Source organism: Corvus hawaiiensis, unplaced genomic scaffold, assembly GCF_020740725.1.
Source record: "Corvus hawaiiensis isolate bCorHaw1 unplaced genomic scaffold, bCorHaw1.pri.cur scaffold_32_ctg1, whole genome shotgun sequence".
Classification (NCBI taxonomy): Eukaryota; Metazoa; Chordata; class Aves; order Passeriformes; family Corvidae; genus Corvus; species Corvus hawaiiensis.
In genome coordinates, this window is record NW_025963366.1 from 130638 (window position 1) to 201163 (window position 70526).

General features: G+C 54.0%; 3 long non-coding RNA genes across 3 annotated transcripts; 2 read left to right on the forward strand and 1 right to left on the reverse strand.

Moving 5' to 3' along the window:
* The first annotated feature begins 27849 nt into the window (after positions 1–27849).
* Positions 27850–42288, forward strand: LOC125321036. The gene is made up of 3 exons (XR_007201411.1): positions 27850–27860; positions 37659–37666; positions 42147–42288. It is a non-coding gene; the product is annotated as an uncharacterized LOC125321036 (long non-coding RNA).
* LOC125321035 lies at positions 33692–34283 on the reverse strand. Its single transcript, XR_007201410.1, has 2 exons — positions 34246–34283; positions 33692–33831 (listed from the first exon to the last, which is right to left on the reverse strand). It is a non-coding gene; the product is annotated as an uncharacterized LOC125321035 (long non-coding RNA).
* On the forward strand, positions 39573–40849 carry LOC125321034. The gene is made up of 4 exons (XR_007201409.1): positions 39573–39621; positions 40199–40234; positions 40360–40398; positions 40796–40849. It is a non-coding gene; the product is annotated as an uncharacterized LOC125321034 (long non-coding RNA).
* Positions 42289–70526: the final 28238 nt, after the last annotated feature.

Here is a 70526-nt window from a genome sequence, read left to right on the forward strand (position 1 = left end):
CTGTGATTCCTGTTGGATGTCCTGGCATTAGTGAAGGGTTCTGCTTCTCTCTTTCCCAGGGACACTGTGGATCCATCCGAGATGTGTTGTGGGCCAGCTGGGAAAGCATTTCAGGCACCTGCCTTGACTCTTTGCTCTGGAACTTCCCAAGGAGCCGCAGGGCCCATGGGAAACGATTTTCCTTGGGAGTGTTGCTGCTTTGTGCCCCATGGAGGAGAGAGCAGAGTGCCCCCATGGGGGATTCTTGACCTCATGGACAAGTGCTGTGACGTCATTGGTGTGCTGAAGTTGGTTTGGACAAGAATTGAGGAAGTGTCCGCAGGGTCCTAATTAGGGAACATTGGCCCAGGAGGGCTCCAGGCTGCCTTGGAGATCAGTGCCAATCAGGGGGATGGCATTGGACGGCTGCTGACCACGTGCCAACGGCCGTGGGAGAATGAGCTGGACACACACAGAGGCTCCCAGTGCCGGCAGATTGGCCCCCAGCTGCAGGGACGCCATGGGAATGTCCCTGCCTCCCTCGGGGCTGTGTCTCAGCCCTGCAGAAACTGTCCCTGCTCTTGTGCCAGCATTTCAGGAAGGATGAGTTTCCCCTCTCCTAGCGACTGCGTCTTCTGTAAAAACAATTGACAAGAGGGTCCTCAGCACAGGAAAGACTCGGAGCTCGTGGAGCACTTCCAGAGGAGGCCACCAAGATGCTCGGAGGGCTGGGGCAGCTCTGTGACAGAGACAGGCTGGGACAGTTGGACCTGTTCAGTCTGGAGCAGAAAAGGCTGTGGGGACACCCCAGTGTGACCTTTCAGACTTCAAAGCACCTCCTCGGAAACATGTGGAGAAATGTTTCCGGAGGGCCTTTGTCAGGGGGACAAGGGGAGATTGTTTTCAACTGAAAGAGAGTGGGTTCAGAGCAGAGATAAGGGAAAATTCTTGATGCTGAGAGTGGTGAAGCACTGGCACAGATTTGCCAGCGAGCTGCTGGATGCCCCGTGCCTGGAAACATTCCAGACCACATTGGACGGGGCTCTGAGCATTCTGATGGAGTGAAAGATGTCTCTGCTGCCACCCAGAAGGAGGCCCTGCCCTGTGGTGTCGGCTACCGGAGTGGTCGCTGTGTCTTGTAGGATGCAATTCCCCCAGGGAGCAGAGGGAACACACAGCACCACTGGGAGCAGGAGCATCCTGCCATGGAGACGGGAATATTCTGGATGCAGAGGCTCAGGCTGCCCTGTTTGGCTTCTGTGTAGATGGAGACAAGTGTCAGAAGAGACTGAGAACCAGGAGCCCCCACTGTGTCTCTGAGACCCCTTGATTCCCTGAGGCCCCACAGTGTCACAGGTTCTCCTTTGGGCCACGAGGTCCCCCGGTGTCACAGGATCCCTCTGGTGCCATGAGCCCTTGTGGGGTCACAATGGTCCTTGGTTCCACGAGGCCCCACATTGTTACAGAGTCCCCTTTCTGCTGCGAGGTCCCACATTGTGTCAGGGTCGCCTTGGCTCCATGAGGCCCCACATTGTCACAGGTTCCCCCCTTTCTGCCATCAGGTCTCACATTGTCCCAGGGTCTCTTTGGTTCCATGAGGCCCCACAGTGTCACAAAGGATCCCTGGGAACCACGAGGCCCTCAGGGATCACAATGGATCCTTGGTTCCATGAGGCCCCACAGTGCCCCAGGGCCTGTGGATTCCACAAGATCCTGGAGTGGCACAGGGTTCCTTTGCTTCCATGTGTCCCCGCGGTGTCACAATGTCCCCACGGTTCCAGGAGGCCCCGCAGTGTCACAGACGAGCAGCACTGGAGTGGGAGCAGCACCAGGGGAGGTTTTGCAGCTGTGCTGGAACAGCAGCAGCAGCAGCAGCCACGGAGCAGCAGTGGAACAGCGGTGGAATGCAAGTCCCGTGAGGAGCGGCTGAGGGAGCTGGGGTTGTTTATCCTGGAGAAGAGGAGGCTCAGGGGGGACCTTCTCACTCTCTACAACTCCCTGACAGGAGGGGGCAGCCAGGTGGGGCTCGGTCTCTTCTCCCAGGGACCAGAGACAGGACAAGAGGACACAGCCTTGAGCTGCAGCAGAGGAGGTTTAGGCTGGAGATTAGAAAGAGTTTCTTCACAGCAAGGGTGATTGGGCATTGGAATGGGCTGCCCAGGGAGGTGGTGGAGTCGCCGTCCCTGGAGGTATTTAAGGAAAGACTGGATGTGGCACTCGCTGCCATGGTCTGGTGACAAGGTGGTGTTGGATGATCTCACAGATCTTTTCCAAGCTGGTTAATTCTGGGATTCTGTGATTCAGTGCAGCAGCGGTGGAACCTTGGTGGAAAAAGAGTGGGAAATGGCCCCGCAGCTGTGGAGCAGCACCTGAGATGCCCAAGCTGCGGGACACAGAGCGGGTCTGAGCGCTGTGTCCTGTGGGAGCCGGCCCCACACACCAGAACCATGCCCGTCAGGCTGACCCAGAGCAGGGGGCAGCAGCAGGAATTGATGCTGGGCTGCGGAAGGCGCGGCTCCAGCGCGTTTGATGGTGACTCGGGGGTTGGATCCTGGTTGTTGGCGGCCACCTTTGGTGGTAGCGGGACACTTTCAGTTGATCTGAAGTCGTGAACTCAGGAGAAAGTCAGCACAAAAGGAATCAAGTGGCCTTTTCTGCTGCAGGGAAACGCATCTTGGTAGAGGTTTAATGATTTCTGATGTAGGAAGCAAACGGAGTCAATTTTTGGCCTGTGGTTTTGTTGTAATCCAGGGACAGTTTCCAAAATGATGCAATTTGTGGTGAAAAACCAGGAACGTGCCTCAGCATCGGGATGTTGCACACTGAGTACAGAGCTGTTTGTGGTGGTTGTGATCAAGAAAACAATTGGAATTCTTGTCCCTATTTCACTCTTTCTCCCTCTCCCTCTGGGAATGAGTCTCCAACACTCCCTGCAGCTCTGCTTTCCATGATCTGCTCCTCTGGAGTTGGGCTTGGCCAGCTGAGCAGCGGGAAGAGGGAGAATAATGGACCATTCCAACTGCAGACTTCCTTTTTGTAGCCTCTGGGTTTCCAGCATTTAGAAATGGTCATGTTTTAAACTGTCTGACCAAATCCCACAGGTCTCACTTCTGCCCTGGCAGAAAATCCTCCTGTGGCCCTGTTTGGGAACGGACCCTCGGAAACACCTCACTGCAGATGACTTTTGGTTGGTTTTGCTAAGAGATGACAAGAAGATCAGCACAAGGAGGAAGGCTGAGGGAGAGGGAAGGACCAATTCCTTCCTTTTGTCTTCCCATTGGAAAGTCTCCTGCACAGGTTGTGCTGCAGCCAGAGACTTGCCGGGCCAAGGGCTGAGGGAAACGATTCAGCTGAGGCACTTGAGGCATCTTGTCCCCAGTTTGTAGCCCTGGATCTGGGAGGGGACTCAGCTGCTCCCCTTGCACCCCACAACCCCCCTGAAATGGGGGATTCCTCCCGCCTCTGCCAGGTGCCCCTTATCCATCCCTAGCCTGGGTGCTCCTGGTCTGAGCTCCCATGGTCATTCCTGGTGGTGGGGAGCAGGAGGGAGGAGTTCAGAGCAAACCTGGGAGGTGCCAGCAAGCTCAGAGATGTGTGGAGGTGACAGTGAGACAGTGATGGGATGTGCAGATGGTTAGGGGGCCAGGACAACACCTCGGGGATCAACTTCTTGGAGATTTGGGGGAATTTCCTTCGGAAAACACACACGGACACAGACACATGGACACGGAGTGTAAATTTGCTGCAGAGGTTTATTGAGCATTTGAGGAAAAAGGCCCAGGGCTCACAGGGGATCAGGCAATTCCTCCAGGGATGATCATCATCTCCTCATGCCACTGGAGGGGGACAGGACATGGTTTTCACCACCTGGTCCAATTGCTCAGCAGAGGGTCCCCGGATGGGGTCCCCGGGCCGGCGCCCCGCCTCGGCCGGCGCCAAGCAGCCAGCTTAGAACTGGTGCGGACCAGGGGAATCCGACTGTTTAATTAAAACAAAGCATCGCGAAGGCCCGAGGCGGGTGTTGACGCCATGTGATTTCTGCCCAGTGCTCTGAATGTCAAAGTGAAGAAATTCAATGAAGCGCGAGTAAGCGGCCAGCGTAACTACCATCTTCTGAGGAGATACCTGTTACGAAGTGGGCACTGCTGCAAAGGTCGCTCCTCCTCATGGTACCACTGTATGCCCTTTGAAGTGTAACGAAGCCGACTTCTGCCCCGGCATGGTATCGTTGGAATCTCCAGTCAACAATCTCCTGCTAAACTGTTAAACAAATTTTATGTAAGGACCGTGCAGCTTTTTACCCGAATTCTGGCCCATGGATTTGTGCCTGGCAAGATTTGGTAATTTATTGAGGGGTCTACTGCCGATCTTATTCCTCCTCTCCTAAAATTTTGGACACTTTAACTATCCGGATCCCTAAAATGTGTCCATCGATACGCCTGTACCAGGCATTGACCGGCACCCAAACTTCCCATTTTGATTGGGTGGACCTGGCATCTAAAACTTTTAATCTAGATTCCTTGTGTAAAAACAAGGCCTACCTGTGCTCTCTAAATTTACCATCTGGCCTCCCTAACTTGGCAGAAAATGCATTTGAACTGCTGACACTGGAGTTTTACACATTGGGTGTGTTTGACACTAAGGGGTGTGTTCGTTTTCCTACGGTTTGGGAGGGTTTTCCCAGGCTATGGGAGGTGTAAGAACATCTTAAACCTCAACCAAGTGTGGAAGAAGACAGCTGTCTCCCGAGACTTTTTGTACTAAACAACGGGGGAAAAAGCAGCAAGGAGAGGGAAGGAACATTGGAAACATTGCCTCCTGAGCTGGAGAACAACCTGCCAGCAACATCCCCACCCACATCTCTAAGTTTCCTCTTGCGTGACTTTTGAATAGGTTCCCACAGAGGGAGGAAACTGGTAATTGCCCTTGTTCCCCAGACCAACTTATCAATGTTTCTGTTCCTCATTCTAAGCACAGCTAAGCAAACATACAAATGACAGATCAGCAATTATTCCATAAGCAATTCCTAACATCTTGAAAACTGTTTCAGGTCCAGCTCTCTTAACCATTTTAATTAACTCTAGCTGGGCCCAAATTCCTTCCTCTTCTAACTAATTGCAACACAGCTAGCCTATAACTAAACTCTTTATGTTTCTTTTAAATCCATGTTTCGCCCACAAAAGGTGTTGGTCTAAGGAGGAAGAGCATCTGCTGATAAGGTTGAAGGCTCAGTTTTGGGGAAACAAAACCATCAGTAAACTCATTGCCAAACACATTCTGTCCAAGACAGGGAAGCAGATGAGTGATAAGAGGAGATTGCTGCCCAGGGAACCAGCTGTGGGCATGGGAACAGCAGCTGGGATGAGTCATTGGCCAGATAATGAGGAGGAACAGCTGGGAACATCAACCAGCAGAGGGAAGGGCAGCTGCGGGCCCATTATCAGAGAACTTTCAGTCAAAGTCCTTCAGCTGGGAAACTCAACTCCTTCCCATGGGCATTCAAGCAGGTACTTAATGGCCAGCAGATGACATCACTGGTCAATGAGTCAGCCCAGGGCTGCTTCAGATGCATCAATATGATAAGCCAGATAAGAACATCAGCCCGAGATAAGAACAGCAGCCCGAGATAAGAACAAAGCAGGGACCCAGGAAGAAAACTCCTGAAGACCTTGCCAGAAGTGGCTGACTAAGAGAGCAATCAGGAGAGGTGCACTTCCAGCACCTATTCCATCTAGATTGGGGGAAATCAGCCAAGATTACTCTGCATGACATTGAATGCCTGTCCTGCAAAATTCTACCCAGTGAAATTTGTGTGGCATTTAAAGACAGATGGGAAACACCTGGAAAGTTTAAGAGCCTTGGGAACTTGCAAATTCAATGGGAAAGCTGACAATAGCGCTTCCAGGGACTTAATTACAGCCAAAGAAAATGAGAAGAACGTGCAGGAGATGAGCAAAAGCTGAGCTCCTGGTCCAGACGGGATTACCCTAAAGGACCTCAAGAAGACAGACCCTGAGTTTTCCCAGACCATGGAGATATTCAACCTTTGGTTAACATCAGGTAAAATCTCGGACATGGTGAGGGGATGCAGGACTGTATTAACACCAAAGTCAACCAAACCAGAACATTTCCAAGACATTAATAACTGGAGACCCATCATGATTGGCTCCATCCTGTTAAGACTGTTCTCCAGAATATTAACAGCAAGGTCGACTAAAGCATGCTCCCTCAACCCAAGGCAAAGAGGCTTTATAAGAATGGCAGGATGCTCTGAAAATGTGAAACTCCTGCAAACAGTAATTCGGTCTGCCAAAAAATATCACAAACCGCTGGGGGTTGTATTTGTGGACATCACTAAGGCTTTTGACACCATCAGCCACCAGCACATCCTACATGGTCTGCAGCAAAGGGAAGTGGAGCCTCATGTCATCAGCTTGGTGAGCAATATGTATGAGAACATCCGTACATATATCACCACAAAGAAAACACAGAGAGACCACATCCAGATCCAGGTGTGAGTCAAACAGGGCAACCCAATGTTGCCTTTTGCAAGCTGGAAGAGAGTGGCAGAGGGTACCACTGGGGAATGAACAGCGTCACAGCGATGGCATTTGCAGACGATCTGGTCTTATTGAGCGATTCCTGGGAAAACATGAAGCAGAACATCAAGATATTAGAGACCTTCTGCAATCTCCCCGGTCTCAAAACACAAGGGGAAGAGTGCCACGGCTTTTCCATCAAGCAAACAAAGGACTCTTCTAGCATCAACAACTGCACTGCTTGGACCATCACCGGCACAGTCCTGAACATGACTGGCCCCGGTGACTCTGAAAAAGATCTGGGCCTGCAGATTGACCCTTGGATTGGTGTAGCAAAATGCATCCTATCTACAAAACTCACATTCTGGTTACAGTGAATTGGTAAAGTCCCTCTTCAAACTCTAGGAATCAAAAAATGGATAGCCCAAAAACATATACCATCCCTCAAGTGACCTACCTGGCTGACCATTCAGAACTGAAAGCAGGGTTCCTCGAGGCCCTTGACCTAAAAGTTTGATCAACCCTCAAGGAATGGCTGCACTTACCTGCAGGTACCTGTGATGCCATCTTGTACTTGAGCATGAAGGATGACGGGTTGGGTATTGTGATGTATGGATGCAAGAGACACAAGGTAGGTGTAAGTGAATCGGGTTTATTGTAAAGTTAGAGAGCGTTCATACTTTTGAGTGTGAGAAACTGTTTTAGCTGCTCGCTCAAAAACCAGTTACAGTCCCCTAATAAATCTGTTGTCTTGACAGTTTGTCATTCTTTTCTGAAGGCTTGCAGCCTGACAAACAGGACGCCTTTCCTGTTTTCAGATCCTGTGTAATCAGCTTTCTTCCACGCTTCTCAGCATTCTTGCTCACGCGATGCAGCAGCGGCAGCTTCCTCGGTAACTCCATGCAGCAGCCTCTCCAGCTGGCAGTGGCAGCTGGGGCAAGAGGGCACAGGGGACAGCTCTCCTTTTGCAGCCTCACGGGACAGCAATGTGTCTCAGCACCAACCCCGGCAGCGGGCAGCAAACAGCAAAGGCAGGCAGGTCCGATCAGGCAGCACTGGACCTCAGCGTCACTCACCGGCAGCTGGCAGAAGTGGTGAAGGCAGCAGATCTGATTGAGCAGCAGTTGGTGTCGGCAGCCAGGAGAAGCAGTAAAACAAGGGGGCAGACGCCAAGAGCAAGGCACAGTGCAGCCCCATCTTGGTAAGGACAGGCACCCACTGCGAGCACCACAGGTGACCGCTGTGCCTCCGATTGCCGAGCAAAGGGGGCAGAGCCCAGACCCCACACATCAGCAAAGTCTCGGTTTGCCCCCAACCTCTCATGGGATCTCTGCCATTGCTGAGAACCAACCCCCCAGCCAGAGAGCTCACTCCCCAGCCACCACTTCCAAACTCTGGTTTCTCTGGCTGAGCCATCACCATGGTATGTGAGGAGGCGTGGCCATTTCTTTTGTTTCCTAATTGCCCCTAATTGTCTCCTGGGCAACCCCCTGCCTTCACTGCCTCTTCCTTTCAGATGGGACAAAATTCCTGAAAAGAAAAACAAACCCACAACAACCAGCAGTCACATCCAGCCTGAGGGGACTTCTCTGCTAATTGGTCATTATCCACCAGCAGAATGGGCAGCTGCAAGGACTTAGACAATCAAGGACTCCCAAAATATCCTGTGACTCAGAGAGTGACATCATTCCATTGTGAACCTCCCTGACCTGGGGGAGGTACTGAGCATTTCCACCTGAACCTGAGCATATAAAACCTGGCTTGGGGGAACTAGGAAACCACTGCTGCTCAAGGGATCCAGAGGAGGAGCAGAACTTCCACAGGACCAGCACTTTTGACAAGACTGTGACCACCACGTGGTAGGATCTCCACCATCACTCTGACCAGCACGGTGCCAGGTTGTACTCAGTCTTTGTGGCTTAAAACCCGTTTTCTCTTGATTGCTGTGTTTATTGTAATCTCTTTAATGAATTGTGAGCCCGACCGGAAATCTCTCTTGAGGTGGTTGAGGCGGGTTCATTTCTCCTGCCAGTTTCCCTTAAAAGCAGCACAGTGTTTTTTGGGAGGGGCTGTTTGGAGCTTGCAGGACTCCAAAGCTGAGGCAAAAAGATCCTCTGGGGGATGCTGGGGTGTCCCCAGGAAGGGTTTTTCTGGCAGTCCTGGTAGCTGCTGCCAGCAGAGCCCCCAAGGTGAGCGGGGGGATGCCAGGTCCCGACCCCACAGTGAGAGTTGGCCTTCCTGGGTCAGGCACTGCTGCTTTCAGCCCAGAGCCAGGGGGTTGTGGGACCCCCCAGAAGAGCCAGAGCAGGGGCACCTTGGGACCTGCAGAGGGAGGAGAGCAGAGAGGAACAATATCGGGACTGGGGGAACGCCGGCAATCTGGAGGAGAGGGAATGTGGAGAGGGTGAACCCTGTGATTGCCTGCACCCTGAAGCGGGGACCTCAGAGAGGGGGGACCTCAAGGATTGCCAGGACCCTCAAGTGGGAAAGGGGGGATGCCTTGAAGCCCTGGCACCCTGAAGCCGAGAATAAGGGGAGAAGGGACCCCAGGACTCCCAAAGCCCCCCAGCATTCCTAAGTGAGGGGATGCCAGAGAAGAGGGACACAAAGGATCTCCAAGTTTGGAGACCAAAGTGGGGGGAGCCTTGGAATTCCAGGGACGCCAGGCAGCCTGGGGTGGGTGGGGACCAAGCAGATGGGGGAAACCCAATACATTCAGGACCCCCAGCAGCTGGGACACGAGGGAGCCCCCAGAAGCTCAAAGTAGAGGGACCAGAGAGGGGGAACTCGCAGGAGGCTTCTTTTGAACTGAATCTTGGTGTTTTGGAGGTTTTTATGGACACCAGAGGCCCGGTGACTTCTAGAGATGGACTTGGGCAGGAGGAACGCCCAACCCAATGCGCTCACACCTTGTTTTTCCCCATTGCAGGAGTTCCCATTCCCAAACCTTGGCCGGATGGAGGAGAAAGCTGTGAGGAAGAGGAAGATGCCCCAGGACAGCCAGACAGGTGAGGCAGAAGTCACTGCCCCTTTCCCCCTCTCTTCTGCTCCATCTCTCAGCCCAGCATCACCCCTGGCTGCAGGACAACCCTGCTGCCGACGCCATCCTGCCAAGGATGAACTAGGGGATCTCCTTCCCCTTCCCTCTGACATGGAAGCAAATCCCATCCTCTCTTTGTTCTTCCTCCCCCAGACAATGAGCTGAGGATGGAGACCAGGAAGGGCAAATTCCCCCGACAGAGTCTTGTGGAAGAGGTCGTTTTGAGTGGCTCCACGTCACAAGAATGCAACGGGAAGGAAAAGCCCCAAAGATGCCATACAAAGAGGGGCTCCAAACCCAGGCCAGGGTGCTCCAAGGAGGAAAGACCCACCCTGTGCCGGGATGGCAGCTGCAGCTCCAGCCAGAGCTCGGACCTAGTGGTCCATGAGCAGCTTCATGATACGGAGAAGCCCTATGAGTGTGGTGAATGTGGGAAGAGCTTCCGCTGGAGGTCCCACCTGATCCGCCACGAGAGGATCCATACCGGGGAACGGCCCTACAAGTGCTTGGAATGTGGGAAGGACTTCAATGTCAGCTCCAGCCTGATCCGCCACCAGATGACCCACACAGGGGAACGGCCCTACAAGTGTGGGGAATGTGGGAAGAGGTTCAGCAGGAGCTTGGCCCTGATTCACCACCAGAGGATCCACACCGGGGAGAAGCCCTACGAGTGTCCCGAGTGTGGCAAGAGGTGTCGGGACAGCTCCAAACTCCTCCTGCATCAGCGGATTCACACAGACGAGAGGCCCTTCCGCTGCCCCGACTGTGGGAAGGGCTTCTGCCGCAACTCTAGCCTCGTCCCCCATCAGCGCATCCACACTGGGGAGAGGCCCTACAAGTGTCCTGAGTGTGGGAAGAGCTTCACTCGGAGTTCTTACTTGACTAATCACCGGCAGAGCCACCGGTAAGGGAAGCCCTGGGACCGCCCCAACTGCAGGAAAAGCTTTGTCTGCTGCCCCATCATCATCCTCCATCAGAGGACCCACTTTGCAAAGAGAGCTGGTGACCCACATTCCTGGTGATCCACGTTGGGAAGACACCTGGATGGTGATCTCCTTATTCTGGTTTTCCACAGGCACCTGGGTGAACACAGCGGCAGGGTTGGTGGTGTTGCAGTTTTCCCTGTAAGTAACTTCTTTATCTTATCCCTTCTGTTATCAATATTGTTGCCCTTCCTGTTTGTTCCTTATCTCATTGCTGTTCCCAGTAAATTGTTCTTATCCCAGCCCAGGATCTTTGTCTTTTGTGCTTTCCATGGGAGGCATTAGGGGAGTGAGAGGCGCCACGGTTTTAGTAGGAGCATGAAATGGGGGAATATCATTCCTAAACCACGGCACAAGCAGTCAAAGGGGTTCCGTGGTGACATCCCAGGCTTTTCCTGGGATGATAAAAAGCCGTGGGCTCAGAGGCAGTCAAAGCCATTGCATGGTGACATCCCAGGGGACTTCATGTTGCTGGGGCATTGATCTGTCACAGGTACTCACAAGGGCTCCACGGTGACATTCCAAGTGTCTCCAGGCTGCTAAAGAGCCACGAGGTCACTGGCAGTGACAGAGGCTCCACGGTGATATCCCAGGGGTCTCTAGGCTCCTAAAGATGCATTAGTCGCACACAGCCACGGGGACTCCACGGTGACATCACAGTTGTCTTCAGCCTGCTCAGAAGCTGAGAGCTCACAGACAAGCGCAGGGGCTCCACAGTAACATCTCAGGGGTCTCTGGGCTGCTAAAGACCCGGTCACAGGGGCTTCATGTGAAATGCAAAGGGTGTCTTCTTCCAAAGGGCCATGAGCTCACACATACTCACAGGGGCTCCATGGTGACAACAGACGTGTCTGTATGCTGACAAGGAGCCGGGATGTCGCAGTCAGTGGCAGGAGTCCAGTGGTGAAATCCCCATGCTCCTAAAGAACCGTGAGGTGACGGACACTCACAGGGGTTCCATGGTGACATCCAGGAGTCCCCAGGCTGCCCTAGAGCCGGGATGTCACAGACACTCACAGCGTGCCTGTCATGGGCAGAGTGGGAGTTTCAGGCAAAGTTTATTAGAGAAGCTGCCATTGGGTTATGAGGTGCAGAAGGGACCCCCAAACACTCCCCATAGATCCCCAAATCCCTCCAGGACCCCCAGGCTTTCTAAACTCCTTCAGTGAGGGGAGCCTGGGAACGGCCGGATCCAATCCCAGCCCCAGATTTTGGCAAGGGTTTATGGTTTTTTTGGCAAGGATTAGACAGGTGGAATTGAAGCTTTATGTAAATTGTCCCACGGGATGAGTAATAGCAAATCAGATCTATTTATATAAATACAGATCTAATTGATTACCCTCATGATTAGAGAAAAAGATCTTAATCAGAATTATTTACTGCACAGTATAGGAGCTGTAACAACTATTACAATCTAGTGCTCTAGGACGCAATTTTGAAGCACTTGTATTAAAGCAAAACCAGTCCTTAAGCAGAGATTGATGTCACTCACCCAGATCAATGACCGTAGGCAAATGTCTGTGACTCGGCCTTGAGCAGTGACCTTGAGGAGTGTCCCCACTCCAGGGAGGGATCTCCACCACCCCCAAGAAGGGAAATGTCAGAAGACATTGCCATTAAAATTTGGGACGGGGCTTTTCTAGTCTGACGTGCTGCCCTGTCAGTCAGATGTGCCCAGGCTGTGCCAACTCCACAGCTCTGGAGAAGCTCTCAGTGGCGTCACTTGGTTGGTTGTTCCTTTCTCCAGGGATTTTACCAGCTCTGCCACAGCTGCAGCTCCCTCTGAGGATGTTGAACTTTGAAATGGAGGAGTCAGGCTGGGTTCTGCATTCTTCACCCCAAAAGCAGCGGGACCTCCCTTCTGCATTCCCCACTGGGGGCTCTGCAAACAGGGCCTTGTTGGAGCTGTTTGAGCCCATTCCAGGCAGAGCCTCCTGCTCCAGCAGGAACTGCCTTTCCTGTGCCATGACCAGGGCAGACCCTGCTGCAGGAGAAGCCCCAGGCCAGCCCAAGACATTGAAGGCCTCAGTGCAGAGTGCCGGAGTGGGAGCTGTGCCAGGGAGAGCCTGAGACACCAAAGGCACCTTGGCAGCAGCAGCTCCTTGCAGGGCATGGCCAGAAGCCTCCCTGGCCAAGCCGGCCCAGTGGCCAGCACGGCAGAGCTGCTGCTTCAGGGGGTGACTTCTGGCTGGGCTCTGCTCCACCCCACAGAGTGTGAGCTCAGCACTGAGTCTGGCACAGCCCCTGTGCCTGAGCCCTGCACAACCTCAAGGTCACCTGCGGCCGCCTGGCTCTGTCAGGCCCTGGGGCAGGGCAGAGGGAAAGGCCAGAGCAGGGGCTGGCTTTGGCTGCTCAATGTGGGCTCCAGCAGAGATGAGGAGTTGAGCGAGTTGAAAATGAGGTCACTGCTGTGACATGGGCCTGACTGACAAATGATTGGTCTCAGGAATATCTTGGGGACAAGGTGTTCATCACAAAACCACTCATCCCTGCAGAGACAAGACCAGGAGAGAGGAAAGGGGAGAGCCAGGCCCAGGGGACAGGGCTGGAATGGTGATGGCTGTGAGGTCACTGCCATTGCAGCAGCCTGGCTGGCCCCCAGCAGACATTCTGGCCAGAAGCTTTGTGAGGTCACGCAGCACATCAGAGAACCCCCACAACAGGAATTCCATCCTTGGGGAGTGGAGGGGTTGGCACAAACCTCCTGACCTTGAAGAATTTTGGGATGGAGCATCGTTCTCTGCCTTGCACAGCTGCAGTTCTGTGCCACTCTCACTGTCAAATATTCCCTCCTTAGATCAAATCTAAATTCCCCCTCATTCAGTTTAAAGCTATTGCCCCTTGTTCTGTCACTGCAAGGTTTGGGAAAAAATAACACTCCATTTATCTTGGACCTCGATCACTATGTTTCCATTTTCAAAGACCTTAGAGAGAACCCAAAAATCTCCCAAGACGGGCTTCGGAGGCCTCATCACAAAACCAGCAGGTGGAAGCTGAGGGCCCTGGGCTCAGTTCTGTGGAGACTGAGGACAGAAGAGAAGTAGCCTGGGAGGGCTTGAAGGGAGGTTTCAAAGATGGAGGAGCTTTTCTTCGTTGTATAAAACAGCCTGACAAAGAAATAATGGCACCAAGGGCAGCTGGGCAGCTCCAGACTGGACACCAGGAGAAAGGTCTTTCCCTCCCAGGGAAGTGCTGTGCTGCAACACGTCCCCCAGAAGGAGTCTGGAGCAGCCCAAGGCTTTGTGTGCCCAGGCAGAGGCAGGCAGGACGCAGAGCTGCCAGCAAAGGAAGGGGCCGGCAAGGTGGGGCAGCCGGCGGGAAGAGGACAGCCTGCAGGGACAGAGGCGCAGGGCAGGGACAGCGTGGGACAGCCTGGGCTGCAGAGGGCAGAGGGATGGGCAGCAGCTGCAGGGCCCTGACAGAGCCAACTTGTGCAGCACTTTGGCCACGGCTGCTGTCCCTGGCCCTGAGGCCAGCAGGAGACAAGTGACCCTTGCAGCCCTGGGGCCTCAGGGCCTCCTTGTCCCTGCTCAGCGGCCTGGCAGGGGCCACCCCATGGTGCTGCCCTTGGCACTGCACATCCCCACATCCCAGTGCCCCGGCAAGAGCCCTGCGCACTGAGGGAGGGACAGGATCTGCCTTGCCAGGGGCTGGGGCTCAGGCCATGGCCCTTTGGAGTCATGGAACACATCCAGGTTTCCTCAGCCGCACAGACACCTTTCCTTGCTTGTCCTCACCTGCCACCACTGCCTCCAGTGTTCTGCTCTAACTGGAACCTGGGGACACTTTCTCATCCTCAGTGTTCCTCAGTGGGACCCATTAAAACTTCAGGAAACTCTGGAGATTGATATTGACTTTGAATTCTTGAGAGATTGCTTCAGCTCCCTCTCAGGGACTGATGTTCAGGGCCTCAGCACCAAGCCCCAAGAGGGTCATCAGAGTCCTTGTGCTGTGGCTGTGCTGCTGAGCTGGGCCGGGCTCCTGGCACAGAGGCGGCTCCTGGCAAGCGGCAGCGCTGCAGAGAGACAGCTGTGGCCAGGAGCAGCTCCTGGGCCTGCAGCCAGCCCGGGCACAGCACAGAGGCACACAGGGCTTAAACTCAGCCAAGGCTGCAAAGGTGCTGAGAAGTTGCTGGAGCAGAATCATTGCCAGCTCTTGACTCAGGAAGCCTCTGGCTGCAGGACAAGGCAGCTGCAGCTCCTGGAGGGATCTCCTGAAGCTGGAACATCCCAATGCCTACAGATTCTGTGAGTACAGCTCAGAACATCTCGAGTGCAGGGGAGGTCAGACATGAAGCTCTGACAATGCTGAGGGTTTGTGATCTGTCCCAGAGTATTTCCAAGCCAAGGATTTTGATAAAAATGAGGACATTTCCTGAGACTTTGTTTTCAGTTTCGTTCTACTGGGGAATGGCAGGGAGGGGATATATATATAAATGGTATTATGAATTTTGACAAGTCCCTGAGACATCTGAAGTCTTACTTTTAGTGATCAGTCTTAGTTTGGCCTGTTGTTTTTCCAACCCACAAACAGAAACTGCCCCCAGCCAGTGCCCTGCAATGAGGCAGGTTCCTGCAGGGTCAAGGAGAGTGCACAGAGATTTGGGGTCTGTGAGTGGTGGCAGGGACAGATCAGGCCCAGGCAAACAAGTCCAGGAGGAAAATCTCCAGGAAGCAGAGATAAGATCAGGGAATGACAGAAAATGAAACCCAGAAATGTTGTGTCAGGAGAGTTGAGAGGTCTCCTGTCTTGGGGTGACATCCATAGGATCCCCTCCAATGCAGCCCTCTCCCTGTGAAAAGCCCAAATGCCTCCTCTCCCAGGGATGGCTGCAGGGTGTGAAGGTGGAGGTGCAGCCAGGGGTGCCCAGCGCTGTCCTGCAGAGCCATCCTGCATCCCTGTCTTTGCCAGGACAGGGGATCTGCCAGCTGCCAGGGGCAACTCTCAGCCTGCAGGGCAGGGAGCCAAAGGCAGCTGGATCCCAATGTGAGAACAGCGCCCACTCCACCACAATCCATCCTCCTGCAGCCCCCACAGCCAGATCCCCCATCTCCTGCTGCCCCTTCCCTCCCAGAGCTTTCCCTGTGGGACAGCCCAGAGCTGAGCCCATCCCAAACTCTCTTGGGTCCCAGCACAGTTGCCCCTATTCCCACTCAGGCACTTTGAGAAAATAGGGCTGGGCACTGACCCCTCTTCCAGGACCCTGGAATCAGGGAAAACAGGAATGTGGGAGGACTTTGAGTCAAGGGTAGGCAGCTGATTGGGATCTGCAGTCACTGGAGACACTGGGGAGCACTGGGCAATGTTGATCACCCCAAGACAAGGCTGAGGCTTGGGAAATGGCTCAGGTGTGCTTCTTCCCACAGCTGGACCACTCCATTCCCTTTCCTCACAGGCCCCAAAACAGTTCCACCTCCAGCCCCAGAGCAGAGTTCAGAGGGGAAAATGTCCTGCCCTGACCCTCCCCCTGTCCCACCCACAGCCACCGTGCCCACACAGAGCACCTGGCTCCAGCTCTGCACAGCTGCTCCACATGCAGGGTGCCAGGGACCCCATCCCCAGTAAGGCTCAAACTCCAGCACTGTGCCTGGATGCAATTTGCTGCAGGTCCCCAAAGGCCCTTGTCCACACAGAGGGTCTCTGCAGTTCCCTGGCCCTGGGCCCAGGCCAGCGCTGGACCTGAGTCGGATGTGCCCATCCAAGGGGAAGTGGAAAAAGAGGGGCTTGTCCCCAGGCAGCCACTCGGAGCTAATTGGGCAAAGAGAGGTGTCCTGTGAGGAGGAGGGATGATGGTCCCCTGCCAGCATCTCTGATAAGCCCTGTTTGCCCAGGGCCCAAGGCACCAGGAAGACATTCAGACTCCTTGGGCTTCCAAGCTGTTAAAGTCCACTGAGAAGTGGTTTCTGAGAGCTGTTCATGGCTGTGATTCCTGTTGGATGTCCTGGCATTAGTGAAGGGTTCTGCTTCTCTCTTTCCCAGGGACACTGTGGATCCGTTTGAGATGTGTTGTGGGCATGCTGGGAAAGCATTTCAGGCACCTGCCTTGACTCTTTGCTCTGGAACTTCCCAAGGAGCCGCAGGGCCCATGGGAGAAGATTTTCCTTGGGAGTGTTGCTGCTTTGTGCCCCATGGAGGAGAGAGCAGAGTGCCCCCATGGGGGATTCTTGACCTCATGGACAAGTGCTGTGACGTCATTGGTGTGCTGAAGTTGGTTTGGACAAGAATTGAGGAAGTGTCCACAGGGTCCTAATTAGGGAACATTGGCCCAGGAGGGCTCCAGGCTGCCTTGGAGATCAGTGCCAATCAAGGGGATGGCATTGGACGGCTGCTGACCACGTGCCAACGGCCGTGGGAGAATGAGCTGGACACACACAGAGGCTCCCAGTGCCGGCAGATTGGCCCCCAGCTGCAGGGACGCCATGGGAATGTCCCTGCCTCCCTCGGGGCTGTGTCTCAGCCCTGCAGAAACTGTCCCTGCTCTTGTGCCAGCATTTCAGGAAGGATGAGTTTCCCCTCTCCTAGCGACTGCGTCTTCTGTAAAAACAATTGACAAGAGGGTCCTCAGCACAGGAAAGACTCGGAGCTCGTGGAGCACTTCCAGAGGAGGCCACCAAGATGCTCGGAGGGCTGGGGCAGCTCTGTGACAGAGACAGGCTGGGACAGTTGGACCTGTTCAGCCTGGAGCAGAAAAGGCTGTGGGGACACCCCAGTGTGACCTTTCAGACTTCAAAGCACCTCCTCGGAAACATGTGGAGAAATGTTTCCGGAGGGCCTTTGTCAGGGGGACAAGGGGAGATTGTTTTCAACTGAAAGAGAGTGGGTTCAGAGCAGAGATAAGGGAAAATTCTTGATGCTGAGAGTGGTGAAGCACTGGCACAGATTTGCCAGCGAGCTGGTGGATGCCCCGTGCCTGGAAACATTCCAGACCACATTGGACGGGGCTCTGAGCATTCTGATGGAGTGAAAGATGTCTCTGCTGCCACCCAGAAGGAGGCCCTGCCCTGTGGTGTCGGCTACCGGAGTGGTCGCTGTGTCTCTTGTAGGATGCAATTCCCCCAGGGAGCAGAGGGAACACACAGCACCACTGGGAGCAGGAGCATCCTGCCATGGAGACGGGAATATTCTGGATGCAGAGGCTCAGGCTGCCCTGTTTGGCTTCTGTGTAGATGGAGACAAGTGTCAGAAGAGACTGAGAACCAGGAGCCCCCACTGTGTCTCTGAGACCCCTTGATTCCCTGAGGCCCCACAGTGTCACAGGTTCTCCTTTGGGCCACGAGGTCCCCCGGTGTCACAGGATCCCTCTGGTGCCATGAGCCCTTGTGGTGTCACAATGGTCCTTGGTTCCACGAGGCCCCACATTGTTACAGAGTCCCCTTTCTGCTGCGAGGTCCCACATTGTGTCAGGGTCGCCTTGGCTCCATGAGGCCCCACATTGTCACAGGTTCCCCCCTTTCTGCCATCAGGTCTCACATTGTCCCAGGGTCTCTTTGGTTCCATGAGGCCCCACAGTGTCACAAAGGATCCCTGGGAACCACGAGGCCCTCAGGGATCACAATGGATCCTTGGTTCCATGAGGCCCCACAGTGCCCCAGGGCCTGTGGATTCCACAAGATCCTGGAGTGGCACAGGGTTCCTTTGCTTCCATGTGTCCCCGCGGTGTCACAATGTCCCCACGGTTCCAGGAGGCCCTGCAGTGTCACAGACGAGCAGCACTGGAGTGGGAGCAGCACCAGGGGAGGTTTTGCAGCTGCGCTGGAACAGCAGCAGCAGCAGCAGCAGCCACGGAGCAACAGTGGAACACTGGTGGAATGCAAGTCCCGTGAGCAGCAGCTGAGGGAGCTGGGGTTGTTTATCCTGGAGAAGAGGAGGCTCAGGGGGGACCTTCTCACTCTCTACAACTCCCTGACAGGAGGGGGCAGCCAGGTGGGGCTCGGTCTCTTCTCCCAGGGACCAGAGACAGGACAAGAGGACACAGCCTTGAGCTGCAGCAGAGGAGGTTTAGGCTGGAGATTAGAAAGAGTTTCTTCACAGCAAGGGTGATTGGGCATTGGAATGGGCTGCCCAGGGAGGTGGTGGAGTCGCCGTCCCTGGAGGTATTTAAGGAAAGACTGGATGTGGCACTCGCTGCCATGGTCTGGTGACAAGGTGGTGTTGGATGATCTCACAGATCTTTTCCAAGCTGGTTAATTCTGGGATTCTGTGATTCAGTGCAGCAGCGGTGGAACCTTGGTGGAAAAAGAGTGGGAAATGGCCCCGCAGCTGTGGAGCAGCACCTGAGATGCCCAAGCTGCGGGACACAGAGCGGGTCTGAGCGCTGTGTCCTGTGGGAGCCGGCCCCACACACCAGAACCATGCCCGTCGGGCTGACCCAGAGCAGGGGGCAGCAGCAGGAATTGATGCTGGGCTGCGGAAGGCGCGGCTCCAGCGCGTTTGATGGTGACTCGGGGGTTGGATCCTGGTTGTTGGCGGCCACCTTTGGTGGTAGCGGGACACTTTCAGTTGATCTGAAGTCGTGAACTCAGGAGAAAGTCAGCACAAAAGGAATCAAGTGGCCTTTTCTGCTGCAGGGAAACGCATCTTGGTAGAGGTTTAATGATTTCTGATGTAGGAAGCAAACGGAGTCAATTTTTGGCCTGTGGTTTTGTTCTAATCCAGGGACAGTTTCCAAAATGATGCAATTTGTGGTGAAAAACCAGGAGTGTGCCTCAGCATCGGGATGTTGCACACTGAGTACAGAGCTGTTTGTGGTGGTTGTGATCAAGAAAACAATTGGAATTCTTGTCCCTATTTCACTCTTTCTCCCTCTCTCTCTGGGAATGAGTCTCCAACACTCCCTGCAGCTCTGCTTTCCATGATCTGCTCCTCTGGAGTTGGGCTTGGCCAGCTGAGCAGCGGGAAGAGGGAGAATAATGGCCCATTCCAACTGCAGACTTCCTTTTTGTAGCCTCTGGATTTCCAGCATTTAGAAATGGTCATGTTTTAAACTGTCTGACCAAATCCCACAGGTCTGACTTCTGCCCTGGCAGAAAATCCTCCTGTGGCCCTGTTTGGGAACGGACCCTCGGAAACACCTCACTGCAGATGACTTTTGGTTGGTTTTGCTAAGAGATGACAAGAAGATCAGCACAAGGAGGAAGGCTGAGGGAGAGGGAAGGACCAATTCCTTCCTTTTGTCTTCCCATTGGAAAGTCTCCTGCACAGGTTGTGCTGCAGCCAGAGACTTGCCGGGCCAAGTGCTGAGGGAAACGATTCAGCTGAGGCACTTGAGGCATCTTGTCCCCAGTTTGTAGCCCTGGATCTGGGAGGGGACTCAGCTGCTCCCCTTGCACCCCACAACCTCCCTGAAATGGGGGATTCCTCCCGCCTCTGCCAGGTGCCCCTTATCCATCCCTAGCCTGGGTGCTCCTGGTCTGAGCTCCCATGGTCATTCCTGGTGGTGGGGAGCAGGAGGGAGGAGTTCAGAGCAAACCTGGGAGGTGCCAGCAAGCTCAGAGATGTGTGGAGGTGACAGTGAGACAGTGATGGGATGTGCAGATGGTTAGGGGGCCAGGACAACACCTCGGGGATCAACTTCTTGGAGATTTGGGGGAATTTCCTTCGGAAAACACACACGGACACAGAGACCTGGACACGGAGTGTAAATTTGCTGAAGAGGTTTATTGGCCATTTGAGGAAAAAGGCCCAGGGCTCACAGGGGATCAGGTGATTCCTCCAGGGATGATCATCATCTCCTCATGCCACTGGAGGGGGACAGGACATGGTTTTCACCACCTGGTCCAATTGCTCAGCAGAGGGTCCCCGGATGGGGTCTCCAGGCCGGCGCCCCGCCTCGGCCGGCGCCAAGCAGCCAGCTTAGAACTGGTGCGGACCAGGGGAATCCGACTGTTTAATTAAAACAAAGCATCGCGAAGGCCCGAGGCGGGTGTTGACGCCATGTGATTTCTGCCCAGTGCTCTGAATGTCAAAGTGAAGAAATTCAATGAAGCGCGAGTAAGCGGCCAGCGTAACTACCATCTTCTGAGGAGATACCTGTTACGAAGTGGGCACTGCTGCAAAGGTCGCTCCTCCTCATGGTACCACTGTATGCCCTTTGAAGTGTAATGAAGCCGACTTCTGCCCCGGCATGGTATCATTGGAATCTCCAGTCAACAATCTCCTGCTAAACTGTTAAACAAATTTTATGTAAGGACCGTGCAGCTTTTTACCCGAATTCTGGCCCATGGATTTGTGCCTGGCAAGATTTGGTAATTTATTGAGGGGTCTACTGCCGATCTTATTCCTCCTCTCCTAAAATTTTGGACACTTTAACTATCCGGATCCCTAAAATGTGTCCATCGATACGCCTGTACCAGGCATTGACCGGCACCCAAACTTCCCATTTTGATTGGGTGGACCTGGCATCTAAAACTTTTAATCTAGATTCCTTGTGTAAAAACAAGGCCTACCTGTGCTCTCTAAATTTACCATCTGGCCTCCCTAACTTGGCAGAAAATGCATTTGAACTGCTGACACTGGAGTTTTACACATCGGGTGTGTTTGACACTAAGGAGTGTGTTCGTTTTCCTACGGTTTGGGAGGGTTTTCCCAGGCTATGGGAGGTGTAAGAACATCTTAAACCTCAACCAAGTGTGGAAGAAGACAGCTGTCTCCCGAGACTTTTTGTACTAAACAACGGGGGAAAAAGCAGCAAGGAGAGGGAAGGAACATTGGAAACATTGCCTCCTGAGCTGGAGAACAACCTGCCAGCAACATCCCCACCCACATCTCTAAGTTTCCTCTTGCGTGACTTTTGAATAGGTTCCCACAGAGGGAGGAAATTGGTAATTGTTCCTGTTGCCCAGACCAACTTATCAATGTTTCTGTTCCTCATTCTAAGCACAGCTAAGCAAACATACAAATGACAGATCAGCAATTATTCCATAAGCAATTCCTAACATCTTGAAAACTGTTTCAGGCCCAGCTCTCTTAACCATTTTAATTAACTCTAGCTGGGCCCAAATTCCTTCCTCTTCTAACTAATTGCAACACAGCTAGCCTATAACTAAACTCTTTATGTTTCTTTTAAATCCATGTTTCGCCCACAAAAGGTGTTGGTCTAAGGAGGAAGAGCATCTGCTGATAAGGTTGAAGGCTCAGTTTTGGGGGAACAAAACCATCAGTAAACTCATTGCCAAACACATTCTGTCCAAGACAGGGAAGCAGAGGAGTGATAAGAGGAGATTGCTGCCCAGGGAACCAGCTGTGGGCATGGGAACAGCAGCTGGGATGAGTCATTGGCCAGATAATAAGGAGGAACAGCTGGGAACATCAACCAGCAGAGGGAGGGGCAGCTGCGGGCCCATTATCAGAGAACTTTCAGTCAAAGTCTTTCAGCTGGGAAACTCAACTCCTTCCCATGGGCATTCAAGCAGGTACTTAATGGCCAGCAGATGACATCACTGGTCAATGAGTCAGCCCAGGGCTGCTTCAGATGCATCAATATGATAAGCCAGATAAGAACATCAGCCCGAGATAAGAACAGCAGCCCGAGATAAGAACAAAGCAGGGACCCAGGAAGAAAACTCCTGAAGACCTTGCCAGAAGTGGCTGACTAAGAGAGCAATCAGGAGAGGTGCACTTCCAGCACCTATTCCATCTAGATTGGGGGAAATCAGCCAAGATTACTCTGCATGACATTGAATGCCTGTCCTGCAAAATTCTACCCAGTGAAATTTGTGTGGCATTTAAAGACAGATGGGAAACACCTGGAAAGTTTAAGAGCCTTGGGAACTTGCAAATTCAATGGGAAAGCTGACAATAGCGCTTCCAGGGACTTAATTACAGCCAAAGAAACTGAGAAGACTGTGCAGGAGATGAGCAAAAGCTGAGCTCCTGGTCCAGACGGGATTACCCTAAAGGACCTCAAGAAGACAGACCCTGAGTTTTCCCAGACCATGGAGATATTCAACCTTTGGTTAACATCAGGTAAAATCTCGGACATGGTGAGGGGATGCAGGACTGTATTAACACCAAAGTCAACCAAACCAGAACATTTCCAAGACATTAATAACTGGAGACCCATCATGATTGGCTCCATCCTGTTAAGACTGTTCTCCAGAATATTAACAGCAAGGTCGACTAAAGCATGCTCCCTCAACCCAAGGCAAAGAGGCTTTATAAGAATGGCAGGATGCTCTGAAAATGTGAAACTCCTGCAAACAGTAATTCGGTCTGCCAAAAAATATCACAAACCGCTGGGGGTTGTATTTGTGGACATCACTAAGGCTTTTGACACCATCAGCCACCAGCACATCCTACATGGTCTGCAGCAAAGGGAAGTGGAGCCTCATGTCATCAGCTTGGTGAGCAATATGTATGAGAACATCCGTACATATATCACCACAAAGAAAACACAGAGAGACCACATCCAGATCCAGGTGTGAGTCAAACAGGGCAACCCAATGTTGCCTTTTGCAAGCTGGAAGAGAGGGGCAGAGGGTACCACTGGGGAATGAACAGCGTCACAGCGATGGCATTTGCAGACGATCTGGTCTTATTGAGCGATTCCTGGGAAAACATGAAGCAGAACATCAAGATATTAGAGACCTTCTGCAATCTCCCCGGTCTCAAAACACAAGGGGAAGAGTGCCACGGCTTTTCCATCAAGCAAACAAAGGACTCTTCTAGCATCAACAACTGCACTGCTTGGACCATCACCGGCACAGTCCTGAACACGACCGGCCCCGGTGACTCTGAAAAAGATCTGGGCCTGCAGATTGACCCTTGGATTGGTGTAGCAAAATGCATCCTATCTACAAAACTCACATTCTGGTTACAGTGAATTGGTAAAGTCCCTCTTCAAACTCTAGGAATCAAAAAATGGATAGCCCAAAAACATATACCATCCCTCAAGTGACCTACCTGGCTGACCATTCAGAACTGAAAGCAGGGTTCCTCAAGGCCCTTGACCTAAAAGTTTGATCAACCCTCAAGGAATGGCTGCACTTACCTGCAGGTACCTGTGATGCCATCTTGTACTTGAGCATGAAGGATGACGGGTTGGGTATTGTGATGTATGGATGCGAGAGACACAAGGTAGGTGTAAGTGAATCGGGTTTATTGTAAAGTTAGAGAGCGTTCATACTTTTGAGTGTGAGAAACTGTTTTAGCTGCTCGCTCAAAAACCAGTTACAGTCCCCTAATAAATCTGTTGTCTTGACAGTTTGTCATTCTTTTCTGAAGGCTTGCAGCCTGACAAACAGGACGCCTTTCCTGTTTTCAGATCCTGTGTAATCAGCTTTCTTCCACGCTTCTCAGCATTCTTGCTCACGCGATGCAGCAGCGGCAGCTTCCTCGGTAAATCCATGCAGCAGCCTCTCCAGCTGGCAGTGGCAGCTGGGGCAAGAGGGCACAGGGGACAGCTCTCCTTTTGCAGCCTCACGGGACAGCAATGTGTCTCAGCACCAACCCCGGCAGCGGGCAGCAAACAGCAAAGGCAGGCAGGTCCGATCAGGCAGCACTGGACCTCAGCGTCACTCACCGGCAGCTGGCAGAAGTGGTGAAGGCAGCAGATCTGATTGAGCAGCAGTTGGTGTTGGCAGCCAGGAGAAGCAGTAAAACAAGGGGGCAGACGCCAAGAGCAAGGCACAGTGCAGCCCCATCTTGGTAAGGACAGGCACCCACTGCGAGCACCACAGGTGACCGCTGTGCCTCCGATTGCCGAGCAAAGGGGGCAGAGCCCAGACCCCACACATCAGCAAAGTCTCGATTTGCCCCCAACCTCTCATGGGATCTCTGCCATTGCTGAGAACCAACCCCCCAGCCAGAGAGCTCACTCCCCAGCCACCACTTCCAAACTCTGGTTTCTCTGGCTGAGCCATCACCATGGTATGTGAGGAGGCGTGGCCATTTCTTTTGCTTCCTAATTGCCCCTAATTGTCTCCTGGGCAACCCCCTGCCCTCACTGCCTCTTCCTTTCAGATGGGACAAAATTCCTGAAAAGAAAAACAAACCCACAACAACCAGCAGTCACACCCAGCCTGAGGGGACTTCTCTGCTAATTGGTCATTATCCACCAGCAGAATGGGCAGCTGCAAGGACTTAGACAATCAAGGACTCCCAAAATATCCTGTGACTCAGAGAGTGACATCATTCCATTGTGAACCTCCCTGACCTGGGGGAGGTACTGAGCATTTCCACCTGAACCTGAGCATATAAAACCTGGCTTGGGGGAACTAGGAAACCACTGCTGCTCAAGGGATCCAGAGGAGGAGCAGAACTTCCACAGGACCAGCACTTTTGACAAGACTGTGACCACCACGTGGTAGGATCTCCAGCATCACTCTGACCAGCACGGTGCCAGGTTGTACTCAGTCTTTGTGGCTTAAAACCCGTTTTCTCTTGATTGCTGTGTTTATTGTAATCTCTTTAATGAATTGTGAGCCTGACCGGAACTCTCTCTTGAGGTGGTTGAGGCGGGTTCATTTCTCCTGCCAGTTTCCCTTAAAAGCAGCACAGTGTTTTTTGGGAGGGGCTGTTTGGAGCTTGCAGGACTCCAAAGCTGAGGCAAAAAGATCCTCTGGGGGATGCTGGGGTGTCCCCAGGAAGGGTTTTTCTGGCAGTCCTGGTAGCTGCTGCCAGCAGAGCCCCCAAGGTGAGCGGGGGGATGCCAGGTCCCGACCCCACAGTGAGAGTTGGCCTTCCTGGGTCAGGCACTGCTGCTTTCAGCCCAGAGCCAGGGGGTTGTGGGACCCCCCAGAAGAGCCAGAGCAGGGGCACCTTGGGACCCGCAGAGGGAGGAGAGCAGAGAGGAACAATATCGGGACTGGGGGAACGCCGGCAATCTGGAGGAGAGGGAATGTGGAGAGGGTGAACCCTGTGATTGCCTGCACCCTGAAGTGGGGACCTCAGAGAGGGGGGACCTCAAGGATTGCCAGGACCCTCAAGTGGGAAAGGGGGGATGCCTTGAAGCCCTGGCACCCTGAAGCCGAGAATAAGGGGAGAAGGGACCCCAGGACTCCCAAAGCCCCCCAGCATTCCTAAGTGAGGGGATGCCAGAGAAGAGGGACACAAAGGATCTCCAAGTTTGGAGACCAAAGTGGGGGGAGCCTTGGAATTCCAGGGACGCCAGGCAGCCTGGGGTGGGTGGGGACCAAGCAGATGGGGGAAACCCAATACATTCAGGACCCCCAGCAGCAGGGACACGAGGGAGCCCCCAGAAGCTCAAAGTAGAGGGACCAGAGAGGGGGAACTCGCAGGAGGCTTCTTTTGAACTGAATCTTGGTGTTTTGGAGGTTTTTATGGACACCAGAGGCCCGGTGACTTCTAGAGATGGACTTGGGCAGGAGGAACGCCCAACCCAATGCACTCACACCTTGTTTTTCCCCATTGCAGGAGTTCCCATTCCCAAACCTTGGCCGGATGGAGGAGAAAGCTGTGAGGAAGAGGAAGATGCCCCAGGACAGCCAGACAGGTGAGGCAGAAGTCACTGCCCCTTTCCCCCTCTCTTCTGCTCCATCTCTCAGCCCAGCATCACCCCTGGCTGCAGGACAACCCTGCTGCCGACGCTATCCTGCCAAGGATGAACTGGGGGATCTCCTTCCCCTTCCCTCTGACATGGAAGCAAATCCCATCCTCTCTTTGTTCTTCCTCCCCCAGACAATGAGCTGAGGATGGAGACCAGGAAGGGCAAATTCCCCCGACAGAGTCTTGTGGAAGAGGTCGTTTTGAGTGGCTCCATGTCACAAGAATGCAACGGGAAGGAAAAGCCCCAAAGATGCCATACAAAGAGGGGCTCCAAACCCAGGCCAGGGTGCTCCAAGGAGGAAAGACCCACCCTGTGCCGGGATGGCAGCTGCAGCTCCAGCCAGAGCTCAGACCTAGTGGTCCATGAGCAGCTTCACGACAGGGAGAAGCCCTATGAGTGTGGTGAATGTGGGAAGAGCTTCCGCTGGAGGTCCCACCTGATCCGCCACGAGAGGATCCATACCGGGGAACGGCCCTACAAGTGCTTGGAATGTGGGAAGGACTTCAATGTCAGCTCCAGCCTGATCCGCCACCAGATGACCCACACAGGGGAACGGCCCTACAAGTGTGGGGAATGTGGGAAGAGGTTCAGCAGGAGCTTGGCCCTGATTCACCACCAGAGGATCCACACCGGGGAGAAGCCCTACGAGTGTCCCGAGTGTGGCAAGAGGTGTCGGGACAGCTCCAAACTCCTCCTGCATCAGCGGATTCACACAGACGAGAGGCCCTTCCGCTGCCCCGACTGTGGGAAGGGCTTCTGCCGCAACTCTAGCCTCGTCCCCCATCAGCGCATCCACACTGGGGAGAGGCCCTACAAGTGTCCTGAGTGTGGGAAGAGCTTCACTCGGAGTTCTTACTTGACTAATCACCGGCAGAGCCACCGGTAAGGGAAGCCCTGGGACCGCCCCAACCACAGGAAAAGCTTTGTCTGCTGCCCCATCATCATCCTCCATCAGAGGACCCACTTTGCAAAGAGAGCTGGTGACCCACATTCCTGGTGATCCACGTTGGGAAGACACCTGGATGGTGATCTCCTTTTTCTGGTTTTCCACAGGCACCTGGGTGAACACAGGGGCAGGGTTGGTGGTGTTGCAGTTTTCCCTGTAAGTAACTTCTTTGTCTTATCCCTTCTGTTATCAATATTGTTGCCCTTCCTGTTTGTTCCTTATCTCATTGCTGTTCCCAGTAAATTGTTCTTATCCCAGCCCAGGATCTTTGTCTTTTGTGCTTTCCATGGGAGGCATTAGGGGAGTGAGAGGCGCCACGGTTTTAGTAGGAGCATGAAATGGGGGAATATCATTCCTAAACCACGGCACAAGCAGTCAAAGGGGTTCCGTGGTGACATCCCAGGCTTTTCCTGGGATGATAAAAAGCCGTGGGCTCAGAGGCAGTCAAAGCCATTGCATGGTGACATCCCAGGGGACTTCATGTTGCTGGGGCATTGATCTGTCACAGGTACTCACAAGGGCTCCACGGTGACATTCCAAGTGTCTCCAGGCTGCTAAAGAGCCACGAGGTCACTGGCAGTGACAGAGGCTCCACGGTGATATCCCAGGGGTCTCTAGGCTCCTAAAGATGCATTAGTCGCACACAGCCACAGGGACTCCAGGGTGACATCACAGTTGTCTTCAGCCTGCTCAGAAGCTGAGAGCTCACAGACAAGCGCAGGGGCTCCACAGTGACATCTCAGGGGTCTCTGGGCTGCTAAAGACCCGGTCACAGGGGCTTCATGTGAAATGCAAAGGGTGTCTTCTTCCAAAGGGCCATGAGCTCACACATACTCACAGGGGCTCCATGGTGACAACAGACGTGTCTGTATGCTGACAAGGAGCCGGGATGTCGCAGTCAGTGACAGGAGTCCAGTGGTGAAATCCCCGTGCTCCTAAAGAACCGTGAGGTGACGGACACTCACAGGGGTTCCATGGTGACATCCAGGAGTCCCCAGGCTGCCCTAGAGCCGGGATGTCACAGACACTCACAGCGTGCCTGTCATGGGCAGAGTGGGAGTTTCAGGCAAAGTTTATTAGAGAAGCTGCCACTGGGTTATGAGGTGCAGCAGGGCCCCCCAAACACTCCCCATAGATCCCCAAATCCCTCCAGGACCCCCAGGCTTTCTAAACTCCTTCAGTGAGGGGAGCCTGGGAACGGCCGGATCCAATCCCAGCCCCAGATTTTGGCAAGGGTTTATGGTTTTTTTGGCAAGGATTAGACAGGTGGAATTGAAGCTTTATGTAAATTGTCCCACGGGATGAGTAATAGCAAACCAGATCTATTTATATAAATACAGATCTAATTGATTACCCTCATGATTAGAGAAAAAGATCTTAATCAGAATTATTTACTGCACAGTATAGGAGCTGTAACAACTATTACAATCTAGTGCTCTAGGACGCAATTTTGAAGCACTTGTATTAAAGCAAAACCAGTCCTTAAGCAGAGATTGATGTCACTCACCCAGATCAATGACCGTAGGCAAATGTCTGTGACTCGGCCTTGAGCAGTGACCTTGAGGAGTGTCCCCACTCCAGGGAGGGATCTCCACCACCCCCAAGAAGGGAAATGTCAGAAGACGTTGCCATTAAAATTTGGGACGGGGCTTTTCTAGTCTGACGTGCTGCCCTGTCAGTCAGATGTGCCCAGGCTGTGCCAACTCCACAGCTCTGGAGAAGCTCTCAGTGGCGTCACTTGGTTGGTTGTTCCTTTCTCCAGGGATTTTACCAGCTCTGCCACAGCTGCAGCTCCCTCTGAGGATGTTGAACTTTGAAATGGAGGAGTCAGGCTGGGTTCTGCATTCTTCACCCCAAAAGCAGCGGGACCTCCCTTCTGCATTCCCCACTGGGGGCTCTGCAAACAGGGCCTTGTTGGAGCTGTTTGAGCCCATTCCAGGCAGAGCCTCCTGCTCCAGCAGGAACTGCCTTTCCTGTGCCATGACCAGGGCAGACCCTGCTGCAGGAGAAGCCCCAGGCCAGCCCAACACATTGAAGGCCTCAGTGCAGAGTGCCGGAGTGGGAGCTGTGCCAGGGAGAGCCTGAGACACCAAAGGCACCTTGGCAGCAGCAGCTCCTTGCAGGGCATGGCCAGAAGCCTCCCTGGCCAAGCCGGCCCAGTGGCCACCACTGCAGAGCTGCTGCTTCAGGGGGTGACTTCTGGCTGGGCTCTGCTCCACCCCACAGAGTGTGAGCTCAGCACTGAGTCTGGCACAGCCCCTGTGCCTGAGCCCTGCACAACCTCAAGGTCACCTGCGGCCGCCTGGCTCTGTCAGGCCCTGGGGCAGGGCAGAGGGAAAGGCCAGAGCAGGGGCTGGCTTTGGCTGCTCAATGTGGGCTCCAGCAGAGATGAGGAGTTGAGCGAGTTGAAAATGAGGTCACTGCTGTGACATGGGCCTGACTGACAAATGATTGGTCTCAGGAATATCTTGGGGACAAGGTGTTCATCACAAAACCACTCATCCCTGCAGAGACAAGACCAGGAGAGAGGAAAGGAGAGAGCCAGGCCCAGGGGACAGGGCTGGAATGGTGATGGCTGTGAGGTCACTGCCATTGCAGCAGCCTGGCTGGCCCCCAGCAGACATTCTGGCCAGAAGCTTTGTGAGGTCACGCAGCACATCAGAGAACCCCCACAACAGGAATTCCATCCTTGGGGAGTGGAGGGGTTGGCACAAACCTCCTGACCTTGAAGAATTTTGGGATGGAGCATCGCTCTCTGGCTTGCATGGTTGCAGTTCTGTGCCACTCTCACTGTCAAATATTTCCTCCTTAGATCAAATCTAAATTCCCCCTCATTCAGTTTAAAGCTATTGCCCCTTGTTCTGTCACTGCAAGGTTTGGGAAAAAATAACACTCCATTTATCTTGGACCTCGATCACTATGTTTCCATTTTCAAAGACCTTAGAGAGAACCCAAAAATCTCCCAAGATGGGCTTTGGAGGCCTCATCACAAAACCAGCAGGTGGAAGCTGAGGGCCCTGGGCTCAGTTCTGTGGAGACTGAGGACAGAAGAGAAGTAGCCTGGGAGGGCTTGGAGGGAGGTTTCAAAGATGGAGGAGCTTTTCTTCATTGTATAAAACAGCCTGACAAAGAAATAATGGCACCAAGGGCAGCTGGGCAGCTCCAGACTGGACACCAGGAGAAAGGTCTTTCCCTCCCAGGGAAGTGCTGTGCTGCAACACGTCCCCCAGAAGGAGTCTGGAGCAGCCCAAGGCTTTGTGTGCCCAGGCAGAGGCAGGCAGGACGCAGAGCTGCCAGCAAAGGAAGGGGCCGGCAAGGTGAGGCAGCCGGGGGGAAGAGGACAGCCTGCAGGGACAGAGGCGCAGGGCAGGGACAGCGTGGGACAGCCTGGGCTGCAGAGGGCAGAGGGATGGGCAGCAGCTGCAAGGCCCTGACAGAGCCAACTTGTGCAGCACTTTGGCCACGGCTGCTGGCCCTGGCCCTGAGGCCAGCAGGAGACAAGTGACCCTTGCAGCCCTGGGGCCTCAGTGCCTCCTTGTCCCTGCTCAGCGGCCTGGCAGGGGCCACCCCATGCTGCGTCTTCTGCAAAAACAATTGACAAGAGGGTCCTCAGCACAGGAAAGACTCGGAGGTCGTGGAACACTTCCAGAGGAGGCCACCAAGATGCTCGGGGGACTGGAGCAGCTCTGTGACAGAGACAGGCTGGGACAGTTGGACCTGTTCAGCCTGGAGCAGAAAAGGCCGTGGGGACACCCCAGTGTGACCTTTCAGACTTCAAAGCACCTCCTCGGAAACATGTGGAGAAATGTTTCCGTAGGGCCTGTGCCAAGGGGACAAGGGGAGATTGTTTTCAACTGAAAGAGAGTGGGTTCAGAGCAGAGAAAAGGGAAAATTCTAATGCTGAGAGTGGTGAAACACTGGCACAGATTTGCCAGCGAGCTGGTGGATGCCCCGTGCCTGGAAACATTCCAGACCTCATTGGACGGGGCTCTGAGCATTCTGATGGAGTGAAAGATGTCTCTGCTGCCACCCAGAAGGAGGCCCTGCCCTGTGGTGTCGGCTACCGGAGTGGTCGCTGTGTCTTGTAGGATGCAATTCCCCCAGGGAGCAGAGGGAACACACAGCACCACTGTGAGCAGGAGCATCCTGCCATGGAGACGGGAATATTCTGGATGCAGAGGCTCAGGCTGCTCTGTTTGGCTTCTGTGTAGATGGAGACAAGTGTCAGAAGAGACTGAGAACCAGGAGCCCCCACTGTGTCTCAGAGACCCCTTGATTCCCTGAGGCCCCACAGTGTCACAGGTTTCTCCTTTGGGCCACGAGGTCGCACGGTGTCACAGGATCCCTCTGGTGCCATGAGCCCTTGTGGTGTCACAATGGTCCTTGGTTCCACGAGGCCCCACATTGTTACAGAGTCCCCTTTCTGCTGCGAGGTCCCACATTATGTCAGGGTCGCCTTGGCTCCATGAGGCCCCACATTGTCACAGGTTCCCCCCTTTCTGCCATCAGGTCTCACATTGTCCCAGGGTCTCTTTGGTTCCATGAGGCCCCACAGTGTCACAAGGATCCCTGGGAACCACGAGGCCCTCAGGGATCACAATGGATCCTTGGTTCCATGAGGCCCCACAGTGCCCCAGGGCCTGTGGATTCCACAAGATCCTGGAGTGGCACAGGGTTCCTTTGCTTCCACGTGTCCCCGCGGTGTCACAATGTCCCCACGGTTCCAGGAGGCCCCGCAGTGTCACAGACGAGCAGCACTGGAGTGGGAGCAGCACCAGGGGAGGTTTTGCAGCTGTGCCGGAACAGCAGCAGCAGCAGCAGCCACGGAGCAACAGTGGAACAGCGGTGGAATGCAAGTCCCGTGAGCAGCAGCTGAGGGAGCTGGGGTTGTTTATCCTGGAGAAGAGGAGGCTCAGGGGGGACCTTCTCACTCTCTACAACTCCCTGACAGGAGGGGGCAGCCAGGTGGGGCTCGGTCTCTTCTCCCAGGGACCAGAGACAGGACAAGAGGACACAGCCTTGAGCTGCAGCAGAGGAGGTTTAGGCTGGAGATTAGAAAGAGTTTCTTCACAGCAAGGGTGATTGGGCATTGGAATGGGCTTCCCAGGGAGGTGGTGGAGTCGCCGTCCCTGGAGGTATTTAAGGAAAGACTGGATGTGGCACTTGCTGCCATGGTCTGGTGACAAGGTGGTGTTGGGTCATAGGTTGGACTGGATGATATCACAGGTCTTTTCCAAGCTGGTTAATTCTGGGATTCTGTGATTCAGTGCAGCAGCGGTGGAACCTTGGTGGAAAAAGAGTGGGAAAGGCCCCGCAGCTGTGGAGCAGCACCTGAGATGCCCAAGCTGCGGGACACAGAGCGGGTCTGAGCGCTATGTCCTGTGGGAGCTGGCCCCACACACCAGAACCATGCCCGTTGGTCTGACCCAGAGCAGGGGGCAGCGGCAGGAATTGCTGCTGGGCTGCGGAAGGCGCAGATCCAGCGCGTTTGATGGTGACTCGGGGGTTGGATCCTGGCTGTTGGCGGCCACCTTTGGTGGTAGCGGGACACTTTCAGTTGATCTGAAGTCGTGAACTCAGGAGAAAGTCAGCACAAAAGGAATCAAGTGGCCTTTTCTGCTGCAGGGAAACACATCTTGGTAGAGGTTTAATGATTTCTGATGTAGGAAGCAAACGGAGTCAATTTTTGGCCTGTGGTTTTGTTGTAATCCAGAAACAGTTTCCAAAATGATGCAATTTGTGGTGAAAAACCAGGAACGTGCCTCAGCACTGGCACGTTGCACACTGAGTACAGAGCTGTTTGTGGTGGTTGTGATCAAGAAAACAACTGGAATTCTTGTCCCTATTTCACTCTTTCTCCCTCTCTCTCTGGGAATGAGTCTCCAACACTCCCTGCAGCTCTGCTTTCCATGATCTGCTCCTCTGGAGTTGGGCTTGGCCAGCTGAGCAGCGGGAAGAGGGTGGATAATGGACCATTCCAACTGCAGACTTTCTTTTTGTAGCCTCTGGATTTCCAGCGTTTAGAAATGGTCATGTTTTAAACATTCTGACCAAATCCCACAGGTCTGACTTCTGCCCTGGCAGAAAACCCTCCTGTGGCCCTGTTTGGGAACGGACCCTCGGAAACACCTCACTGCAGATGACTTTTGGTTGGTTTTGCTAAGGGATGACAAGAAGATCAGCACAAGGAGGAAGGCTGAGGGAGAGGGAAGGACCAATTCCTTCCTTTTGTCTTCCCATTGGAAAGTCTCCTGCACAGGTTGTGCTGCAGCCAGAGACTTGCCAGGCCAAGGGCTGAGGGAAACGATTCAGCTGAGGCACTTGAGGCATCTTGTCCCTGGTTTGTAGCCCTGGATCTGGGAGGGGACTCAGCTGCCCCCCTTGCACCCCACAACCCCCCTGAAATGGGGGATTCCTCCCGCCTCTGCCAGGTGCTCCTTATCCATCCCTAGCCTGGGTGCTCCTGGTCTGAGCTCCCATGGTCATTCCTGGTGGTGGGGAGCAGGAGGGAGGAGTTCAGAGCAAACCTGGGAGGTGCCAGCAGGCTCAGAGATGTGTGGAGGTGACAGTGAGACAGTGATGGGATGTGCAGATGGTCAGGGGGACAGGACAACACCTCGGGGATCAACTTCTTGGAGATTTGGGGGAATTTCCTTTGGAAAACACGCCCGGACACAGACACATGGACACGGAGTGTAAATTTGCTGAAGGGGTTTATTGGCCATTTGAGGAAAAAGGCCCAGGGCTCACAGGGGATCAGGCGATTCCTCCAGGGATGATCATCATCTCCTCATTCCACGGGAGGGGGACAGGACATGGTTTTCCCCACCTGGTTCAATCTAAAAACACAGACATCAAAATGTGATCCCCCTGTGTCCAATGGGATGGGAGAGGGTCCTCGTCCCCATGCCTGTCATGAAGGAGAAGGGAATTGGAGCCCTGGATAGACCCAGGACAGGATTTTGCTCCTCAGATCCACAGAACCCCAAGACCCCCCCAAGCCCCAGGATGCCCCAAAATCTCCAGGTAATCCTGCTGCCCACGTGGGGACTGTCGGGTTCCCAACAGCTCCCCAGTGACAAGGAAAGACTTAGGGGCCGCTCTGTCCAGCACACTTGGGACACGGATCTGGGACAACCCCCCACCATGTCCCTTTGCCGTCCCCAAGTTCTGGCAACACCCAGCAGGTTCTGAGATCCCTCCAGAAACCCCCAGGACCCTCTGGGGCCACGAGACCCCCGAGTGTTGCTCACCTATCCATGTAGAGCAGCAGCCAGGCGCTTCTGCTGCAGAAGAGCCTCCAGCTTTTCATCCAGAGCAGGCTGGGGACAAAGGCAGCGTTAGAGACACACTGGGGGCATTGGGCTGCACTGGGAGGAAAAGGGAAAGCAAAGGGGTCCTTGGGGAAGGGGCCTGCGGGCAGCAATGGGGTGCAGGAGCTGCTGTGCTCCTGCCCAGAGGCAGTGGGGTCCTGGCCAAGAGGCACAGCTGGGGCAGGGGCTGTGCCCTGGGCCTTGCAGAGGGTGCTGGGGGGCCTGGGATGGGAATGCAACAGGGGCCCTGGGCAAGGGGTTCCCTGGGAAGGATCCGTGGGGCAGGGGAGGTGTCTGGGGTGTCAGCAGGGCTGCACTGGGCTGTGCTGGGGCAGCATGGGATGGCCTGGGGTGTGGTGGGCGTGCGAGGGGAGGGTCTGACACCGGCAGAACTCCTGGTACCCACTTAAGGTGTCTTCAGGATGTCGACATTGTCTACATCCACCTGCAGAGAGACCAGGAGATCTCGCTGGTCACTGGGATGTCCCTGGTGCCAGCAAGGGATGGGAGGAACCAAAGTGCCCCCCAATTACCAGAGGGGATGCCCTCCAGTCCCAGCCCCCCACTCACCTCCTGGAGATCATCTTGGGTTCCTTCCAGGAGTGCCTGGGAAAGGACAACAAAGGCTTGGTCTGGATTGGACCTTGTGGGGCTGAGGGGGGAACACGGGTGCAGGGAGCAGGGCGGAGGCAAAGGGATGGGAATTCAGGGCCTCCAAGGAGATCTGTTTGGAGCTGGGGGAGACCCAAAGACACTGACCTGGGGTAAATTGAGGAGCCAAGGGACGTGGCTGGGGCCGTGGAAGGGGCACGGTGTAAGGTACAGGGCAGGAGAAAGGAATTATGGTGTAGGGACATGGGAGTGCAAGGGAGGGGCTTGGTGGGGAAAGAAGAACAGGGATGGGCAAGGACAAAAGCGACAGGACTGAGAGAGGGTTTGGGAGCTGGGGGTGAGTCCAGGAATGGTATCAGGAGACAGCGCTGCAGTGGCCAGGAAGAAAGGCAAAGGACTGGGGGGGGCATGGAAGGAAAGGGCTTGGGAATGGTCAGTGGGAGGGCATTTGGGGAGGCTGGCTAGGACATAGAGGAGAGAGCCGGGAGGAAATTCCTGAAGGGACACCAAAAGGGTGGGATGAGAGGCCAGAAAGGGCAGGGTGTGGGGACCTGTTTGGCTGGTGCCTCACCTTGGCCTGTGCCGGGAGGCACAGCAGGATGGAGAAGAGCAGGGTCACGCTGAGCACAGCCACCTTCATCTTCCTCTCGCACTGGGCAGCGCTGGCTGAGGCTGCACCGGGCCAGGAGCACCTTTATCCCTGCCGGGACTCCTCGCTGCACCCTCCCCGACAGCCCCCAGGCCAAAGCCCGGCTTGGCACAGCCCCCAGCCCTGGCCACAAGCCCGGCCCTGGCACAGAGTCCATCCCACCTGCGGCACGCATCCAGCCCCCTTGCCTGGCATCCCTCCAGCTTCCTGCACGGGGCAGCTGCCCCTGGAATGGCCCAGGCACCTGCGGGGGCCAAGGCCCTGGGGGGGGTAGGGAGCCAAAGGCAGCTGGGGACCCTGTGGGGACAACCCCCACTCCACCACAATCCATCCTCCTGCAGCCCCCACAGCCAGATCCCCCATCTCCCGCTGCCCCTTCCCTCCCAGAGCTTTCCCTGTGGGACAGCCCAGAGCTGAGCCCAGTCCCAGACCCAATATGTGGGAGAAGAACAGTGTCATGGGCAATGTGATCAACCCCATAACTGGGATCTCCAGTCACTGGAGACACTGGGGAGCACTGGGGAGCACTAGGGAGCACTGGGGGTGGTGATCAGCTGCATACAATGCTGAGGCTTGGGGAATTACTCAGGTGTGGCACTTCCTAAATTCACACCACCTCGTTTTCTTGCATTGCAGGCCTCAAACCAGTCCCATCTCCAGCCCCAGAGCAGAGTCCAGAGGGGAAGATGCCCTACCCAGACCCTCACACTGTCACACCTGGGCACACCAGAGCACCTGGGGCCCGCTCTGCACAGCTGCCCCACACATGTGTGCTTCCAGGACCCCATCTGTGGGATATGCCCACCTGTAATACCCATCCCCAACAAGGCTCAGACGCCAGCACTGTCCCTGCCTGGGACATGCCCACAGCTCCCCAAGTCCCTTGTCCCCACAGAGGGTCTCTGCAGTTCCCTGGCCCTGGGCCCAGGCCAGCGCTGGACCTGAGCAGGAAGTGCCCATCCAAAGGGAAGTGGAGAAAGAGGAGCTTGTCCCCAGGCAGCCACTTGGAGCTAATTGGGCAAAGAGAGGTGTCCTGGGAGGAGGAGGGATGATGGTCCCCTGCCAGCATCTCTGATAAGCCCTGTTTGCCCAGGGCCCGAGGCACCAGGAAGACATTCAGACATTTTGGGTTGAGGGGAAGTCTGTGCATAGAGGAGCTGAAGGCAGCCTGGAAGCCTGGGCTCCCTGCAGGCCTGGCAGCAGGGAGAGCCTGTAGAGGGGGGCAGAGCTGGGGACACAGGAAGGCAGAGCCATGGGAATGTCTTTGTTTCACCATTCCTTCTCCCTGCTCTCCTGGGTCAGAGATTCCTGAGGGCTGAACTTACCCTTCAAAAATGGCAACTCCACCACTCCCCTTCCTGTCCTGCTTTTCTGAAACCCCTGGAGCCATTCCCAAGAGCACTGCAACCATGGAGCCATCCCTCCATCTCTTGGAGACATCCAAGTCTCACAACCGCACATCTCTCAGTCTCTGGGTTTTCTTCCCATCCCTCATGATTTGGGATCCAGGCCCTTCAGCGAGGCATTGGAGAGTGTCTGTATCCCAGGAGGGATGCAAGAGGACACCCCCTTGACCTGTCTTGTGGCCATTTCCTGGGCTGCCTTCCTTTCCTGAATTATCCCCATGGGATCCTTGTCTTGCTGTCTGGGTGCTCTCTGGAACTCTGCCCTTCCCCTGTCGTTGCCAGTTTCAAGTCCTCCTTCCCAGGCTGGCCGGAACACGGGTGTCCCGTTTCTTGAGAGGGATCTGGTCTCTCCCAATGAGCCCCCGAGCTTCCAACAGGCTCCCACGGTTCCTCTGCAAACTCCTCCTCTGTCTGAGATGTGCCACATTCCTTCCAGCTGTGCTTCCCAGACCCATCCACTTCCAAAACCATCGAGCAGCCCCTGGGACAGGAAAATCCTGCTCTGGTTTAGTGATCTGCCTAGAAAGGTGTGAGGAGAAATCTTTTGAGGACACCCAAGCTGCAAATCAAAGGCTGTGGGTAAAAATCTGCTTTGGGTTCTGAAGCCCATGGGAGCCTTGCCTGAGGCTCAAAGATTCCCAGTGTCTCTTGCTTTGTTCTCAGGTGGATCCAGATGCCTGTCCCAGCTTCCAATGTTGCCTTTCCCTGGTCTTAAAATTAAGAACCAAACACGGTTTAAGGGAAAAAGGCTTTTTACCTTGGTATTTATTTAAGGATCTTAAGGTGCATGACTTCGTCCAGGTGGAATGCACCAAAATGCACATGGAAATGCACCCAAAATGCCCACACACGATGGATCGTGTGTACAATTTATAGACCTTGCAAATTAGCATATCTATCAAAGATTCCCCAATGAGAAGCTTAAATTAATAGTGTGATATCCCCCCATCCCGAGGAATTCCGCCCTGGATGGCCCTATCTTAGTTTGCAGAATATGTTCTAGGGAGGACCTTGGTTTCTCAGGATAGCATAGGACTTTCTGGCCCTAAGTGTGAGGCTTCCAAGATGTTTGTTCTCCTGGCTTAACGGAATATTAGGACTATGCTAAATTATCAGGCTTAAGGAACTACAAGTATGCATGCTAAAAGCACTGAGGACACATAAAAGCTATATAAAAGGGTATGTAAAAGGTATAGATAAAAAAGGCAAAAAATCATCATGGCATCACCAAGAAGGAAAAACCCACAGGGAAGTGATTCCCAAGAGCTGTCCCTGGCTGTGATTCCTGTTTGACATTCCAGGGCATTAGTGAAGGGTTCTGCTTCTCTCTTTCCCAGGGACACTGTGGGTCCATCTGAGATGTGTTGTGGGCCAGCTGGGAAAGCATTTCAGGCGCCTGCCTTGACTCTTTGCTCTGGAACTTGCCCAAGGAGCTGCACATCCCTAGGAAGGCCAAGATGTCTGAATGTCTTCATGGTGCCTTGGGCCCTGGGCAAACAGGGCTTATCAGAGATGCTGGCAGGGGACCACCATCCCTCCTCCTCCCAGGACACCTCTCTTTGCCCAATTAGCTCCAAGTGGCTGCCTGGGGACAAGCTCCTCTTTCTCCACTTCCCCTTGGATGGGCACTTCCTGCTCAGGTCCAGCGCTGGCCTGGGCCCAGGGCCAGGACATTGCAGAGACCCTCTGTGGGGACAAGGGACTTGGGGAGCTGTGGGCATGTCCCAGGCAGGGACAGTGCTGGCGTCTGAGCCTTGTTGGGGATGGGTAGTACAGCTGGGCATATCCCACAGATGGGGTCCTGGAAGCACACATGTGTGGGGCAGCTGTGCAGAGCGGGCCCCAGGTGCTCTGGTGTGCCCAGGTGTGACAGTGTGAGGGTCTGGGTAGGGCATCTTCCCCTCTGGACTCTGCTCTGGGGCTGGAGATGGGACTGGTTTGAGGCCTGCAATGCAAGAAAACGAGGTGGTGTGAATTTAGGAAGTGCCACACCTGAGTAATTCCCCAAGCCTCAGCATTGTATGCAGCTGATCACCACCCCCAGTGCTCCCCAGTGCTCCCCAGTGTCTCCAGTGACTGGAGATCCCAGTTATGGGGTTGATCACATTGCCCATGACACTGTTCTTCTCCCACATATTGGGTCTGGGACTGGGCTCAGCTCTGGGGTGTCCCACAGGGAAAGCTCTGGGAGGGAAGGGGCAGCGGGAGATGGGGGATCTGGCTGTGGGGGCTGCAGGAGGATGGATTGTGGTGGAGTGGGGGTTGTCCCCACAGGGTCCCCAGCTGCCTTTGGCTCCCTACCCCCCCCAGGGCCTTGGCCCCCGCAGGTGCCTGGGCCATTCCAGGGGCAGCTGCCCCGTGCAGGAAGCTGGAGGGATGCCAGGCAAGAGGGCTGGATGCGTGCCGCAGGTGGGATGGACTCTGTGCCAGGGCCGGGCTTGTGGCCAGGGCTGGGGGCTGTGCCAAGCCGGGCTTTGGCCTGGGGGCTGTCGGGGAGGGTGCAGCGAGGAGTCCCGGCAGGGATAAAGGTGCTCCTGGCCCGGCGCAGCCTCAGCCAGCGCTGCCCAGTGCGAGAGGAAGATGAAGGTGGCTGTGCTCAGCGTGACCCTGCTCTTCTCCATCCTGCTGTGCCTCCCGGCACAGGCCAAGGTGAGGCACCAGCCAAACAGGTCCCCACACCCTGCCCTTTCTGGCCTCTCATCCCACCCTTTTGGTGTCCCTTCAGGAATTTCCTCCCGGCTCTCTCCTCTATGTCCTAGCCAGCCTCCCCAAATGCCCTCCCACTGACCATTCCCAAGCCCTTTCCTTCCATGCCCCCCCCAGTCCTTTGCCTTTCTTCCTGGCCACTGCAGCGCTGTCTCCTGATACCATTCCTGGACTCACCCCCAGCTCCCAAACCCTCTCTCAGTCCTGTCGCTTTTGTCCTTGCCCATCCCTGTTCTTCTTTCCCCACCAAGCCCCTCCCTTGCACTCCCATGTCCCTACACCATAATTCCTTTCTCCTGCCCTGTACCTTACACCGTGCCCCTTCCACGGCCCCAGCCACGTCCCTTGGCTCCTCAATTTACCCCAGGTCAGTGTCTTTGGGTCTCCCCCAGCTCCAAACAGATCTCCTTGGAGGCCCTGAATTCCCATCCCTTTGCCTCCGCCCTGCTCCCTGCACCCGTGTTCCCCCCTCAGCCCCACAAGGTCCAATCCAGACCAAGCCTTTGTTGTCCTTTCCCAGGCACTCCTGGAAGGAACCCAAGATGATCTCCAGGAGGTGAGTGGGGGGCTGGGACTGGAGGGCATCCCCTCTGGTAATTGGGGGGCACTTTGGTTCCTCCCATCCCTTGCTGGCACCGGGGACATCCCAGTGACCAGCGAGATCTCCTGGTCTCTCTGCAGGTGGATGTAGTCAATGTCGACATCCTGAAGACACCTCAGGTGGGTACCAGGAGTTCTGCCGGTGTCAGACCCTCCCCTCGCACGGCCACCACACCCCAAGCCATCCCATGCTGCCCCAGCACAGCCCAGTGCAGCCCTGCTGACACCCCAGACACCTCCCCTGCCCCACGGATCCTTCCCAGGGAACCCCTTGCCCAGGGCCCCTGTTGCATTCCCATCCCAGGCCCCCCAGCACCCTCTGCAAGGCCCAGGCCGCAGCCCCTGCCCCAGCTGTGCCTCTTGGCCAGGACCCCACTGCCTCTGGGCAGGAGCACAGCAGCTCCTGCACCCCATTGCTGCCCGCAGGCCCCTTCCCCAAGGACCCCTTTGCTTTCCCTTTTCCTCCCAGTGCAGCCCAGTGCCCCCAGTGTGTCTCTAACGCTGCCTTTGTCCCCAGCCTGCTCTGCGTAAAAAGCTGGAGGCTCTTCTGCGGGTGAAGCGCCTGGCTGCCTCTCTGGATGCCTAGGTGAGCAGTGCCTGCAGGGAGAGGGCTGGGGCCAAGGCCCCTCTCATGTCCCAGTGGGCACCAGAGGTCACCTTCTGCGAATGTCTTTCAGGATTGCAAGTTGTGGGGACTATGGTGTCCTTTTCCCTACTAGTGGAATGAGGAGATGATCATCCCTGGAGGAATCCCCTGAACCCTTTGAGCCCAGGGCCATTTGCCCCTGACTAATCAATACACCCTTTTGGCAAAGCTACGCTCTGTGTCCGTGTGTCTGTGTCCGGGCGTGTTTTCCAAAGGAAATTCCCCCAAATCTCCAAGAAGTTGATCCCCGAGGTGTTGTCCTGTCCCCGTGACCATCTGCACATCCCGTCACTGTCTCACTGTCACCTCCACACATCTCTGAGCCTGCTGGCACCTCCCAGGTTTGCTCTGAACTCCTCCCTCCTGCTCCCCACCACCAGGAATGACCATGGGAGCTCAGACCAGGAGCACCCAGGCTAGGGATGGATAAGGGGCACCTGGCAGAGGCGGGAGGAATCCCCCATTTCAGGGGGGTTGTGGGGTGCAGGGGGGGCAGCTGAGTCCCCTCCCAGATCCAGGGCTACAAACTGGGGACAAGATGCCTCAAATGCCTCAGCTGAATCGTTTCCCTCAGCCCTTGGCCCGGCAAGTCTCTGGCTGCAGCACAACCTCTGTAGGAGACTTTCCAATGGGAAGACAAAAGGAAGGAATTGGTCCTTCCCTCTCCCTCAGCCTTCCTCCTTGTGCTGATCTTCTTGTCATCTCTTAGCAAAACCAACCAAAAGTCATCTGCAGTGAGGTGTTTCCGAGGGTCCGTTCCCAAACAGGGCCACAGGAGGATTTTCTGCCAGGGCAGAAGTGAGACCTGTGGGATTTGGTCAGAATGTTTAAAACATGACCATTTCTAAATGCTGGAAATCCAGAGGCTACAAAAAGGAAGTCTGCAGTTGGAATGGTCCATTATCCTCCTGCTTCCCGCTGCTCAGCTGGCCAAGCCCAACTCCAGAGGAGCAGATCATGGAAAGCAGAGCTGCAGGGAGTGTTGGAGACTCATTCCCAGAGAGAGAGGGAGAAAGAGTGAAGTAGGGACAAGAATTCCAATTGTTTTCTTGATCACAACCACCACAAACAGCTCTGTACTCAGTGTGTAACATCCCGATGCTGAGGCACGTTCCTGGTTTTTCACCACAAATTGCATCATTTTGGAAACTGTCCCTGGATTACAACAAAACCACAGGCCAAAAATTGACTCTATTTGCTTCCTACATCAGAAAGCAGCCAGCTTAGAACTGGTGTGGACCAGGGGAATCCGACTGTTTAATTAAAACAAAGCATCGCGAAGGCCCGAGGCGGGTGTTGACACCATGTGATTTCTGCCCAGTGCTCTGAATGTCAAAGTGAAGAAATTCAATGAAGCGCGAGTAAGCGGCCAGCGTAACTACCATCTTCTGAGGAGATACCTGTTACGAAGTGGGCACTGCTGCAAAGGTCTCTCCTCCTCATGGTACCACTGTATGCCCTTTGAAGTGTAATGAAGCCGACTTCTGCCCCGGCATGGTATCATTGGAATCTCCAGTCAACAATCTCCTGCTAAACAGTTGAACAAATTTTATGTAAGGACCGTGCAGCTTTTTACCCGAATTCCGGCCCAGGGATTGGTGCCTGGCAAGATCCGGTAATTTATTGAGAGGTCTACTGCCGATCTTATTCCTCCTCTCCTAAAATTTTGGACACTTTAACTATCCGGATCTCTAAAATGTGTCCATCGATACGCCTGTACCAGGCATTGACCGGCACCCAAACTTCCCATTTTGATTGGGTGGACCTGGCATCTAAAACTTTTAATCTAGATTCCTTGTGTAAAAACAGGGCCTACCTGTGCTCTCTAAATTTACCATCTGGCCTCCCTAACTTAGCAGAAAATGCATTTGAACTGCTGACACTGGAGTTTTACACATCGGGTGTGTTTGACACTAAGGAGTGTGTTTGTTTTTCCACGGTTTGGGAGGGTTTTCCCAGGCTATGGGAGGTGTAAGAACATCTTAAAACTCAACCAAGTGTGGGAGAAGACAGCTGTCTCCCGAGACTTTTTGTACTAAACAACGGGGGAAAAAGCAGCAAGGAGAGGGAAGGAACATTGGAAACATTGCCTCCTGAGCTGGAGCACAACCTGCCAGCAACATCCCCACCCACATCTCTAAGTTTCCTCTTGCGTGACTTTTGAATAGGTTCCCACAGAGGGAGGAAACTGGTAATTGCCCTTGTTCCCCAGACCAACTTATCAATGTTTCTGTTCCTCATTCTAAGCACAGCTAAGCAAACATACAAATGACAGATCAGCAATTATTCCATAAGCAATTCCTAACATCTTGAAAACTGTTTCAGGTCCAGCTCTCTTAACCATTTTAATTAACTCTAGCTGGGCCCAAATTCCTTCCTCTTCTAACTAATTGCAACACAGCTAGCCTATAACTAAACTCTTTATGTTTCTTTTAAATCCATGTTTCGCCCACAAAAGGTGTTGGTCTAAGGAGGAAGAGCATCTGCTGATAAGGTTGAAGGCTCAGTTTTGGGGAAACAAAACCATCAGTAAACTCATTGCCAAACACATTCTGTCCAAGACAGGGAAGCAGATGAGTGATAAGAGGAGATTGCTGCCCAGGGAACCAGCTGTGGGCATGGGAACAGCAGCTGGGATGAGTCATTGGCCAGATAATGAGGAGGAACAGCTGGGAACATCAACCAGCAGAGGGAAGGGCAGCTGCGGGCCCATTATCAGAGAACTTTCAGTCAAAGTCCTTCAGCTGGGAAACTCAACTCCTTCCCATGGGCATTCAAGCAGGTACTTAATGGCCAGCAGATGACATCACTGGTCAATGAGTCAGCCCAGGGCTGCTTCAGATGCATCAATATGATAAGCCAGATAAGAACATCAGCCCGAGATAAGAACAGCAGCCCGAGATAAGAACAAAGCAGGGACCCAGGAAGAAAACTCCTGAAGACCTTGCCAGAAGTGGCTGACTAAGAGAGCAATCAGGAGAGGTGCACTTCCAGCACCTATTCCATCTAGATTGGGGGAAATCAGCCAAGATTACTCTGCATGACATTGAATGCCTGTCCTGCAAAATTCTACCCAGTGAAATTTGTGTGGCATTTAAAGACAGATGGGAAACACCTGGAAAGTTTAAGAGCCTTGGGAACTTGCAAATTCAATGGGAAAGCTGACAATAGCGCTTCCAGGGACTTAATTACAGCCAAAGAAAATGAGAAGAACGTGCAGGAGATGAGCAAAAGCTGAGCTCCTGGTCCAGACGGGATTACCCTAAAGGACCTCAAGAAGACAGACCCTGAGTTTTCCCAGACCATGGAGATATTCAACCTTTGGTTAACATCAGGTAAAATCTCGGACATGGTGAGGGGATGCAGGACTGTATTAACACCAAAGTCAACCAAACCAGAACATTTCCAAGACATTAATAACTGGAGACCCATCATGATTGGCTCCATCCTGTTAAGACTGTTCTCCAGAATATTAACAGCAAGGTCGACTAAAGCATGCTCCCTCAACCCAAGGCAAAGAGGCTTTATAAGAATGGCAGGATGCTCTGAAAATGTGAAACTCCTGCAAACAGTAATTCGGTCTGCCAAAAAATATCACAAACCGCTGGGGGTTGTATTTGTGGACATCACTAAGGCTTTTGACACCATCAGCCACCAGCACATCCTACATGGTCTGCAGCAAAGGGAAGTGGAGCCTCATGTCATCAGCTTGGTGAGCAATATGTATGAGAACATCCGTACATATATCACCACAAAGAAAACACAGAGAGACCACATCCAGATCCAGGTGTGAGTCAAACAGGGCAACCCAATGTTGCCTTTTGCAAGCTGGAAGAGAGTGGCAGAGGGTACCACTGGGGAATGAACAGCGTCACAGCGATGGCATTTGCAGACGATCTGGTCTTATTGAGCGATTCCTGGGAAAACATGAAGCAGAACATCAAGATATTAGAGACCTTCTGCAATCTCCCCGGTCTCAAAACACAAGGGGAAGAGTGCCACGGCTTTTCCATCAAGCAAACAAAGGACTCTTCTAGCATCAACAACTGCACTGCTTGGACCATCACCGGCACAGTCCTGAACATGACTGGCCCCGGTGACTCTGAAAAAGATCTGGGCCTGCAGATTGACCCTTGGATTGGTGTAGCAAAATGCATCCTATCTACAAAACTCACATTCTGGTTACAGTGAATTGGTAAAGTCCCTCTTCAAACTCTAGGAATCAAAAAATGGATAGCCCAAAAACATATACCATCCCTCAAGTGACCTACCTGGCTGACCATTCAGAACTGAAAGCAGGGTTCCTCGAGGCCCTTGACCTAAAAGTTTGATCAACCCTCAAGGAATGGCTGCACTTACCTGCAGGTACCTGTGATGCCATCTTGTACTTGAGCATGAAGGATGACGGGTTGGGTATTGTGATGTATGGATGCAAGAGACACAAGGTAGGTGTAAGTGAATTGTTGCAGTGGGGATACTGCAACACGCATATATCAAACCAGGAGTCCCGTGGAAAGGAAATATATATAATGGACAGACAGATTCTTGATAGCTGTTTCAGAGATGTTTATTTCTCCAGCCGCATGGCCAGAGCTCTGCCCAGGAACTGTTCCAGTCACGGGACCAAGGGTCCTTCTGCCCGCGCAGGGGACACAAACCAACCAATGGGAACGAGGCTGAGCAGGGGCAGCGAAACCCCGTGTCTGTGCCCTCAGGGCCCCTCTCCCAGGGCTACACGGCAGGGGAGGGACCCCAACACCTCACCCGTTTTATTTTAATAAAAGGAGAATGAAAACAACTGGATAAACATAACAAGAACAGTTTCAAAACAAAACAAGCCACCCTCCTGAGTCTTTAAATGTCCAAACAGATTCTCTGGAACATCTTAGGGCTGACAGAAGGGAGACAGAATTCTCTGAGCATGCTTTGTGGGGAAACTGAGGCAGGAGAGGGTTTAACTTCTTCCCTCCCCCTTTTCATCCCCCACTCGGCATTGGAAAGGGATTTTTGGGGACACAATTGGCAAAAGCATGGTTTTGTGAGGGAAACCATGGATGAAAAAGCGGATTGGGAATACACTGGGGGTAATAGGACATAGGGTAAAAGGGAAAGGTGGGATTAGGAAAGGGAAACTGTAGGGGGGACTTACAATGGAGATACTGTCTAACATGACTACGATTTTTTGCATATATACTGCCTTTTACAGGAACACCATCAGGCCCAGTGACCTGCGATGCTTGTAACCCTTTTCTCCCTAGTACAATATTAAATTCCACCACCTCTCCATCTCCCAAGCTTGGGATGCATTTTTCAGGGTTATTCTTTTTAATAGCAGTTCTATGCACGAATATGTCTTGCTGGTTGTCACACCTTGTTATAAAACCATAATTTTGCTTAACATTATACCATTTTACTATCCCTAAGGTCTTAGTTGCTATGATCTTTTCCTTTTTCCGAGTGGCTGCTGTTTTCTGTCTCGCTGCGTCTTTGCTGTCTCTTTCGGTCGCTCCCGCGTTGGAATTGTCGGGGCTGCTGGTGCCTGCGCGCTCTTCCCGGGGTCGCGTTCGGGGCTGTGCGGGCCGGGCCGGGCCCCGCCGCTCAGTTCTCCGTGCGTCGCCTCCTCTGGTCGCAGCTTCGCTGCCGCTGCCGGGCGCTGCACCCACGTCTCGGCCGGGCCCCCGAGCGATGACTCCCCCGCGCCCTGCTCCAGCGGGCGTCTCGGCTGGGCACGGCTCCGTTCCATCGCCACCGCCGCCAGCCGCCGCCCGCGCGCCGCCCCTCTCGGTCGGGCGTTCCCGGGGCTCGCGCCACCACGCGCTGCACAGGACCGGGCAGGCACCGCCGGGTCCCGCTGCTCCCGCCGCGACTCGCTCCGCCACCGACACTGCGGCTCGCGTGGCTCCGCCCGCGCGCGGGAACTGCCTCGCGGCTGCTCGCAGAGTACTCGGTGCACGTGGCCTGGGCCGCACGGTCCCTGCGCCACGCTTCCCTTCGCCAGGACACAGCTGACATTGCTCAACAGTCTCGGTAACTAAATAATATTCACGAAAATATTCTTCCATCGGCATATATTTTGACTCCAGTATTAACTGTGTCCAAACGGTTTTCCAAAAGCCCTTGGTAAGAATTAAATCCCAAGAAACATAGAAAAAGTTCTTAAACAACCATGCCAGGAAGTGTTTCAGTTCTTTTTGAGCTTGAATCAAGCTAAAATTTACAAATCGTTGTTCAAGAATCATTTTAAGTTTAAGATAAATGTCCATATGCGGCTCTGAGAGCCAAGAGTCTTCCCACGGTTCCTCCATAGTTTAGATACGGAATAGCAAAGCAAAACCAAGAAGAGGAATCCAAAGTTTCCAGGGTTTACTCACACAAATCAGTCGCTTAGGGATCGGGGATCGTTCTGCTCACAAATCTCCACCATTTGTTGCAGTGGGGATACTGCAACACGCATATATCAAACCAGGAGTCCCGTGGAAAGGAAATATATATAATGGACAGACAGATTCTTGATAGCTGTTTCAGAGATGTTTATTTCTCCAGCCGCATGGCCAGAGCTCTGCCCAGGAACTGTTCCAGTCACGGGACCAAGGGTCCTTCTGCCCGCGCAGGGAGCACAAACCAACCAATGGGAACGAGGCTGAGCAGGGGCAGGGGAACCCCGTGTCTGTGCCCTCAGGGCCCCTCTCCCAGGGCTACACGGCAGGGGAGGGACCCCAACAGTGAATCGGGTTTATTGTAAAGTTAGAGAGCGTTCATACTTTTGAGTGTGAGAAACTGTTTTAGCTGCTCGCTCAAAAACCGGTTACAGTCCCCTAATAAATCTGTTGTCTTGACAGTTTGTCATTCTTTTCTGAAGGCTTGCAGCCTGACAAACAGGACGCCTTTCCTGTTTTCAGATCCTGTGTAATCAGCTTTCTTCCACGCTTCTCAGCATTCTTGCTCACGCGATGCAGCAGCGGCAGCTTCCTCGGTAACTCCATGCAGCAGCCTCTCCAGCTGGCAGTGGCAGCTGGGGCAAGAGGGCACAGGGGACAGCTCTCCTTTTGCAGCCTCACGGGACAGCAATGTGTCTCAGCACCAACCCCGGCAGCGGGCAGCAAACAGCAAAGGCAGGCAGGTCCGATCAGGCAGCACTGGACCTCAGCGTCACTCACCGGCAGCTGGCAGAAGTGGTGAAGGCAGCAGATCTGATTGAGCAGCAGTTGGTGTTGGCAGCCAGGAGAAGCAGTAAAACAAGGGGGCAGAGCCCAAGAGCAAGGCACAGTGCAGCCCCATCTTGGTAAGGACAGGCACCCACTGCGAGCACCACAGGTGACCGCTGTGCCTCCGATTGCCGAGCAAAGGGGGCAGAGCCCAGACCCCACACATCAGCAAAGTCTCGGTTTGCCCCCAACCTCTCATGGGATCTCTGCCATTGCTGAGAACCAACCCCCCAGCCAGAGAGCTCACTCCCCAGCCACCACTTCCAAACTCTGGTTTCTCTGGCTGAGCCATCACCATGGTATGTGAGGAGGCGTGGCCATTTCTTTTGTTTCCTAATTGCCCCTAATTGTCTCCTGGGCAACCCCCTGCCCTCACTGCCTCTTCCTTTCAGATGGGACAAAATTCCTGAAAAGAAAAACAAACCCACAACAACCAGCAGTCACACCCAGCCTGAGGGGACTTCTCTGCTAATTGGTCATTATCCACCAGCAGAATGGGCAGCTGCAAGGACTTAGACAATCAAGGACTCCCAAAATATCCTGTGACTCAGAGAGTGACATCATTCCATTGTGAACCTCCCTGACCTGGGGGAGGTACTGAGCATTTCCACCTGAACCTGAGCGTATAAAACCTGGCTTGGGGGAACTAGGAAACCACTGCTGCTCAAGGGATCCAGAGGAGGAGCAGAACTTCCACAGGACCAGCACTTTTGACAAGACTGTGACCACCACGTGGTAGGATCTCCACCATCACTCTGACCAGCACGGTGCCAGGTTGTACTCAGTCTTTGTGGCTTAAAACCCGTTTTCTCTTGATTGCTGTGTTTATTGTAATCTCTTTAATGAATTGTGAGCCTGACCGGAACTCTCTCTTGAGGTGGTTGAGGCGGGTTCATTTCTCCTGCCAGTTTCCCTTAAAAGCAGCACAGTGTTTTTTGGGAGGGGCTGTTTGGAGCTTGCAGGACTCCAAAGCTGAGGCAAAAAGATCCTCTGGGGGATGCTGGGGTGTCCCCAGGAAGGGTTTTTCTGGCAGTCCTGGTAGCTGCTGCCAGCAGAGCCCCCAAGGTGAGCGGGGGGATGCCAGGTCCCGACCCCACAGTGAGAGTTGGCCTTCCTGGGTCAGGCACTGCTGCTTTCAGCCCAGAGCCAGGGGGTTGTGGGACCCCCCAGAAGAGCCAGAGCAGGGGCACCTTGGGACCCGCAGAGGGAGGAGAGCAGAGAGGAACAATATCGGGACTGGGGGAACGCCGGCAATCTGGAGGAGAGGGAATGTGGAGAGGGTGAACCCTGTGATTGCCTGCACCCTGAAGTGGGGACCTCAGAGAGGGGGGACCTCAAGGATTGCCAGGACCCTCAAGTGGGAAAGGGGGGATGCCTTGAAGCCCTGGCACCCTGAAGCAGAGAATAAGGGGAGAAGGGACCCCAGGACTCCCAAAGCCCCCCAGCATTCCTAAGTGAGGGGATGCCAGAGAAGAGGGACACAAAGGATCTCCAAGTTTGGAGACCAAAGTGGGGGGAGCCTTGGAATTCCAGGGACGCCAGGCAGCCTGGGGTGGGTGGGGACCAAGCAGATGGGGGAAACCCAATACATTCAGGACCCCCAGCAGCAGGGACACGAGGGAGCCCCCAGAAGCTCAAAGTAGAGAGACCAGAGAGGGGGAACTCGCAGGAGGCTTCTTTTGAACTGAATCTTGGTGTTTTGGAGGTTTTTATGGACACCAGAGGCCCGGTGACTTCTAGAGATGGACTTGGGCAGGAGGAACGCCCAACCCAATGCGCTCACACCTTGTTTTTCCCCATTGCAGGAGTTCCCATTCCCAAACCTTGGCCGGATGGAGGAGAAAGCTGTGAGGAAGAGGAAGATGCCCCAGGACAGCCAGACAGGTGAGGCAGAAGTCACTGCCCCTTTCCCCCTCTCTTCTGCTCCATCTCTCAGCCCAGCATCACCCCTGGCTGCAGGACAACCCTGCTGCCGACGCTATCCTGCCAAGGATGAACTGGGGGATCTCCTTCCCCTTCCCTCTGACATGGAAGCAAATCCCATCCTCTCTTTGTTCTTCCTCCCCCAGACAATGAGCTGAGGATGGAGACCAGGAAGGGCAAATTCCCCCGACAGAGTCTTGTGGAAGAGGTCGTTTTGAGTGGCTCCACGTCACAAGAACGCAACGGGAAGGAAAAGCCCCAAAGATGCCATACAAAGAGGGGCTCCAAACCCAGGCCAGGGTGCTCCAAGGAGGAAAGACCCACCCTGTGCCGGGATGGCAGCTGCAGCTCCAGCCAGAGCTCAGACCTAGTGGTCCATGAGCAGCTTCACGACAGGGAGAAGCCCTATGAGTGTGGTGAATGTGGGAAGAGCTTCCGCTGGAGGTCCCACCTGATCCGCCACGAGAGGATCCATACCGGGGAACGGCCCTACAAGTGCTTGGAATGTGGGAAGGACTTCAATGTCAGCTCCAGCCTGATCCGCCACCAGATGACCCACACAGGGGAACGGCCCTACAAGTGTGGGGAATGTGGGAAGAGGTTCAGCAGGAGCTTGGCCCTGATTCACCACCAGAGGATCCACACCGGGGAGAAGCCCTACGAGTGTCCCGAGTGTGGCAAGAGGTGTCGGGACAGCTCCAAACTCCTCCTGCATCAGCGGATTCACACAGACGAGAGGCCCTTCCGCTGCCCCGACTGTGGGAAGGGCTTCTGCCGCAACTCTAGCCTCGTCCCCCATCAGCGCATCCACACTGGGGAGAGGCCCTACAAGTGTCCTGAGTGTGGGAAGAGCTTCACTCGGAGTTCTTACTTGACTAATCACCGGCAGAGCCACCGGTAAGGGAAGCCCTGGGACCGCCCCAACTGCAGGAAAAGCTTTGTCTGCTGCCCCATCATCATCCTCCATCAGAGGACCCACTTTGCAAAGAGACCTGGTGACCCACATTCCTGGTGATCCACGTTGGGAAGACACCTGGATGGTGATCTCCTTATTCTGGTTTTCCACAGGCACCTGGGTGAACACAGCGGCAGGGTTGGTGGTGTTGCAGTTTTCCCTGTAAGTAACTTCTTTATCTTATCCCTTCTGTTATCAATATTGTTGCCCTTCCTGTTTGTTCCTTATCTCATTGCTGTTCCCAGTAAATTGTTCTTATCCCAGCCCAGGATCTTTGTCTTTTGTGCTTTCCATGGGAGGCATTAGGGGAGTGAGAGGCGCCACGGTTTTAGTAGGAGCATGAAATGGGGGAATATCATTCCTAAACCACGGCACAAGCAGTCAAAGGGGTTCCGTGGTGACATCCCAGGCTTTTCCTGGGATGATAAAAAGCCGTGGGCTCAGAGGCAGTCAAAGCCATTGCATGGTGACATCCCAGGGGACTTCATGTTGCTGGGGCATTGATCTGTCACAGGTACTCACAAGGGCTCCATGGTGACATTCCAAGTGTCTCCAGGCTGCTAAAGAGCCACGAGGTCACTGGCAGTGACAGAGGCTCCACGGTGATATCCCAGGGGTCTCTAGGCTCCTAAAGATGCATTAGTCGCACACAGCCACGGGGACTCCACGGTGACATCACAGTTGTCTTCAGCCTGCTCAGAAGCTGAGAGCTCACAGACAAGCACAGGGGCTCCACAGTGACATCTCAGGGGTCTCTGGGCTGCTAAAGACCCGGTCACAGGGGTTTCATGTGAAATGCAAAGGGTGTCTTCTTCCAAAGGGCCATGAGCTCACACATGCTCACAGGGGCTCCATGGTGACAACAGACGTGTCTGTATGCTGACAAGGAGCCGGGATGTCACAGTCAGTGACAGGAGTCCAGTGGTGAAATCCCCGTGCTCCTAAAGAACCGTGAGGTGACGGACACTCACAGGGGTTCCATGGTGACATCCAGGAGTCCCCAGGCTGCCCTAGAGCCGGGATGTCACAGACACTCACAGCGTGCCTGTCATGGGCAGAGTGGGAGCTTCAGGCGATGTTTATTAGAGAAGCTGCCACTGGGTCATGAGGTGCAGAAGGGACCCCCAAACACTCCCCATAGATCCCCAAATCCCTCCAGGACCCCCAGGCTTTCTAAACTCCTTCAGTGAGGGGAGCCTGGGAACGGCCGGATCCAATCCCAGCCCCAGATTTTGGCAAGGGTTTATGGTTTTTTTGGCAAGGATTAGACAGGTGGAATTGAAGCTTTATGTAAATTGTCCCACGGGATGAGTAATAGCAAATCAGATCTATTTATATAAATACAGATCTAATTGATTACCCTCATGATTAGAGAAAAAGATCTTAATCAGAATTATTTACTGCACAGTATAGGAGCTGTAACAACTATTACAATCTAGTGCTCTAGGACGCAATTTTGAAGCACTTGTATTAAAGCAAAACCAGTCCTTAAGCAGAGATTGATGTCACTCACCCAGATCAATGACCGTAGGCAAATGTCTGTGACTCGGCCTTGAGCAGTGACCTTGAGGAGTGTCCCCACTCCAGGGAGGGATCTCCACCACCCCCAAGAAGGGAAATGTCAGAAGACGTTACCATTAAAATTTGGGACGGGGCTTTTCTAGTCTGACGTGCTGCCCTGTCAGTCAGATGTGCCCAGGCTGTGCCAACTCCACAGCTCTGGAGAAGCTCTCAGTGGCGTCACTTGGTTGGTTGTTCCTTTCTCCAGGGATTTTACCAGCTCTGCCACAGCTGCAGCTCCCTCTGAGGATGTTGAACTTTGAAATGGAGGAGTCAGGCTGGGTTCTGCATTCTTCACCCCAAAAGCAGCGGGACCTCCCTTCTGCATTCCCCACTGGGGGCTCTGCAAACAGGGCCTTGTTGGAGCTGTTTGAGCCCATTCCAGGCAGAGCCTCCTGCTCCAGCAGGAACTGCCTTTCCTGTGCCATGACCAGGGCAGACCCTGCTGCAGGAGAAGCCCCAGGCCAGCCCAAGACATTGAAGGCCTCAGTGCAGAGTGCCGGAGTGGGAGCTGTGCCAGGGAGAGCCTGAGACACCAAAGGCACCTTGGCAGCAGCAGCTCCTTGCAGGGCATGGCCAGAAGCCTCCCTGGCCAAGCCGGCCCAGTGGCCACCATGGCAGAGCTGCTGCTTCAGGGGGTGATTCTGGCTGGGCTCTGCTCCACCCCACAGAGTGTGAGCTCAGCACTGAGTCTGGCACAGCCCCTGTGCCTGAGCCCTGCACAACCTCAAGGTCACCTGCGGCCGCCTGGCTCTGTCAGGCCCTGGGGCAGGGCAGAGGGAAAGGCCAGAGCAGGGGCTGGCTTTGGCTGCTCAATGTGGGCTCCAGCAGAGATGAGGAGTTGAGCGAGTTGAAAATGAGGTCACTGCTGTGACATGGGCCTGACTGACAAATGATTGGTCTCAGGAATATCTTGGGGACAAGGTGTTCATCACAAAACCACTCATCCCTGCAGAGACAAGACCAGGAGAGAGGAAAGGGGAGAGCCAGGCCCAGGGGACAGGGCTGGAATGGTGATGGCTGTGAGGTCACTGCCACTGCAGCAGCCTGGCTGGCCCCCAGCAGACATTCTGGCCAGAAGCTTTGTGAGGTCACGCAGCACATCAGAGAACCCCCACAACAGGAATTCCATCCTTGGGGAGTGGAGGGGTTGGCACAAACCTCCTGACCTTGAAGAATTTTGGGATGGAGCATCATTCTCTGCCTTGCACAGCTGCAGTTCTGTGCCACTCTCACTGTCAAATATTCCCTCCTTAGATCAAATCTAAATTCCCCCTCATTCAGTTTAAAGCTATTGCCCCTTGTTCTGTCACTGCAAGGTTTGGGAAAAAATAACACTCCATTTATCTTGGACCTCGATCACTATGTTTCCATTTTCAAAGACCTTAGAGAGAACCCAAAAATCTCCCAAGATGGGCTTTGGAGGCCTCAACACAAAACCAGCAGGTGGAGGCTGAGGGCCCTGGGCTCAGTTCTGTGGAGACTGAGGACAGAAGAGAAGTAGCCTGGGAGGGCTTGGAGGGAGGTTTCAAAGATGGAGGAGCTTTTCTTCATTGTATAAAACAGCCTGACAAAGAAATAATGGCACCAAGGGCAGCTGGGCAGCTCCAGACTGGACACCAGGAGAAAGGTCTTTCCCTCCCAGGGAAGTGCTGTGCTGCAACACGTCCCCCAGAAGGAGTCTGGAGCAGCCCAAGGCTTTGTGTGCCCAGGCAGAGGCAGGCAGGACGCAGAGCTGCCAGCAAAGGAAGGGGCCGGCAAGGTGGGGCAGCCGGGGGGAAGAGGACAGCCTGCAGGGACAGAGGCGCAGGGCAGGGACAGCGTGGGACAGCCTGGGCTGCAGAGGGCAGAGGGATGGGCAGCAGCTGCAAGGCCCTGACAGAGCCAACTTGTGCAGCACTTTGGCCACGGCTGCTGGCCCTGGCCCTGAGGCCAGCAGGAGACAAGTGACCCTTGCAGCCCTGGGGCCTCAGGGCCTCCTTGTCCCTGCTCAGCGGCCTGGCAGGGGCCGCCCCATGGTGCTGCCCTTGGCACTGCACATCCCCACATCCCAGTGCCCCGGCAAGAGCCCTGCGCACTGAGGGAGGGACAGGATCTGCCTTGCCAGGGGCTGGGGCTCAGGCCATGGCCCTTTGGAGTCATGGAACACATCCAGGTTTCCTCAGCCTCACAGACACCTTTCCTTTGCTTGTCCCCACCTGCCATCACTGCCTCCAGTGTTCTGCTCTAACTGGAACCTGGGGACACTTTCTCATCCTCAGTGTTCCTCAGTGGGACCCATTAAAACTTCAGGAAACTCTGGAGATTGATATTGACTTTGAATTCTTGAGAGATTGCTTCAGCTCCCTCTCAGGGACTGATGTTCAGGGCCTCAGCACCAAGCCCCAAGAGGGTCATCAGAGTCCTTGTGCTGTGGCTGTGCTGCTGAGCTGGGCCGGGCTCCTGGCACAGAGGCGGCTCCTGGCAAGCGGCAGCGCTGCAGAGAGACAGCTGTGGCCAGGAGCAGCTCCTGGGCCCAGCCCAGCAGGGCTGGGCCACTGCCTGCAGCCAGCCCGGGCACAGCACAGAGGCACACAGGGCTTAAACTCAGCCAAGGCTGCAAAGGTGCTGAGAAGTTGCTGGAGAAGAATCATTGCCAGCTCTTGACTCAGGAAGCCTCTGGCTGCAGGACAAGGCAGCTGCAGCTCCTGGAGGGATCTCCTGAAGCTGGAACATCCCAATGCCTACAGATTCTGTGAGTACAGCTCAGAACATCTCGAGTGCAGGGGAGGTCAGACATGAAGCTCTGACAATGCTGAGGGTTTGTGATCTGTCCCAGAGTATTTCCAAGCCAAGGATTTTGATAAAAATGAGGACATTTCCTGAGACTTTGTTTTCAGTTTCGTTCTACTGGGGAATGGCAGGGAGGGGATATATATATAAATGGTATTATGAATTTTGACAAGTCCCTGAGACATCTGAAGTCTTACTTTTAGTGATCAGTCTTAGTTTGGCCTGTTGTTTTTCCAACCCACAAACAGAAACTGCCCCCAGCCAGTGCCCTGCAATGAGGCAGGTTCCTGCAGGGTCAAGGAGAGTGCACAGAGATTTGGGGTCTGTGAGTGGTGGCAGGGACAGATCAGGCCCAGGCAAACAAGTCCAGGAGGAAAATCTCCAGGAAGCAGAGATAAGATCAGGGGATGACAGAAAATGAAACCCAGAAATGTTGTGTCAGGAGAGTTGAGAGGTCTCCTGTCTTGGGGTGACATCCATAGGATCCCCTCCAATGCAGCCCTCTCCCTGTGAAAAGCCCAAATGCCTCCTCTCCCAGGGATGGCTGCAGGGTGTGAAGGTGGAGGTGCAGCCAGGGGTGCCCAGCGCTGTCCTGCAGAGCCGTCCTGCATCCCTGTCTTTGCCAGGACAGGGGGTCTGCCAGCTGCCAGGGGCAACTCTCAGCCTGCAGGGCAGGGAGCCAAAGGCAGCGGGATCCCAATGTGAGAACAGTGCCCACTCCACCACAATCCATCCTCCTGCAGCCCCCACAGCCAGATCCCCCATCTCCTGCTGCCCCTTCCCTCCCAGAGCTTTCCCTGTGGGACAGCCCAGAGCTGAGCCCATCCCAAACTCTCTTGGGTCCCAGCACAGTTGCCCCTATTCCCACTCAGGCACTTTGAGAAAATAGGGCTGGGCACTGACCCCTCTTCCAGGACCCTGGAATCAGGGAAAACAGGAATGTGGGAGGACTTTGAGTCAAGGGTAGGCAGCTGATTGGGATCTGCAGTCACTGGAGACACTGGGGAGCACTGGGCAATGTTGATCACCCCAAGACAAGGCTGAGGCTTGGGAAATGGCTCAGGTGTGCTTCTTCCCACAGCTGGACCACTCCATTCCCTTTCCTCACAGGCCCCAAAACAGTTCCACCTCCAGCCCCAGAGCAGAGTTCAGAGGGGAAAATGTCCTGCCCTGACCCTCCCCCTGTCCCACCCACAGCCACCGTGCCCACACAGAGCACCTGGCTCCAGCTCTGCACAGCTGCTCCACATGCAGGGTGCCAGGGACCCCATCCCCAGTAAGGCTCAAACTCCAGCACTGTGCCTGGATGCAATTTGCTGCAGGTCCCCAAAGGCCCTTGTCCACACAGAGGGTCTCTGCAGTTCCCTGGCCCTGGGCCCAGGCCAGCGCTGGACCTGAGTCGGATGTGCCCATCCAAGGGGAAGTGGAAAAAGAGGGGCTTGTCCCCAGGCAGCCACTCGGAGCTAATTGGGCAAAGAGAGGTGTCCTGGGAGGAGGAGGGATGATGGTCCCCTGCCAGCATCTCTGATAAGCCCTGTTTGCCCATGGCCCGAGGCACCAGGAAGACATTCAGACTCCTTGGGCTTCCAAGCTGTTAAAATCCACTGAGAAGTGGTTCCTGAGAGCTGTTCAGGGCTGTGATTCCTGTTGGACGTTCCAGGGCATTAGTGAAGGGTTCTGCTTCTGTCTTTCCCAGGGACACTGTGGATCTGTTTGAGATGTGTTGTGGGCCAGCTGGGAAAGCATTTCAGGCGCCTGCCTTGACTCTTTGCTCTGGAACTTCCCAAGGAGCCACAGGGCCCACGGGGGAAGATTTTCCTTGGGAGTGTTGCTGCTTTGTGCCCCATGGAGGAGAGAGCAGAGTGTCCCCATGGGGGATTCTTGACCTCATGGACAAGTGCTGTGACGTCATTGGTGTGCTGACATTGGTTTGGACAAGAATTGAGGAAGTGTCCGCAGGGTCCTAATTAGGGAACATTGGCCCAGGAGAGCTCCAGGCTGCCTTGGAGATCAGTGCCAATCAGGGGGATGGCATTGGACGGCCGCTGACCACGTGCCAATGGCCGTGGGAGAATGAGCTGGACACACACAGAGGCTCCCAGTGCCGGCAGATTGGCCCCCAGCTGCAGGGACGCCATGGGAATGTCCCTGCCTCCCTCGGGGCTGTGTCTCAGCCCTGCAGAAACTGTCCCTGCTCTTGTGCCAGCATTTCAGGAAGGATGAGTTTCCCCTCTCCTAGCGACTGCGTCTTCTGTAAAAACAATTGACAAGAGGGTCCTCAGCACAGGAAAGACTCGGAGCTCGTGGAGCACTTCCAGAGGAGGCCACCAAGATGCTCGGGGGACTGGAGCAGCTCTGTGACAGAGACAGGCTGGGACAGTTGGACCTGTTCATCCTGGAGCAGAAAAGGCTGTGGGGACACCCCAGTGTGACCTTTCAGACTTCAAAGCACCTCCTCGGAAACATGTGGAGAAATGTTTCCGTAGGGCCTGTGCCAAGGGGACAAGGGGATATTGTTTTCAACTGAAAGAGAGTGGGTTCAGAGCAGAGATAAGGAAAGTTCTTGATGCTGAGAGTGGTGAAACACTGGCACAGATTTGCCAGCGAGCTGGTGGATGCCCCGTGCCTGGAAACATTCCAGACCTCATTGGACGGGGCTCTGAGCATTCTGATGGAGTGAAAGATGTCTCTGCTGCCACCCAGAAGGAGGCCCTGCCCTGTGGTGTCGGCTACCGGAGTGGTCGCTGTGTCTCTTGTAGGATGCAATTCCCCCAGGGAGCAGAGGGAACACACAGCACCACTGGGAGCAGGAGCATCCTGCCATGGAGACGGGAATATTCTGGATGCAGAGGCTCAGGCTGCCCTGTTTGGCTTCTGTGTAGATGGAGACAAGTGTCAGAAGAGACTGAGAGCCAGGAGCCCCCACTGTGTCTCAGAGACCCCTTGATTCCCTGAGGCCCCACAGTGTCACAGGTTTCTCCTTTGGGCCACGAGGTCGCGCGGTGTCACAGGATCCCTCTGGTGCCATGAGCCCTTGTGGTGTCACAATGGTCCTTGGTTCCACGAGGCCCCACATTGTTACAGAGTCCCCTTTCTGCTGCGAGGTCCCACATTATGTCAGGGTCGCCTTGGCTCCATGAGGCCCCACATTGTCACAGGCTCCTCCCTTTCTGCCATCAGGTCTCACATTGTCCCAGGGTCTCTTTGGTTCCATGAGGCCCCACAGTGTCACAAAGGATCCCTGGGAACCACGAGGCCCTCAGGGATCACAATGGATCCTTGGTTCCATGAGGCCCCACAGCTCCCCAGGGCCTGTGGATTCCACAAGATCCTGGAGTGGCACAGGGTTCCTTTGCTTCCACGTGTCCCCGCGGTGTCACAATGTCCCCACGGTTCCAGGAGGCCCCGCAGTGTCACAGACGAGCAGCACTGGAGTGGGAGCAGCACCAGGGGAGGTTTTGCAGCTGCGCTGGAACAGCAGCAGCAGCAGCAGCCACGGAGCAACAGTGGAACAGCGGTGGAATGCAAGTCCCGTGAGCAGCAGCTGAGGGAGCTGGGGTTGTTTATCCTGGAGAAGAGGAGGCTCAGGGGGGACCTTCTCACTCTCTACAACTCCCTGACAGGAGGGGGCAGCCAGGTGGGGCTCGGTCTCTTCTCCCAGGGACCAGAGACAGGACAAGAGGACACAGCCTTGAGCTGCAGCAGAGGAGGTTTAGGCTGGAGATTAGAAAGAGTTTCTTCACAGCAAGGGTGATTGGGCATTGGAATGGGCTTCCCAGGGAGGTGGTGGAGTCGCCGTCCCTGGAGGTATTTAAGGAAAGACTGGATGTGGCACTCGCTGCCATGGTCTGGTGACAAGGTGGTGTTGGGTCATAGGTTGGACTGGATGATCTCACAGGTCTTTTCCAAGCTGGTTAATTCTGGGATTCTGTGATTCAGTGCAGCAGCGGTGGAACCTTGGTGGAAAAAGAGTGGGAAATGGCCCCGCAGCTGTGGAGCAGCACCTGAGATGCCCAAGCTGCGGGACACAGAGCGGGTCTGAGCGCTGTGTCCTGTGGGAGCCGGCCCCACACACCAGAACCATGCCCGTCGGTCTGACCCAGAGCAGGGGGCAGCGGCAGGAATTGCTGCTGGGCTGCGGAAGGCGCAGATCCAGCGCGTTTGATGGTGACTCGGGGGTTGGATCCTGGTTGTTGGCGGCCACCTTTGGTGGTAGCGGGACACTTTCAGTTGATCTGAAGTCGTGAACTCAGGAGAAAGTCAGCACAAAAGGAATCAAGTGGCCTTTTCTGCTGCAGGGAAACGCATCTTGGTAGAGGTTTAATGATTTCTGATGTAGGAAGCAAACGGAGTCAATTTTTGGCCTGTGGTTTTGTTGTAATCCAGGGACAGTTTCCAAAATGATGCAATTTGTGGTGAAAAACCAGGAACGTGCCTCAGCATCGGGATGTTGCACACTGAGTACAGAGCTGTTTGTGGTGGTTGTGATCAAGAAAACAATTGGAATTCTTGTCCCTATTTCACTCTTTCTCCCTCTCTCTCTGGGAATGAGTCTCCAACACTCCCTGCAGCTCTGCTTTCCATGATCTGCTCCCCTGGAGTTGGGCTTGGCCAGCTGAGCAGTGGGAAGCAGGAGGATAATGGACCATTCCAACTGCAGACTTCCTTTTTGTAGCCTCTGGATTTCCAGCGTTTAGAAATGGTCATGTTTTAAACTGTCTGACCAAATCCCACAGGTCTCACTTCTGCCCTGGCAGAAAACCCTCCTGTGGCCCTGTTTGGGAACGGACCCTCGGAAACACCTCACTGCAGATGACTTTTGGTTGGTTTTGCTAAGAGATGACAAGAAGATCAGCACAAGGAGGAAGGCTGAGGGAGAGGGAAGGACCAATTCCTTCCTTTTGTCTTCCCATTGGAAAATCTCCTGCAGAGGTTGTGCTGCAGCCAGAGACTTGCCGGGCCAAGGGCTGAGGGAAACGATTCAGCTGAGGCACTTGAGGCATCTTGTCCCCAGTTTGTAGCCCTGGATCTGGGAGGGGACTCAGCTGCTCCCCCTGCACCCCACAACCCCCCTGAAATGGGGGATTCCTCCCCCCTATGCCAGGTGCTTCTTATCCATCCCTAGCCTGGGTGCTCCTGGTCTGAGCTCCCATGGTCATTCCTGGTGGTGGGGAGCAGGAGGGAGGAGTTCAGAGCAAACCTGGGAGGTGCCAGCAGGCTCAGAGATGTGTGGAGGTGACAGTGAGACAGTGATGGGATGTGCAGATGGTCACGGGGACAGGACAACACCTCGGGGATAACCTTCTTGGAGATTTGGGGGAATTTCCTTAGGAAAGCACACACGGATGCAGTCACATGGACACAGAGTGTAAATTTGCTGAAGAGGTTTATTGAGCATTTGAGGAAAAAGGCCCAGGGCTCACAGGGGATCAGGCAATTCCTCCAGGGATGATCATCATCTCCTCATGCCACTGGAGGGGGACAGGACATGGTTTTCACCACCTGGTCCAATTGCTCAGCAGAGGGTCCCCGGATGGGGTCTCCAGGCCGGCGCCCCGCCTCGGCCGGCGCCAAGCAGCCAGCTTAGAACTGGTGCGGACCAGGGGAATCCGACTGTTTAATTAAAACAAAGCATCGCGAAGGCCCGAGGCGGGTGTTGACGCCATGTGATTTCTGCCCAGTGCTCTGAATGTCAAAGTGAAGAAATTCAATGAAGCGCGAGTAAGCGGCCAGCGTAACTACCATCTTCTGAGGAGATACCTGTTACGAAGTGGGCACTGCTGCAAAGGTCGCTCCTCCTCATGGTACCACTGTATGCCCTTTGAAGTGTAATGAAGCCGACTTCTGCCCCGGCATGGTATCGTTGGAATCTCCAGTCAACAATCTCCTGCTAAACTGTTAAACAAATTTTATGTAAGGACCGTGCAGCTTTTTACCCGAATTCTGGCCCATGGATTTGTGCCTGGCAAGATCCGGTAATTTATTGAGGGGTCTACTGCCGATCTTATTCCTCCTCTCCTAAAATTTTGGACACTTTAACTATCCGGATCCCTAAAATGTGTCCATCGATACGCCTGTACCAGGCATTGACCGGCACCCAAACTTCCCATTTTGATTGGGTGGACCTGGCATCTAAAACTTTTAATCTAGATTCCTTGTGTAAAAACAGGGCCTACCTGTGCTCTCTAAATTTACCATCTGGCCTCCCTAACTTAGCAGAAAATGCATTTGAACTGCTGACACTGGAGTTTTACACATCGGGTGTGTTTGACACTAAGGAGTGTGTTCGTTTTTCCACGGTTTGGGAGGGTTTTCCCAGGCTATGGGAGGTGTAAGAACATCTTAAACCTCAACCAAGTGTGGAAGAAGACAGCTGTCTCCCGAGACTTTTTGTACTAAACAACTGGGGAAAAAGCAGCAAGGAGAGGGAAGGAACATTGGAAACATTGCCTCCTGAGCTGGAGAACAACCTGCCAGCAACATCCCCACCCACATCTCTAAGTTTCCTCTTGCGTGACTTTTGAATAGGTTCCCACAGAGGGAGGAAACTGGTAATTGTTCCTGTTGCCCAGACCAACTTATCAATGTTTCTGTTCCTCATTCTAAGCACAGCTAAGCAAACATACAAATGACAGATCAGCAATTATTCCATAAGCAATTCCTAACATCTTGAAAACTGTTTCAGGCCCAGCTCTCTTAACCATTTTAATTAACTCTAGCTGGGCCCAAATTCCTTCCTCTTCTAACTAACTGCAACACAGCTAGCCTATAACTAAACGCTTTATGTTTCTTTTAAATCCATGTTTCGCCCACAAAAGGTGTTGGTCTAAGGAGGAAGAGCATCTGCTGATAAGTTTGAAGGCTCAGTTTTGGGGAAACAAAACCATCAGTAAACTCATTGCCAAACACATTCTGTCCAAGACAGGGAAGCAGATGAGTGATAAGAGGAGATTGCTGCCCAGGGAACCAGCTGTGGGCATGGGAACAGCAGCTGGGATGAGTCATTGGCCAGATAATGAGGAGGAGCAGCTGGGAACATCAACCAGCAGAGGGAGGGGCAGCTGCGGGCCCATTATCAGAGAACTTTCAGTCAAAGTCTTTCAGCTGGGAAACTCAACTCCTTCCCATGGGCATTCAAGCAGGTACTTAATGGCCAGCAGATGACATCACTGGTCAATGAGTCAGCCCAGGGCTGCTTCAGATGCCTCAATATGATAAGCCAGATAAGAACATCAGCCCGAGATAAGAACAGCAGCCCGAGATAAGAACAAAGCAGGGACCCAGGAAGAAAACTCCTGAAGACCTTGCCAGAAGTGGCTGACTAAGAGAGCAATCAGGAGAGGTGCACTTCCAGCACCTATTCCATCTAGATTGGGGGAAATCAGCCAAGATTACTCTGCATGACATTGAATGCCTGTCCTGCAAAATTCTACCCAGTGAAATTTGTGTGGCATTTAAAGACAGATGGGAAACACCTGGAAAGTTTAAGAGCCTTGGGAACTTGCAAATTCAATGGGAAAGCTGACAATAGCGCTTCCAGGGACTTAATTACAGCCAAAGAAACTGAGAAGACTGTGCAGGAGATGAGCAAAAGCTGAGCTCCTGGTCCAGACGGGATTACCCTAAAGGACCTCAAGAAGACAGACCCTGAGTTTTCCCAGACCATGGAGATATTCAACCTTTGGTTAACATCAGGTAAAATCTCGGACATGGTGAGGGGATGCAGGACTGTATTAACACCAAAGTCAACCAAACCAGAACATTTCCAAGACATTAATAACTGGAGACCCATCATGATTGGCTCCATCCTGTTAAGACTGTTCTCCAGAATATTAACAGCAAGGTCGACTAAAGCATGCTCCCTCAACCCAAGGCAAAGAGGCTTTATAAGAATGGCAGGATGCTCTGAAAATGTGAAACTCCTGCAAACAGTAATTCGGTCTGCCAAAAAATATCACAAACCGCTGGGGGTTGTATTTGTGGACATCACTAAGGCTTTTGACACCGTCAGCCACCAGCACATCCTACATGGTCTGCAGCAAAGGGAAGTGGAGCCTCATGTCATCAGCTTGGTGAGCAATATGTATGAGAACATCCGTACATATATCACCACAAAGAAAACACAGAGAGACCACATCCAGATCCAGGTGTGAGTCAAACAGGGCAACCCAATGTTGCCTTTTGCAAGCTGGAAGAGAGTGGCAGAGGGTACCACTGGGGAATGAACAGCGTCACAGCGATGGCATTTGCAGACGATCTGGTCTTATTGAGCGATTCCTGGGAAAACATGAAGCAGAACATCAAGATATTAGAGACCTTCTGCAATCTCCCCGGTCTCAAAACACAAGGGGAAGAGTGCCACGGCTTTTCCATCAAGCAAACAAAGGACTCTTCTAGCATCAACAACTGCACTGCTTGGACCATCACCGGCACAGTCCTGAACATGACTGGCCCCGGTGACTCTGAAAAAGATCTGGGCCTGCAGATTGACCCTTGGATTGGTGTAGCAAAATGCATCCTATCTACAAAACTCACATTCTGGTTACAGTGAATTGGTAAAGTCCCTCTTCAAACTCTAGGAATCAAAAAATGGATAGCCCAAAAACATATACCATCCCTCAAGTGACCTACCTGGCTGACCATTCAGAGCTGAAAGCAGGGTTCCTCAAGGCCCTTGACCTAAAAGTTTGATCAACCCTCAAGGAATGGCTGCACTTACCTGCAGGTACCTGTGATGCCATCTTGTACTTGAGCATGAAGGATGACGGGTTGGGTATTGTGATGTATGGATGCGAGAGACACAAGGTAGGTGTAAGTGAATCGGGTTTATTGTAAAGTTAGAGAGCGTTCATACTTTTGAGTGTGAGAAACTGTTTTAGCTGCTCGCTCAAAAACCGGTTACAGTCCCCTAATAAATCTGTTGTCTTGACAGTTTGTCATTCTTTTCTGAAGGCTTGCAGCCTGACAAACAGGACGCCTTTCCTGTTTTCAGATCCTGTGTAATCAGCTTTCTTCCACGCTTCTCAGCATTCTTGCTCACGCGATGCAGCAGCGGCAGCTTCCTCGGTAACTCCATGCAGCAGCCTCTCCAGCTGGCAGTGGCAGCTGGGGCAAGAGGGCACAGGGGACAGCTCTCCTTTTGCAGCCTCACGGGACAGCAATGTGTCTCAGCACCAACCCCGGCAGCGGGCAGCAAACAGCAAAGGCAGGCAGGTCCGATCAGGCAGCACTGGACCTCAGCGTCACTCACCGGCAGCTGGCAGAAGTGGTGAAGGCAGCAGATCTGATTGAGCAGCAGTTGGTGTTGGCAGCCAGGAGAAGCAGTAAAACAAGGGGGCAGACGCCAAGAGCAAGGCACAGTGCAGCCCCATCTTGGTAAGGACAGGCACCCACTGCGAGCACCACAGGTGACCGCTGTGCCTCCGATTGCCGAGCAAAGGGGGCAGAGCCCAGACCCCACACATCAGCAAAGTCTCGGTTTGCCCCCAACCTCTCATGGGATCTCTGCCATTGCTGAGAACCAACCCCCCAGCCAGAGAGCTCACTCCCCAGCCACCACTTCCAAACTCTGGTTTCTCTGGCTGAGCCATCACCATGGTATGTGAGGAGGCGTGGCCATTTCTTTTGTTTCCTAATTGCCCCTAATTGTCTCCTGGGCAACCCCCTGCCCTCACTGCCTCTTCCTTTCAGATGGGACAAAATTCCTGAAAAGAAAAACAAACCCACAACAACCAGCAGTCACATCCAGCCTGAGGGGACTTCTCTGCTAATTGGTCATTATCCACCAGCAGAATGGGCAGCTGCAAGGACTTAGACAATCAAGGACTCCCAAAATATCCTGTGACTCAGAGAGTGACATCATTCCATTGTGAACCTCCCTGACCTGGGGGAGGTACTGAGCATTTCCACCTGAACCTGAGCATATAAAACCTGGCTTGGGGGAACTAGGAAACCACTGCTGCTCAAGGGATCCAGAGGAGGAGCAGAACTTCCACAGGACCAGCACTTTTGACAAGACTGTGACCACCACGTGGTAGGATCTCCACCATCACTCTGACCAGCACGGTGCCAGGTTGTACTCAGTCTTTGTGGCTTAAAACCCGTTTTCTCTTGATTGCTGTGTTTATTGTAATCTCTTTAATGAATTGTGAGCCCGACCGGAAATCTCTCTTGAGGTGGTTGAGGCGGGTTCATTTCTCCTGCCAGTTTCCCTTAAAAGCAGCACAGTGTTTTTTGGGAGGGGCTGTTTGGAGCTTGCAGGACTCCAAAGCTGAGGCAAAAAGATCCTCTGGGGGATGCTGGGGTGTCCCCAGGAAGGGTTTTTCTGGCAGTCCTGGTAGCTGCTGCCAGCAGAGCCCCCAAGGTGAGCGGGGGGATGCCAGGTCCCGACCCCACAGTGAGAGTTGGCCTTCCTGGGTCAGGCACTGCTGCTTTCAGCCCAGAGCCAGGGGGTTGTGGGACCCCCCAGAAGAGCCAGAGCAGGGGCACCTTGGGACCTGCAGAGGGAGGAGAGCAGAGAGGAACAATATCGGGACTGGGGGAACCCCAGCAATCTGGAGGAGAGGGAATGTGGAGAGGGTGAACCCTGTGATTGCCTGCACCCTGAAGTGGGGACCTCAGAGAGGGGGGACCTCAAGGATTGCCAGGACCCTCAAGTGGGAAAGGGGGGATGCCTTGAAGCCCTGGCACCCTGAAGCCGAGAATAAGGGGAGAAGGGACCCCAGGACTCCCAAAGCCCCCCAGCATTCCTAAGTGAGGGGATGCCAGAGAAGAGGGACACAAAGGATCTCCAAGTTTGGAGACCAAAGTGGGGGGAGCCTTGGAATTCCAGGGACGCCAGGCAGCCTGGGGTGGGTGGGGACCAAGCAGATGGGGGAAACCCAATACATTCAGGACCCCCAGCAGCAGGGACACGAGGGAGCCCCCAGAAGCTCAAAGTAGAGAGACCAGAGAGGGGGAACTCGCAGGAGGCTTCTTTTGAACTGAATCTTGGTGTTTTGGAGGTTTTTATGGACACCAGAGGCCCGGTGACTTCTAGAGATGGACTTGGGCAGGAGGAACGCCCAACCCAATGCGCTCACACCTTGTTTTTCCCCATTGCAGGAGTTCCCATTCCCAAACCTTGGCCGGATGGAGGAGAAAGCTGTGAGGAAGAGGAAGATGCCCCAGGACAGCCAGACAGGTGAGGCAGAAGTCACTGCCCCTTTCCCCCTCTCTTCTGCTCCATCTCTCAGCCCAGCATCACCCCTGGCTGCAGGACAACCCTGCTGCCGACGCCATCCTGCCAAGGATGAACTAGGGGATCTCCTTCCCCTTCCCTCTGACATGGAAGCAAATCCCATCCTCTCTTTGTTCTTCCTCCCCCAGACAATGAGCTGAGGATGGAGACCAGGAAGGGCAAATTCCCCCGACAGAGTCTTGTGGAAGAGGTCGTTTTGAGTGGCTCCACGTCACAAGAACGCAACGGGAAGGAAAAGCCCCAAAGATGCCATACAAAGAGGGGCTCCAAACCCAGCCCAGGGTGCTCCAAGGAGGAAAGACCCACCCTGTGCCGGGATGGCAGCTGGAGCTCCAGCCAGAGCTCGGACCTAGTGGTCCATGAGCAGCTTCATGATACGGAGAAGCCCTATGAGTGTGGTGAATGTGGGAAGAGCTTCCGCTGGAGGTCCCACCTGATCCGCCACGAGAGGATCCATACCGGGGAACGGCCCTACAAGTGCTTGGAATGTGGGAAGGACTTCAATGTCAGCTCCAGCCTGATCCGCCACCAGCTGACCCACACAGGGGAACGGCCCTACAAGTGTGGGGAATGTGGGAAGAGGTTCAGCAGGAGCTTGGCCCTGATTCACCACCAGAGGATCCACACCGGGGAGAAGCCCTACGAGTGTCCCGAGTGTGGCAAGAGGTGTCGGGACAGCTCCAAACTCCTCCTGCATCAGCGGATTCACACAGACGAGAGGCCCTTCCGCTGCCCCGACTGTGGGAAGGGCTTCTGCCGCAACTCTAGCCTCGTCCCCCATCAGCGCATCCACACTGGGGAGAGGCCCTACAAGTGTCCTGAGTGTGGGAAGAGCTTCACTCGGAGTTCTTACTTGACTAATCACCGGCAGAGCCACCGGTAAGGGAAGCCCTGGGACCGCCCCAACTGCAGGAAAAGCTTTGTCTGCTGCCCCATCATCATCCTCCATCAGAGGACCCACTTTGCAAAGAGACCTGGTGACCCACATTCCTGGTGATCCACGTTGGGAAGACACCTGGATGGTGATCTCCTTATTCTGGTTTTCCACAGGCACCTGGGTGAACACAGCGGCAGGGTTGGTGGTGTTGCAGTTTTCCCTGTAAGTAACTTCTTTATCTTATCCCTTCTGTTATCAATATTGTTGCCCTTCCTGTTTGTTCCTTATCTCATTGCTGTTCCCAGTAAATTGTTCTTATCCCAGCCCAGGATCTTTGTCTTTTGTGCTTTCCATGGGAGGCATTAGGGGAGTGAGAGGCGCCACGGTTTTAGTAGGAGCATGAAATGGGGGAATATCATTCCTAAACCACGGCACAAGCAGTCAAAGGGGTTCCGTGGTGACATCCCAGGCTTTTCCTGGGATGATAAAAAGCCGTGGGGTCAGAGGCAGTCAAAGCCATTGCATGGTGACATCCCAGGGGACTTCATGTTGCTGGGGCATTGATCTGTCACAGGTACTCACAAGGGCTCCACGGTGACATTCCAAGTGTCTCCAGGCTGCTAAAGAGCCACGAGGTCACTGGCAGTGACAGAGGCTCCACGGTGATATCCCAGGGGTCTCTAGGCTCCTAAAGATGCATTAGTCGCACACAGCCACAGGGACTCCACGGTGACATCACAGTTGTCTTCAGCCTGCTCAGAAGCTGAGAGCTCACAGACAAGCGCAGGGGCTCCACAGTAACATCTCAGGGGTCTCTGGGCTGCTAAAGACCCGGTCACAGGGGCTTCATGTGAAATGCAAAGGGTGTCTTCTTCCAAAGGGCCATGAGCTCACACATACTCACAGGGGCTCCATGGTGACAACAGACGTGTCTGTATGCTGACAAGGAGCCGGGATGTCGCAGTCAGTGGCAGGAGTCCAGTGGTGAAATCCCCGTGCTCCTAAAGAACCGTGAGGTGACGGACACTCACAGGGGTTCCATGGTGACATCCAGGAGTCCCCAGGCTGCCCTAGAGCCGGGATGTCACAGACACTCACAGCGTGCCTGTCATGGGCAGAGTGGGAGTTTCAGGCAAAGTTTATTAGAGAAGCTGCCATTGGGTCATGAGGTGCAGAAGGGACCCCCAAACACTCCCCATAGATCCCCAAATCCCTCCAGGACCCCCAGGCTTTCTAAACTCCTTCAGTGAGGGGAGCCTGGGAACGGCCGGATCCAATCCCAGCCCCAGATTTTGGCAAGGGTTTATGGTTTTTTTGGCAAGGATTAGACAGGTGGAATTGAAGCTTTATGTAAATTGTCCCACAGGATGAGTAATAGCAAATCAGATCTATTTATATAAATACAGATCTAATTGATTACCCTCATGATTAGAGAAAAAGATCTTAATCAGAATTATTTACTGCACAGTATAGGAGCTGTAACAACTATTACAATCTAGTGCTCTAGGACGCAATTTTGAAGCACTTGTATTAAAGCAAAACCAGTCCTTAAGCAGAGATTGATGTCACTCACCCAGATCAATGACCGTAGGCAAATGTCTGTGACTCGGCCTTGAGCAGTGACCTTGAGGAGTGTCCCCACTCCAGGGAGGGATCTCCACCACCCCCAAGAAGGGAAATGTCAGAAGACATTGCCATTAAAATTTGGGACGGGGCTTTTCTAGTCTGACGTGCTGCCCTGTCAGTCAGATGTGCCCAGGCTGTGCCAACTCCACAGCTCTGGAGAAGCTCTCAGTGGCGTCACTTGGTTGGTTGTTCCTTTCTCCAGGGATTTTACCAGCTCTGCCACAGCTGCAGCTCCCTCTGAGGATGTTGAACTTTGAAATGGAGGAGTCAGGCTGGGTTCTGCATTCTTCACCCCAAAAGCAGCAGGACCTCCCTTCTGCATTCCCCACTGGGGGCTCTGCAAACAGGGCCTTGTTGGAGCTGTTTGAGCCCATTCCAGGCAGAGCCTCCTGCTCCAGCAGGAACTGCCTTTCCTGTGCCATGACCAGGGCAGACCCTGCTGCAGGAGGAGCCCCAGGCCAGCCCAACACATTGAAGGCCTCAGTGCAGAGTGCCGGAGTGGGAGCTGTGCCAGGGAGAGCCTGAGACACCAAAGGCACCTTGGCAGCAGCAGCTCCTTGCAGGGCATGGCCAGAAGCCTCCCTGGCCAAGCCGGCCCAGTGGCCACCACTGCAGAGCTGCTGCTTCAGGGGGTGACTTCTGGCTGGGCTCTGCTCCACCCCACAGAGTGTGAGCTCAGCACTGAGTCTGGCACAGCCCCTGTGCCTGAGCCCTGCACAACCTCAAGGTCACCTGCGGCCGCCTGGCTCTGTCAGGCCCTGGGGCAGGGCAGAGGGAAAGGCCAGAGCAGGGGCTGGCTTTGGCTGCTCAATGTGGGCTCCAGCAGAGATGAGGAGTTGAGCGAGTTGAAAATGAGGTCACTGCTGTGACATGGGCCTGACTGACAAATGATTGGTCTCAGGAATATCTTGGGGACAAGGTGTTCATCACAAAACCACTCATCCCTGCAGAGACAAGACCAGGAGAGAGGAAAGGGGAGAGCCAGGCCCAGGGGACAGGGCTGGAATGGTGATGGCTGTGAGGTCACTGCCATTGCAGCAGCCTGGCTGGCCCCCAGCAGACATTCTGGCCAGAAGCTTTGTGAGGTCACGCAGCACATCAGAGAACCCCCACAACAGGAATTCCATCCTTGGGGAGTGGAGGGGTTGGCACAAACCTCCTGACCTTGAAGAATTTTGGGATGGAGCATCGTTCTCTGCCTTGCACAGCTGCAGTTCTGTGCCACTCTCACTGTCAAATATTCCCTCCTTAGATCAAATCTAAATTCCCCCTCATTCAGTTTAAAGCTATTGCCCCTTGTTCTGTCACTGCAAGGTTTGGGAAAAAATAACACTCCATTTATCTTGGACCTCGATCACTATGTTTCCATTTTCAAAGACCTTAGAGAGAACCCAAAAATCTCCCAAGATGGGCTTTGGAGGCCTCATCACAAAACCAGCAGGTGG